We start from the raw sequence: 69,798 nt of genomic DNA on the forward strand, positions 1-69,798 counted from the left end.
ATTTCAAGGATTAAATAAAAAATAATTGTGTCATTTGGCCGCATGGTGGCGCCATAACACCCCACTTTACGTTTTGGCCTGTAACTCTTGAACCGTAGGTCGGAAAATTAAAAATATTTTTTCCCTGGATTCCTTGGGTCATGACGCATCTCCCCATATAGGCCACGCCCATTTGCGCCATGATAGATTTTCCGCCATCTTGAATTTTCTCCAAAACACACTTTTTGCTCCTTTTCCTACATATTTTCTTCAAATGTCACAAATATCGGTACACATGATCCACACACACACACACACACACACACACACACACACACACACACACACACACACACACACACACACACAGCTCCACTTCACACGGGTGTGATTTTTACTACTACTATACTCTGCATTGCAATGTAGAAATACTCTGTTACAAGTAAAAGTACAAATTCAAAATTTACTTGAGTAAGTACAAAATGTACTTAAAGTAACAGAAGTAGAAAGTTCTCATTCAGCAGAATGTCCCATTTCACAAGATTTCATAATTATGTACAAAATGTCAAACCTTTTTGAAAATAGCAGATCTACAAGCTCATAATGCTTCGCATTGGCCTATGAAGAAATTTGATTTAGATCAAAAAAGGATGTACGGAGTCTGTTTTACGAGTGTCATAGTTCCAAACTGAAAGATAAATTCCAAATATTAGTGTTCTGCAGCACCCCTGGACTTAATTGTGTCAAGGCACCCACTTTGAGAAACCCTGGTCTAAGTCCCCTCCAGTCTGACTAACAGGAATAACTTTTGCCTCAAAGTATTTATAGGATGCATTTTTTTTTTTTACATGTAAATAAATATCATGTAGAGACTGCAGGTTATAGACTGTAAATAATACTGTGTCTGATTTCTTAACCCTTTTGGATGGTCTATTTTTGGCGAAGAGAATTGGTGTAGAAGGAAAAAAGGAGGGCCCCTACTAGTACAGACCCCTGGGGAACCCCTGTTAAAAAGGTACATAGGATTTTAAGCTGTATTTTGATTGTACCAGCTCTTATGCCTTAACTTAAAGGCGCTGTCCCTGACCACCAAACTTTTCGTCAGAGAGTTCTGACTTTCTGACGTGCAGCTTTCTCTAATTCGGGGTAATGCTTTTCAGAAGATGCGAGTGACATCATTTTGTAATTGAACCGGACCTTTCCGACAAAAGGTTCGGTGGTCGGAGACAGTATGGACAGGCCTTTAAGTTAAGGCATAAGAGCTGGTACTTAAGACAATCAAAATACAGCCCATATGTGTTTCATTTGTTTACAAATTCCTGCAAACAAAGGGGGAAACGTTTTGGTGAACGTGTGTGTGTGAAGGTGTGCATGTGTGTGTTAGTATCACGGTCAAAGAATGACCGCTTTCCTTCATCAGTCCAGCTGGACGCTTCAACGGCAGATCAGTGAAATGCCCTGGTTCGGAGCTTGCTGTGTATTTATCATTGTGCAACATTATTCTCCCGTGTAACCTTTCCTCTGGTAGGACTCTGCTACCACACCCAGTGTCCACAACCTATTGTCTACAACCTCAACATCCCAGCTGTGAGTCACTGTGTCAAAGCCCTCAGAACCCTGGACACAGGGAGAGCAATCACACCTCTCAGGGTTGTCAGGAAGCCTATAGCGTCTTTCTTCTCACCACACGCTGGTCAGATCATCAGACAGGATATATTCTGTATTGGCGGTGTTGGGGTCCAGAATGACTGGAGTGTAGGAGACGACATCCTTCATCGTCTCCCAGACTCTGAAGGTCAGGTTGCCCAGGTGTTTGACCTCATCTATCAGTGCCCCTGAGATAGATGAGGGGTCCGGACCCACAGTTGGTGTGAGGTGGGCTTTTTCCGTTGTGGTCTTGTAGTTGAGCAGGAATGAGATGTGTTCAGCTCCCTGATCCCCTATGATGATTGTGTGTGAAAGGGTTAATAATATATCTATTATATATATATTCAAATCCTTAATACAGGTATATTCTGTCATCATCCCACTCTTCTGTCTCTTTTCTTCCCTCAGTGCAGTGATGCTCTTCATCTTTTAGAAACTGATGAAGCGTCTGTGTGCTGTACCTGGACCATAATATGTCTTGTTGTTTTCTCACATCTTATTTAAAAAATACGAAAGACCCCCAGTTTCTCCTATAAAGACTCCAGTGTTTTCTGGACTCCCCGCTTGCGGTCCAGAGCAGCTTCATCAATGGGTCTGAAACGGTGGTCGGTGTGTTTCTCTGAATGAAGACACACAACACAAACTGGCAGTTGACAATCCTGAACCGAACAGTTTGAGTTTCTCTGTGTGCAATGTGTGCATACTGCAGAGATCCTCAGACCCTGACGACGTGACGTTTTGAAGCTCTCCGGCATCTGTCCTGTATGAAGGCCTCACACAGTAGGCGGTGCAGGGCCGGACTGGGGTCCCACACAGTAGGCGGTGCAGGGCTGGACTGGAGTCCCACACAGTAGGCGGTGCAGGGCCGCCTACTGTGTGTCTGTCAGGGCCTTTTTGGCCTCTAGGCGGTGCAGGGCCTTGCCTAGGTGGCTGCCTAGGGCCCCACACAGTCAGGGCCGTGTATTTCTGTTTTTCTTTTTTTTTTAATGGAGATAGAGATGGATGCATCCATCCATGGATGGATGGATGGATGGATGGATGGATGGGTGGGTGGATGGACGGACGGACGGACGGACGGACGGACGGGCGGACAGACAGACAGACACCTGGGCACTAGGGACATGTGGGCACTTGGAGAGGTGGCCACCTGGACAACTGGCCACAAAAAACATCTGGGCACTAAGGACATGTGGGCACTTGGAGAGGTGGCCACCTGGACACGTGGGCACTTGGACAACTGGGCAATAGGGGCATGTGGGCACTTGGAGAGGTGGGCACCTGGACAACTGGGCACTAGGGACATATGGGCACTTGGAGAGTTGGGCACCTGGACAACTGGGCACTAGGGACATATGGGCACTTGGACAACTGGGTACTAGGGAGATGTGGGCAAGTGTGCAAGGACTGACACACTGATCCAGACTCCATATATGGCCATATCAGTTGGATCACTGCTGCAACGTAGTTGTGAGCGCCCACGAAGCGGCGCGATCTCTAGATGTGAGCGGGCCGCGAAACGACTCATCTCTATATTTTAACGTTTTATGACATACAGTAGGCCTATATGTATCTATATCTCTCTTTCAATCTCACACACACGCACACGCACACGCACGCACGCACGCACACACACACACACACACACACACACACACACACACACACACACACACACACACACACACACACACACACACACACACACACACACACAGGAATGACTTTAAACTTAGACCTGGAAGTGACTTCAAATTTATAGACCTAATAGAAGAAGATAATGATTCCCCAGACTAAAATCTTCCATTATGCCTATTCATGAAAATGAGGCCATCAAGCGATTAGGTCTACTCATTACATTTACTGAAGTATAGCTCTCTCAAATCATACATAGGCTACTACCACATCATAAAAGTCGGATGCTCATGCTCTCCATAGATATAAGAAATATACTGTCTATCTATTCTATGATGCTCTGTGTTGACACTTCCATGGGTGGGGTGCACGGCGCCTGCTAGTGGCTACCATTTAATAGTACCTTCAAGGTTGTGTGGGACCTTGAAGGTGTGGGGTCAGGCAAGGTAAGCGCGACATACATATATTGTAGATCTGTTATTGTATTTGGACGCATTAAATGCGTCCAAATACAATAAGAGATCTACAAGCACACAAAGCCCAAAGTCAAAATAAACCAATTTTATCGATTTTCCACCGAAAGGGCGGCGTTTATGTAGTTGTCCAGCCCATGTTTCCTTTTAGTTCAAGAAAGACTCAAAAGAGAAACTAGAAAATATTGTTCCTTCGAAACAATTGTGGGCTCGCTTCAAGCCAGAAAACAATGGCTATAAAAGTACACAATGTCAAGATCGCAGGCAGTGCTCTCTTTGACGTTACTGACGTCAAAGATTGGTCCATTTTGTTCCAAAAATGTGTTGTGCAAAAGTTGACCTGCTGGTGGCGCTATAACAGGCCTATGTCCCAATAGGTCAACTGTTCCTTGACCTATTGGGAATGTGCTTGCAAGATGATTTAGAGGCAGAAGAATAATTTGCATAAAACTGCAATATTCATTGAATTATTAAAAAAGCATGTTTACATTTTAAAGAAATCCGATCTGACAGATCTTTAGATATCGGTCCAAAGTTCACGTAAAAAAAGTTTTGTGCACGTGGAGCGAAAATTCCAGAATAAAAGCGGGTTTACGCGTTTTACAAACTGCTCAAAATGGCGGAAAATCGAAGGGCGGCGCTTACTTAACAATGACACAGATGTCTTCCGCTCGAGTCAAAGCACGCGTGTAAGCAAGTTGCATGACTTCAAACGAAACGAGTCATGACTTATGCCCGTTTGAAGTTTGAAATTTCAAACGCTTCGTATAGCGCCCCCCTTTGGCCGATTGGAATAAAATTGGTTTCAGTGATACTTTGACTAACCCTCTACATCTTTGCCAAATGCCATGAACGTGTAACTTTGCATGTATGATTTAGAGGCCGAAGAATAATTTGCATAAAACCGCAATATACATTGAATTATTAAAAAATTATATTTCACTTTAAAAGAAATCCGCCGAGATAAATCTGACCGTATTGGTCCAAAGTTCATGTAAAAAAAAGTTTCGTGCGCGTAACGAAAAAAACCCAGGAGGAGATAGATTTTTACTGTTTTTCATATAATTCCGAATTGTGGGAGACCTAAAGGTCAGAGGTCAAAAGTTAGAGGGTAAAAGTTGTTCGGCATGAGGAGACGCATAAGTGTATACAGGTTTCATGGCTGTATGTATAACACAGCATGAGCTATACCTGTTCAAAGATCGCACTTTCGAAGGCTTCCTACAGCGCCACCATTTGGCCGATTGCTATAGAAAATAATAGCACACTTCGCCACTGTAAACTGAACACATTGATGTTTTTATTTTCATTTTCTCACTAAGTATGTAGGAGTAGAACGGAACCGAAGTTCCCGTCTACAGTATGCATGATAGATAAATAATGACAAGAACTAAAGTGTGCTCGCCTATAGGCGAGCCCACAATTAGGCGTTTGCCCAGGTCCCAAAGAAACTAGTGAAAATAGCAGATCTACAAGCTCACAATGCCTGACCTCGCAGCGAGCTTGTAGATCGGCGTACTACTTCTCAGACATCATGTTTGTTTAATCATTTACAGAATTTCTTTAGTAATAATTATTCAAAACAAAATGTAGGAAACAAAAAAACAAAGGGACCTAGCCATAAATCATAACTCTTGTAGAGTGCTTTTATTTTGGGATGTTATAACATCCAATAAAAGCACTCTACAAGAGTTATGATTTATGGCTAAAAAAGACCCATAAGAAGAAGAATCTGTCTGCGACCCACAAATGGGTCCCCACTCCCCAGTGGTCTAGTCTGGTCTAGTCCAGCCCAGGTCCAACAATAACCGAGAGAGATGTCACCATGATCATGGGCTGGATCATGATGTCACGGATCGCTACACTGCTGCAGACGGTCTGATCCTCATTCACTGACAGTTGGGGTTGGGCTGAGATTGAGACAGACCATACTCTATGAGACACACACACACACACACACACACACACACAGAGAGAGAGAGAGACAGAGAGAGCTGCCCTGCGCAAGGCGATCATTTTGGGGGGTACAGTTTACTTGTAGGAATATGTATCGAGCAACGCACCAGGGTCCTCCTCATTCTGCATGAATCCGAAAAAGACACGTTTTGTGGTGTTGAACTCGTCGAACCATGTCCAAAACTACTCTTTGTCTTTGTTTCTTCATTGTGTGGGAGACGGTCGGGATTCTTTTAGGAACTTATTGTGCGCCGGCTGGAACTTCTGGTGAGTTTTGAGTCCATTGGATGTATTTTTCTTTTCTTTGATATTATTGCCAGTCAGTGTTTTGTGCTTTTCGACCAGATTTGATTCATCTATTTAAGATAAGCCAAACCTTAGAAGCGCTCAATACCACGTACGGCGGGGGACAATGTAAACAAACAGGACTACAAGTCAAGACATGTTGATCTAAAATGACATGACTATTAGTCTCAGTTGCCATTTCACAATGTAGCCTAATAGCAGCTGCATAGGACAGGGTAATACATGTTGCTTATTGTAGTTTCTCTTTCAGTGCGGGCTAACTTTTAGCACACAGGACGCATGCATAGCACAGCAGTGTAATGAGATGTCGGACTTATGGGCAGTCCCCCTCTCTCATGACATTGGTCCGACACATCATTGTTCCGACGTCCCATTAGTCCGACGCTGGTCGCTGCTACTAAGCCTAACCCGCCTAAACCTAACCCTAATCTCTGTAAAACTATGCATAAACCTAACCAATTTAGGACTATTGAGATGTATGTAGGACTAATGAGATGTCGGACTTATGGGAAATCCCCCTCTCTACTGCCCCCTCACCCTGTTTCCGTTTCTGTTCTCTCTCTCTCTCTCTCTCTCTCTCTCTCTCTCTCTCTCTCTCTCTCTTTCTCTCTCTCTCTCTCTCCCCCCCTCTTTTTGTGTCTCTCTCATCTTGTGTGTCTCTCTCTCTCTTCTTGTGACTGTCTCTCCTTTTGTGTGTGTGTGTGTGTGTGTGTGTGTGTGTGTGTGTGTGTGTGTGTGTGTGTGTGTGTGTCTCTCCCTGTCTCGTTCTCTTATGTTTTATTTAGAGCATCAACATTTTGTGCTCCTGTTTTATTGCCTTTGGGATAAACAGTTTAGCTGTATTCATTCTGGCATCAGGCCACTCCCCTCAGATATTCACACAAGTCCCTTTTATTAAGATGTTGTTGTCTTTCCTGTGAGATGGTTCAGCTCCACATACTATCGTTATTTATAAACACTCACCAGGCCTCAGTTGGGAATGATTACTCATCAGTCATCATCACTCATGGCTTTCCTTCTGTTATCATCACAGACGTGGATGCTTTTACCATCCGCCACAAAGAGGAACAGACGTGCTTGGTGGCGACGGACTCGACCACCGTGGGCCTGGAGTCCTGTAACCAGGCCAATGGGTCTCAGTGGTGGAAGTGGGGGTCCGGACATCGGCTCTTCCACGTGAACACGTCCCTTTGCCTGGGGTTGGAGGTGCAGTCCAAAGCGCTGTCGCTGTTGGACTGTGGCACCAAAGGGCTGAGCAGCATACTGTGGTGGCGTTGCCGAGATGGCACTGTTTACACTGTTTACCAGATGGGCCTGACTCTCAGCGGCGGCAGCGTGCTGGCCAAGCGTGACCCAGACGACTCCTGGACCAGAGATGGAACCCAGGACGGCATATGTCAGCAGCCGTACCGCGGTGAGTGAGTGCACTGTTCCAGAGAGATGGTCAGATGGAAGCAGGGGTCTTCAACGATTTCAGCCCAATGACCCCTTAGTTTAGAGAGAGATGAAGCAGGGACCCCCACAACCTTTTCATAGATTCCATATACAGTAGTTTCATTGTTTGACATCACAATCATCGGTGTATTTTGGGTTCATGTGAATTTGTGTGTCCAGATATTTAACCACTTGAACTGTCAATACTTAATAAACTTGACCTTTCACTCTGTACTTGGTCTGCTCTTTCCCCCCTCTACACGAAACCTCTTTGCCAAAAATAGCCGATCTACAAGCTCACAACGCCTCGCTCTGCGAGGCGTTGTGAGCTTGTAGATCAGCTATTTTTGGTTAAAGATCTCGACTTATGGACACTATAGGTTAAAGTGGTTAATATAGAAATGGCGAAAAAAAGCTTCTATCACACAAAGATTTGGAGGACCCCCTGTAGTAACTCTGAGGACCCCCTAGTTGGAGCAGTGTCCAAAAATGTGTTTTGGAAGAATCGGCCTCATGGTGGCGCTAGAAGAGGGCCATGTGAGAAATGATGGGTGGGGTTGTGTTTTGGCAGCCAAGTATTGTGTGTGCAAAGTTTGGCATGGATCGGGGCAACGGTGGCGGAGATATGAGTAGGGGAAAAGTGTGACACGACGTGACGTGACGTGACGTGACGTGACGTGACGTGACGTGACTGACAGACAGACAGACAGACAGACGGTGGAGCTATTCATATAACTTGCGACCTGACGGTCGCAATAATTTTTTTATTGAAGTTGAATTCAGTTTAGCCTGTACTTTTGTTTCCCCACAACCTTTTCTTGCTATTGTCTCCTTATGCCCCTTTAACAAACTAGTTTTGCATAACTAGACTATTGCTTGTATTTAGTGTGACTACAGCTTGTTTGGTCGTATGTTTTTGATTCTGTGCCGTGTGGGATTCTACGTGTTACAGATTACCCATCAAGTACTGTATAGTGATTGGCCTAATTCCAAGATTCAGTTACAAACAGTGCAATGATCTTTGGTAAGTTAGGGGAAGTCCATGTGAGCTGCATCACCTTTGATATGCTATAAACAGTATTGTGATCTGTGACCGGTATGATAACTTCTTGGTTTCATTTTTGATCTACACTTCAATATGAGGCCTGCACCGTCTTCATTTCAGAATACAATAGAATGTAATAGAATAAAACATTTTCTCACTCATTGAGTTACACATTGAGCATTGACATTATCTATGAATGCAGATGAGTCGATATTGATTGATTGATTGATTATTTTATTAGGACAAAACACTAGGGATGGTCCGATCAGGTTTTTTGGAACCGAGCACCAATCACAAAAGTTTGATCACCCGATCCCGATCAATCACCGATCCGATCAAGTTATTATTTATATTTTCTAAATGTTAATGTTTTAACTTTAATTCATTCATTCACTCATGAATTCATTTATATATTTGCCTTATAGTTATTTACCAGCATTACTATGTATTTATTATCATAGCAGTAACTAATTATTCCTTCAGCACTGTGGAAATGAATACCCCAAAATGGCCTCAAGTGGGCATACTGAACGGCTGGTTGATCGGATGCACCGATCCGATCGGATCGGTGAATTTACCTTTTGATCTAAACCACCGATTATCGCCGATCACGCTTTGATCGGCCCGATCCGATCCATTGCCGATTGATCGGTAACATCTCTACAAAACAGTACAAGTATAGTCAAAACAATTGAAATGTAGTACAGTAAAAGTACAGTTAAACACCCTGCCTAAAAGGAACATCCCAAATAAGACTTTTTACTGTCTTTTTATGTTGGAAGCCCACTGTATTTAATTCATGAACATAATAAATAGCAAGCAAAGAAAACAGAATAATATCGCAGTTATAAAAAACACTATGTACAGGATAGGGGAAACAAGGGGGTGGGGGTGCTCACTTCTCAACTGTCTAAGGGAGGTAGTCAAGGAATTCCACACCTGGGTGGCAGTGTTGTAGAAGGAGAATTTACCCATATTTGTCTTATGGGTTTGTGTTATCATACCTTTTAGCACCAGCTGGCTGCAGTGTTTTTAGATTTGGGCCCAGGTGTTTGATTTTGTGTACCGCAATGTTGTAGAACTAAAACGGCTAACTTATTTGGCTTCATGCACTTCTCTCCTCTCATTCCCCATAGTTGTTCACACCACAAACGGGAACTCTGCTGGAGCCCCCTGTGAGTTTCCTTTCCTCTACAATGGCACCTGGCATCACCGCTGCCTCCCTGATGAGGATTCCCCTGGATTGTCCTGGTGTGCCACCTCCGATGAAGTCACTGAAAGAAAATGGGGCCACTGTCTAAAACCTGGCATGTTGTATTTTGTTGTCTCTCAATCACATATGAGCCAGAAATATCACCCATCACTTAAAAAAAAAAACGTCATACCATAGACTATAAAAATTGACCCAATGCCTCCCTGCTTGGCACTCAGCACCAAGGGTTTGATTAGGGGTAAGTAAGTCCCTGCGACAAACTATTGTCATGTCCAGGGGGTGAATTTGTACATCAAGCTGCCTCGTGCTGCAGAAACAGGAGATACGCTCCTGCCCTATGGGCCACATTATGGCTCAGCAAGGCCATGTGACTTGTGATTTTTTTTAAATAGACGTGTAGCCAGGAATACACTGAAATATTGAGAGAGCATGTGACAGATAACTGAGGGTACGATAGGATAATAATAATAAACGTTATTTATAAAGCGCTTTTCAAAACGTTACAAAGTGCTTTAGGATAGGCTTCTCTGATCCTGCTATTAAAAGAATATGACAGCATAGTGCATACAGCCATACACACACCATACATACAGATATCATTATGCAGTACAACACAGACTGCCAAAAGATTGTACACTGCCAATTGAACGACACAGACAACTATAGAATTCAGTAAGATGAACACAAAATGATCACAAAAAATGACATGTTCAGTTAAAACACATTAACAAGCGGCGGTATGGGAGTTTGGCTAGCTTGTCATTTATGGCTCTGATGGACAGAGTGACAAAGGAGTGCAACCCCCAAGGACACGTGACCGGCCATGATCCTACTGTGAATCTCATCTAATACAGGAAATGTTTAGGCAGTTCCCATCAGCTGTCATAACAATGTCAGAACAAGCACACCCTGACACCATTGTGCACTGACGAGTAGTTTATCGCTCATACATGGGGATACGTACCGTAACCCTGTGACTCCAGTGCATTCACAGATTGTTAAAAAGTGTAATAATTGCCCCGTAAATGAATAGTGCTGATTTTACAATGTAGGCTGAACAGTGGGAGACCATACAGTGTAATATAGCACTTATATGCAATAACTTATCATTGTGACGTTGTCTGTCTCCTTCACAGAGGATGGGTGCCAGACTCAGTTTATGGCGGAAGAGGGGGGATCATGCTACGAGTTTGTTCCCAACGCAGCAGTGACTTGGCACGAGGCTTTGGATTCATGTCGCAGCCAAGGGGCTGACCTGCTCACCCTCTCTGGCCCTGAAGACCTCTCCTCTTCCGTCTGTAAGACTGTTCTCCTTTACAAGCCTGCGTAAACCTGACAGTCAAATGCGGCCGATTCTAATAAAAATATTACATTTGATCACAACTGAAGCATGTCGAAGATTACAAAACCTTTTTCCTTTTTTCCCCTTCGATTTAACAATCGAGTACACACTCTGCACACTAAAATAGCACCATTGTTTGTTTGCCTGTTCTTGAAAGTCATGTCAGGTGACACCAAATAACACACCAGACAGGCCGAGCCAAATTTACCTCTGTCAGTTTCACTTTAGCCTTTGCTCTGTAATTGTCTCCCAGGCATAGGATGATGAATTGGATAGCGTTTTACAGGAACTAATTATGTTGTAACTTTAGTTTAAATGGATTTCACAGCAGTAGTTAGAATATTATTTGTTGTGTGTGTCTCAGTATCTGTTCTCTCTCTTCCTCTTCCTCTCACTCTGTAGAGAACTCTTTGAGCTGCACTGCAGGGCGCTGCTCTCAACACGGCTTTGGTCTAATTGTGTTTCATTCAATGCAAAGAAGCCAAAAAGTGCCACGCACGTACACACATCTCATGCAAATATGATCAAATACTGACGAAGGCTGAAGCTTTTAACTTGTTCTGCTTATCATCAGTTGCCAAAGAAAAACTAAGTTCATTTTGCAGCCTTTTTTCTTATACTCACTCAACCGAAAAAGCCTTCCATTGTTCTCATCTTGTCTTGATTCTCAATCGCTCTACTTGTCACATACCATTATGCAACTGGCATATTTTGATGTTTGTCTTTTGCAGTAATGGGAGGTCTTGGCAGAATGCCGGGGAGGATGTGGATCGGTCTTCACCAGCTGGACACCTCTCAGGGTTGGCAGTGGTCAGATGGCTCGCCGCTGTCTTACCTGCGATGGGAACCAGGTGAGAGCACAAACACACGACCCAGAGTTGTGTGATGACATGCACTTAGGGATGGGACGATAAGCGATAGTATTGTTTATCGCGATAAAAAACACTCACGATAATCTTATCGTGGAGATTTAATTTATCGTGATATCCTCCGTCATGCACTGGGAACAATTCACCTTTTATTTGCCGAGCTGCATATCCAGTACCATTTAAACCCTCTATTGGTAAAATGTACTTATAATATATGTACTTGATACAGTCTTTTTTTCACTCTCTACCAAATCTCTTTGCCAAAAAATAGCTGCTTGTAGAGCTTGTAGATCTGCTATTTTTGGCAAATGTTCTATCCCAGGATAATGGATGTTGGGGATATTTTGATTATCGCGATATCGTTGTAAATCGTGATTTCTATGGTGACAATAATCGTGATATGAAATGTTCATACCGTCCCATCCCTACATGCACTGTATGACTTCATCTTATCTCATCATCTTTCTTTGTTAGCTTTATTTCATATCTGTTTGGGAAAAGTGATAAACTTCGTGATAAATGAAGAAACAAAACAAACAAATAGGTTGTATATATTGTTGTCTTGGTTAAGTCAAAGGCCTTCTTAGAAACCATGTTGTAACCCACATTTATGTCACAATTAAGCCACCAGATGAACAAAAACAGTCCAATCCTTTTAAGGCAGGACTGCACAGCATGTGCCGACTGCTTTGTCCGGCGTCTACACAAACACAATTGGCACGTGTTCAGGGGAGGGAACCCGGGCGGGGCCGGGCAGGGTCTCTGTATGTATTCCTACGGGCTGGGGCAGGGAGTGGGATGAAGGTCCTCCTGGTTTGGGCTCCTCACTGGTAGGTGAGTCAGTAGGATACAACAGCAGTGACAACACAAATGTGTGTGGGGACGAATCAGTTGACTAAATTGAGGAGAAAAAATGGTATGGCTGTCATTAATCAAAACCTGTCAGCAGAATATTGCTAAATTTGAATCACGTAGAGACGTGCCTCACAATAACTATGTTGGTTTAACTTAACTACTTTCCAACTTTCAGTTTCACTTTGGCTTCAATTGCATCACCGGGCATTTCCTGGTTTTGCAAACTATTTTGCTGCGTTTATTCATAGCTGGGGTGGTTCTGTTTTATGTTGTCATGCTCATAGTGGTGTGTGCTGTGATCAGGTTTACTTCTGAGGGGACAGGTAAACGGGCAAACCCAGTTCTAGATTGCTAGATAGACATACAAATAGGATTAGAATTGTTAATCTTCTTTGGTTTGTATATTTGTTTCCGTTTAATATTATGATTAATTGCAACAAATATGGACACAGCTATTTCAGAAAAAAACTTTCCTTTCAAAGCTTGACAAATGTTTACAAATTGTTAAATGTGAAATGTAATTCTAGTGATTTGCAGGCCAAATATTTCCCAATGAATTGTGTAATGCTAATTTTAGAGCTCTGCTGCTGTTGGTGCAGTGCTGTAAACTGTGACTCACTGTCCGACAGAGAGAAACAATGAGGCCAGTGTTGTAAACAAGGTCATTGTGACTGGCCATTGATTGGACACAGTGTAGTATTGAGCTTGTTTGGGCACACTAACACATTATGGACACTGAGTGGAACGCCTTATAAATCCTGCTAACTATTGTAATATGGTGAGCTGTGTAAGACTGGCAGTGTAGCCACACTGTCCTTAACTCTGAGGTTACTTTAGCCATCCAGATTAATGCTGATCTGAGATTTCTTTAGTGGTGACAACCACTTAAGCCCTATATACTTAATTCTATGATGGACAGTGAAAATAGCTGCTGATCTACAAGCTCACAACGCATGACACACTGTGAGCTTGTAGATCTTTCCATATTAGTCAATTTATTGTATTTATTTAGTCAATTTATTTGATAAAATATGTATTTATTTTACTTTATTTTATTTTTTATTTTGTAATAGATTTTAGCAAACTCACTTTAAAAACTAGTTAAAAACTATAATAACCTTGGATCAAACGACAATCACTAAATGTGACGTGAATACATGTTTTGTGTTGGACAGGAATGCCATTCTCCTCCTTGTTTGTTGAGTCAGACTGTGGCGTACTGAACTCTAGACAGCGATATGAGTCTGAAGCGTGTGACAAACGGCTGCCATACGTCTGCAAGAAAACCACCAACGCCTCCCGTACATCAACAACTGGTACTTTCACTTCCTTTTAACTACGTGAAAACCACTCATTTTCAACATTGAACTATTTATATACCTTAGAGTTAGAAAAAAGTCCCCTCTTCTGTGTTGCCTAGAACTGGAGGATTGATTGTGGGGTCATGTGATCAGTGACATCATGAATGTGTATTCTTTGGCTTGCAGAGTACATCTTCATGATGTCACTGATCACATGACCCCACAATCAATCCTCCAGTTCTAGGCAACACAGAAGGGAGGACTTTTTTCTTATTTCCTCACAACAACTTAGGTATATTAATGACAGTTCAAAGTTGAAAATGAGTGGTATTCCCCTTTAACTACTGTACTTGAACCACCCGTCGTTGTCGGGTGGAAACCTTGTACAGTATGTCCAAAAACCTTTTTTTTTTGTTATTATTTAAAAAAGAAACGATTTAAAGTAGTGAAAATAGAAGCACACAACGCCTCACGATGCGAGGCAATGTGTGCTTCTAGATTGGCTATTTTCACTACTTTTGTGCGACACTTTGTATGATGAAGTAGGGCTTTCATTTACACAATAAATTAAAAAAAAACATACAAATGTGAAACTTGGAGATGCCTTGTATCTCGTAACCTTCTGCCTGACAGTGACGATATACTGTACTGAAGTTAATATTACAACCAAGATCTCGATGTTGTTATTTTACCGTACATCCTCTCTTCAAAACCAATGTAAAGGAACACTCAAACACTTTTTCAACTTTAGCTCCAATTGCTCCATATATTGGTTCCTCACTAAATCCTCACTCTTGGACCATTTTGGTCTACTCATGTAGGCAGGCTTTGTATAGCCTAAAGCAGAGCGGAAATCATAACTGCGGTGTCAAGTGGCAACGCTTGGCACCGCGACACCACAGGGCAGCGCTCTGTGGATTAGTTTATAGTTCTGCTAGATTGACTTCCTTTTTCTTGTTTAGGCAACAACTATAGCTCTCTCTTTCTCTCTCTCTCTCTCTCTGTGTTTGGTTTTCTGTCTCTCTGTAGATACTTCACTTTACAAGGAAACAGTGTGTGACAAGGACTGGATCTCATGGAACGGCTGGTGCTACAAGTTGGTGAAGGATGTCAACAAGACATTTGCGGATGCTAAGTTGAGCTGTGGAGCTGTGGAGGGAGGAGACGGAAGGTCTCTGGCCAGTTTACACTCCTTTGACACCAAGGAGATGATCAGTACTAACTTCCATACAGGTAGAGCCCCCCCCCCCCCCACCAAACACACACACACACACACACCACTTTGCAATTTACGTTTTAATCCAGAGCGATTTACAATAAGCAAGGACAGCACATGCTGATATATCAATACATCAACATTAATACATCAAATGCATTGAAATAGTAATCCAAATAGACAGAGAACCTATTTTCGGTCTACTTATGTATAGGGTTATAGGGTTCGATCAGGCTTTGGAGGTATGGGGGTGCCATACCTGTGGCTGCTTTGAAGGCCAGCATCAGTGTTTTGTACGCTGTGCGGGCAGCAACCGGGAGCCAGTGGAGGGAGTGTAGACAATTTGCCCTCCTGGCCCCCAAACTGTGAAATAAACTCCCTGTCACACTTCAGAACAGCAGACTCACTACCTAGCTTCCACCGTTGTCTGAAGACTCACCTCCTCAGACTCACCTCCTCAGACTCACCTCTTCAGACTCCACCTTAGCCCATATTACTTACCATAGCACTTGCCTACCCTCAATGACCATACATGTTAGGCCACATTCTCATAATATAATTCGCTTTAGTTGTGCGAATGGGAGGGGTGAAGTTGCCACATTCTTGCATATTTAATTGATACATTTGCGCTCACACTGCACTTTGTCATCCGAAACAAGGAATCGCTGAGTCCACGTCTGTCCACAGGACATGTATGTATCCAAGCTGCATAATAATGCCTCCTCCATCTCCCTATGTTTATTAATTCTTCAAATTCAACTCACAATGCAACCGCAGGACCCCCACAAAATTGCGGCACAGGCGTTAGTCTATTTATCTGCGGTCGGAAACGGGCGATCAAAAAATAAAACCAGCGGCGGCCGGAGGGCCTCGCAAAATCTACCAGCAATAAACCAGACAGTAAATACTTTAGCAAGATATGAATATCTACGAAGAGGAGAACGTCAACGTGTCTCTCTCTCTCTCTCTCTCTCTCTCTCTCTCTCTCTGCCCCTCGTCTTGCCCTCCCTGGCTCCCTCTCTCTCTGCGCTACGCGCATAAAGCGTCTCCATTTGGACATGATTTGGCACAGAGAGCGAGAGAGAGAGAGAGCGCGCGCACGAGCAAGGGCGTGAGACCCACACATCGGCCTGTATTATATTAGGCCTATAGCCTATATATGATATACAATAGTGACTCCAGTGGCACTTTCCTTTTATCTGACTGTGAGCAACTCCTCAAATAATACACTACATGCGCGATCGAGGGAGCGGTGATCAGAAATTAAATCAATGAGGGGAGGGGGCGGCCAGCATAGACCTTAGGCTAATGGTCATAAATCTAATGAGAGCGGACGGTCTGGAGGGGGATTTAACCTTTTATATATAACTATGGATTTAACCCGCACATGGCTCTATATACCACAATGTTTCATTGCCTGTATTTGAGACGGATGGATTCACACCAACAGTGAAGCGTTTGCTGTAGCGAATCGAAACCACCGTTTTTTTGTGGATTTGCATTCTGTTTCTTTGATTCGAAAAAGAATACGGATGCGTCTTCACACATGCCCAAACGTTGTGTATTTTCCGACAATACGTTACAGGATTCGTTTTAATCGCAATAAAACGTGTCTGTGTGAATGCCGCCTAAGTTAGATAGCATTTTTAGATTTTTATATAAAGTTTTTACTGAATAGGTGCTTGGTCTACCTACGTTCTTTTTCTTAGATTACTATTTCTATGCGTTTGATGTATTGATGTTGATGTATTTATGTATTAACTTGCTCAGTTAATACATAAGTATTGTTCAGTAAGTCGCTCTGGATTAAGAGCTAAATGCCTAAATTGTAATTGTAAATTGGAGAAGGGGGGAGACGTGAACATTTTGTCTGGTTGAAAACCAATCGTGCTGCGGCATTCTGGACTTTACCCTTGCTCTTGCACTCCTTATGTATTTCCTGTATCTGTATGCAGATGTACTGTATGTTGGTTAGATTCCTTGTTCACACATGAATCATGATGTGTATGTTATTTACTGTAGATATACTCACTGTACATACACTGTTTATCCACAGAATACCAAGTATGTCATTTATGTAGCATGTTGTTGAGATAGATAGGATGATGTTTATGCCGTATCCTAGTTACTTTGTAGCACTTCATAGTTTTCTATTTAGTGACCACTTTCCCTTCTGTTTGCTGACTAGACTTCACCCTTCTTACTTCGTCCGATCTTGCACTTTGTAAGTTGCTCTGGATGAAAGCACCTGCTAAATGCTTAAATTGTAAATTGAGACATCGCTGCTCGCTTTCCCTTTCACTTACAGTGCATGTGTGTAAATGGACCTGGTTGCCTAGTGACGGACATGAATGACTACAGACTATTTCCTTTTTAAAATGAACTGATTGTGCGTGTTGTGCTCAATCAGATGGCCCGCTGGATGTGTGGATCGGTTTAATGGGAAAAGACATTAACTCCACTGTGTTCACGTGGGTGGACCAGGCACCAGTCACCTTCACCTACTGGGGCCAAAACCAACCCCTTCAACCCTCCCAGGATCCCAGCTGTGTCTTCTACTCTGGACAGGTGTGTATTAGAGCTAGTTGACTAGTGCAGGGGTCTTCAACGTTTTCAGGCCAAGGACCCCTTAGCTGAGAGAGAGATGAAGCAGGGATCCCCAGATTCCATATAGTTTCATCGTTTGACAGCACTGAGCACAATCATCAGTGTATTTTTGATTCATGTCAATTTGTGTTATCATTTATGTAACCACTTGAACCGTCAATACAGTACTGTACTTAATAAACTTGGCCTTTCACTCTGTACTTAGTCTGCTCTTTTTTCCTGTCTACACCAAATCTCTTTGCCGAAAATAGATGATGTACAAGCTCACAACGCCTCGCAGTGAGCTTATAGATCGGCTATTTTTGGCTAAAGTTCTCCAAATATGGACGTTAGGGTTCAAGTGGTTAATATAAAAAAGGAGAAAAAAGGTTTCTATCACTCTGATTTGAAGGACCCCCTGTAGTAACTCTGAGGACCCCCTAGTGTTCCCGGACCCCCTTGTAGACCCCTGGACTAGTCTATCAAACCACTGTTTCCCAAACATTTCAAACATGTTTTGTGCTCTCCCAAGGCTCATGGTTGGAGGATGGGGAATTGCACTCTCAAACTACCTTTCCTGTGTCAGAAGAAAGGCGAGGTCCGGGAGTCAGTGACGGATGCCGGGTGCCCACCTGAGGGGGTGAGCGTCATCGTCCACCTGACCTGATGTTAAATATATGCTTTCTAGGGCTGGCACCAACATGATTGTCATTTCAATAATTGCGATGAACAATTTACCGTAATAATTTATTTGGCTTTGAACCTTGGCACATATAAATAAAAAATACATTTCTGTTTGCCCTTGTATTGTAAAAAATAGATATGAGAAATGACTTTCATATAGTAAGACATGACTCAAAATAGTAGTCCACAAGTTCACAATGTGTCACAACGCATTCTGTGCTTGTAGATATGCTATTTTTGCTATTTTAAACAAATTATTTTGTACATGAATGGAGATTATTCGGACATTTATGTAAAATTATCGTGATTATCTTAAATAACTAAGATTAATTGATCATGTAATAAATGTGACAGGCGTGCTGTCAACCACATTTGACAATGGAAACCCCACGGTATCTTTCTTGATTTCACCTATCGCTCCGAATACCAAGATTTTGTTCCGGTCTCTTGATTTCTCCCTATGTGCTTCCTTCTGTCAGAAATGGAGAAGACATGGCAATTCATGCTACCAACTTAACCCCAAGGAAGTGTCTTTCAAAGAACACTGTAACATCACCATAAGAAACAGGTAGATGTTTGACAAGTGTCCCCTCTCTGTGACCTAAAGGTGACACTTAGTGACATGTTGTTCACTTATGCATTCATTGGATTGTTTTCCAATTCAATTGCCCTATTTGTACGTTTTCTTTAGATGCTTGCATTTTCTACTTATACTTTACTTATGTGACTATTTACTTTGTTGTTTATTGACTGGAGTTCATTCTTACTAATCCAATCTTGCACTTCAGTATCTCTGGAGTGTCCTCTAAATGCCCACGTTAAATGTCAATGTTTCCTCGTTTTTGCCAGGTTTGAGCAGGCTTTCATCAGCCGTCTACTCTTGGATCACATTGGAATGGATACCCAGTATTTCTGGATTGGCCTCCAGGACATTAAAAACACAGGGGAGTACCAGTGGGTGAGCCAGGACGGCGCTCCTAGCCAAGTCGAGTACACCCATTGGGGATGGTTTGAGCCAGGTTAGTGTCCAACACAGCACCATTAGTGCCTAAAATAACTGAACTGCACCTATTCAGCTGGTACGTGATTGTTGGAATAGGTGGCAATCACCTGAGAATGTATTATTTACAACCCTGTATCTCAGTGGTTCTCAACCTTTTCAGGCCACGACCCCCAAAATAATCATATTTTAACTGGGACCCCCTCACCCTGACGAGTACTAAGCGCTGAGGCATTACATTTTGTATAACAAGGTTCTATTGTGAAAATAGCAGATCTACATGCTCACAACGCCTCGCAACGCGAGGCGTTGTGAGTTGCGAGGCGTTGTGAGCATGTAAACAATGTTTTACATGCAAAACAATGAAACATTGTTTTGTGAGCAGAAAACAATGTTTCACATTAAGCCAATCATCTGGGGACCCCCCAAAATAATATGTGGACCCCGCTGGGGGTCCCGACCCACTGCTGTATCTGATGATCCTTTATCAGGGCTGGTAGAGGATCAGATTTGATTGACATTATGTTTTATTTATTGTACATTTTAGGTCTTCACGGGGGCTGCGTGGTCATGTCCACAGCCAAACCCCTGGGAATGTGGGAGGTGAAGAACTGCAGCTTGTTCAAAGCTGGTACCATTTGTAAAATAGACATCGCTCCTCCCCCGCCCCCAGAACCAGAGCCTGACCTCAGCATAGAGTGTCCTGATGGATGGATCTCCAGGCCTAACATCAAATACTGCTACAAGGTGTGTGCGTGCGTGCATCCTAATCATTCACCACTGAATTTAAATTGCATTAGGTTAGCCACATAACAATAGTACCTGTCACAATTATTACATAATCGACTAATCGCAATTACTTGACATATCCGCAGTTATTTTGTCATAATCGTTTCCATGTTGAAAAATATTCATATCATTTCAAATATTTACAAAAATAGTGGAAATAGTAGATCTACAAGCTCACACCGCGACCACGTCACATCGCGACACGTTGTGAGCTTGTAGATCAGCTATTTCCACTATCAATCTCAATGTTCATTTCTTTTAAGTATAACGTTGTCAAATATGTCAGTAATTTCTTTGTATATTTAGGTTATGTGTCATATCTGCCACGTCACGTGCAACTTCAAAAACTACAAGCCAAACAGAAATGTAATTGTCAACGACAAACGACACAATTAAATTACGCAATTATTTGAGTGACAATTAATCGTTGTGTAAAATTTCATAATCGTGACAGCCCCAAGTACCACTGTGGTGATTTTCATGGGTTTCCCTGGGTTACATCATGTCAGGTGTTCCATGAGGAGAGGCTGAGTCGGAAGCGATCGTGGGAAGAAGCGGAGAGGTTCTGTCAGGCTTTAGGGGCCAACCTGCCCAGCTTCTCCAAGGAGGAGGAGATGAGAGCGCTGAACTACGTCATAAGAGACACCATTAGGTACACACAGGCTTACTTTCTCTGAAGATTGTGTCTCAAATAGTGCTGTGTAATTAGAGTTAATCCAATTGTATTTAGTTTTGGACTACTGAATACAGAATGCCATGTTATATAGGCATTTATCCAGAAAGTGAGTGAGGCAATGTGAGATTCAGCATGTTTATGCTACTTAACTTCGCCTAAACGCTTAGTTGTGCATAGAATACGTTCCAGCATGGTGAAAGTTGACAAGTGACGGATTAGTGGTGTAGTGGGCATGGTGCACATTTTTCAATACATATTGATTATGAATAATTGAAACTGTTTGCTTCACTATCAATAGGCCTATGCCTCTTCTGATCAAGTGAAAAGGTCAAGAAACAGGCTACACACTGTTAGCTAAAGCAGTGATGTTACTAGGTTTTCAATGTAATGGGTCCCGGGACCCACAGGTGGTTATTCAAATGGGTCCCAGAAAAGTTTTATGAGTCCTCAATATAAAGTTTACGCGCGCAAAATGGCGTACGTCGGACGTCGGTGGAATCAAAACATTGACGTTTCTATCGCCTGTTTAAGACTTTCTACGTGGATTTTATTTGTTTAACGTAGGGTAAAGTAGGATGCTTTCACCCATGAACAATGGTGGTGTCTGTGGACATTTCTTTTTCTTTTACCGCGACGCGGTAAATTATTTTAACATGGACTCCAATGGAGGCACATGAATGAGTCCCTGGGTGACTTGAATGAGTTTTTGATGCGGGATGCGCACGTAATGACATCACTGTAAAGACGATAAGTGTATAGAGCCTCTGAACTGTTGTCCCACATCATATTGTGAATATTGAAATTTGGCAAAGGTATTTCTTCAAAGTTGTTGTTTTTTGTAGATTACAATGTGGAGATGGAGCTATCACTAAAATGGTCATCATTTATTATAGTGATTTTCTGCTGTTGTTTCTACAGCAATGACCGTTTCTTCTGGGTGGGACTAAACCGGAGGAACCCTGCAGAGCGCTCCTGGGTATGGAGCGATGGCAGACCAGTGAGTACAGGGGCTCTGTAAACCTCAAGTCCTCACTGAACCCTTCAAGTTGAACTCTTTTTGTTGAAATGCATCAAAACCAAGTTGAACTGAATCACTGCACCTTGGTTCTTTTATGCCTCCACAACAGGTGACCATGAGCATTTTACAGCATGATTTCCATGAGGATGACGCGTACAACCGGGGCTGTGCAGCATTTAAGGTGAATTGTGTGTGTAATGAGGGTTATATATTGAGGCAAACAAAGCCATTGCATGCAGTTACTTGCAAAACCATTATCCCCAATGGCATTTGCAAAGAGTTGCATTGGTGCGGTCTGGCCTTAACCACCTGTAATCTCAGTCGGTTCCTGTCTGCAGGTTCCTGTTTATTATGATTGGCTGTTCTATGTTTCAAGATGTTGAAACAGGGGACATCAGTGAACCAGACTGAAGGGATAATCAATCAGTGATATAATATTCATCTGGGTTTTTGTTAGTGTGTATGGTTTATTTAATTTCTTCTTCTAGTGACAACATAATGAGACTGTGCATTATCCTGTTTTTGACTCAAATCATCTCTGTGCTTATCAGACGATGAAAACCAGCTTGAAGCACTTGTTTGTGTTCCTGCTCCATGACTTCCCTCCCAGGCCATTCTACGCCAAACCATTCCATTGTGATGCCAAACTAGAATGGGCCTGTCAGATCCCCCGGGGTAAGATCAATTAGTAGCCCCTTCCCAATTCAGAGTGCGCACCCTTCAAAGTGCAAGCCTTGCTTGGGTAGGGTAGGGTATTGCCCTGAGGAGTGCACGTAGGACACACGTTTTGCCTGTGAAATGGGACAGCGCTAGTGCGGATCCGAGCGGAAACGAAAAAAGCAGAACTTCTTTACCTTCTTAAACACTCTCAAACTTGTTTTTTGTGGCACGGAATTTACTTTTAAGATATTTTAGGATAGTATTTAGTTGTTTGTTGAACGTCATATGTGTGGTCAGTTCACCACAGAGCCTACTTAAAAATATCGCCACGACGTTCGGGCCAGAACTGGCGGCCGCCAGTGAAATACTATTCCAAAAAACGTACAAGTTAATTCCGTGCCACAAAAAACAAGTTTGAGGGCTCTTTTGGGGTTTAAATCTTTAGACGATGGACATGTTAACACATCTGGTGCCAACCCCGAGTTTCCCGAGTTTGTATTGATACCAACGCTGTGCCAACCCCGAGTTTCCCGAGTTTGGGCCGTTTTTGAAAAAAAAAAAAAAAAAATTTTTCAAAATTCTTTTTTTCAAAAATCTTTTTTGGACCTCCAGAAATGTATTAGGCATGATCGCGATCGCGAAATTGCATGTTTAACCCCCATACCAACCCATTCTTTCAAACATGGCAGCCATGTTTGTTTACATCTGAAGAAAACATAATGGCCCATAAATCATGAATGCCTGAACGGATTTCCAAGCGGATTTTTTTGTTTGAAAGCTGTGAACAGCATCTACACACGTGGTGCATCATCTAGGCATGGGCGTGCACTTTTTACACAATTGCACAATTACATGGAAGTCTATGGTAACCATGGCAATGCGAGACATTGAAGAGAAAAAATCATTGCAACATAAGTGTTAATGGCAGACACTCGGTCTGATTCGGGGTCCGCGTCAATATGCCGACGGGCCGGTATGCCGACGAACTAAACCTAACCATAACCCAGTAAAACTATGCCTAAACCTTAACCCTAACCTCAGTAACCGTGATGCGGGTGATTATCCAACCTGCCGACGGGGGTGAGTAACTAACCTGCCGACGGGGGTGAGTAACTAACCTGCCGACGCTGGTGAGTTCCTCCTCGGAACAACGGACTGGCGGAACAATTAGCTGACCCCCTGTTTCGGGTTGAATCGTGGGGGCGTGTTGCAGTGTGGAACTCGGCTATCAAACGAAGTGCTTGAAGTGTCCATCGGCTGTATGCTTAGAAACGGGGGAAAATAGTGCACATTCAAAGGGTAGATTTGAAGGGGTCTACAAAATGGGAGAGCACTCGGCGCGTCCCAGTGACGTCATCGCACATGAAACCTGCACTTAGTAGTGTCCAACCCCCTAATTGAGAAGGGGCTAATGTCACACACCACGAACACCAATAGTGTATATCATTCATGTTATGTAGTCCGGTTCAGCCACCTTCACACTCCTTTGTTTACTTAAACTATGATGTGAAATTAATTCATTATTCATGTATTGTTATTCAACAGGAAAGACACCCAATAACCCAGAGTGGTACAATCCTGGTAAGCATCCTTGCGATGATGATAATGATGATGTATTCATACGTATCTTTTGTGTTGTACAAGCTGGCCCCCATTTGATGTTTTATATCTGTTGGACCCCAATCTACAGTTCTACACTGTAACATCCTACTCCCCAGGGCACTGGTTCCCAAAAAGTAGGTCGGGACCCATTTTGGGGTCACGGACACATTTTTATGGGTCCCTTAAAGATTTTCATGAATAATAAAAAAAGTAATTTCATTGATAAATAAAATAAAAATCTAAGACATTCCATAAATTAGAAAACAAATGGTGTAGTGAAAATAGACGATCTACAATGTGAGCTGGTAGATCTGCTATTTTCACTAGTTTGGGTCCCGGGCAAACATCTAATTTCTCGAGCTAAAAGGTTTGGGAATCACTGGTCTATACCACGCGTACTGCAGTTTTGAAGCCTGTCTATAGTTTGTGAAAATGTTGCTGATGCTGTTTTTCATCACTAGTGTCGATACTCAATAGTAAATATCTCAGGCCTAAACAGACCTTTTGGATTTCAGGTGGGCAACATGAGACGTCCATCTTCATAGACGGACATGAGTTTTGGTTTGTGGCGGAGCCCAAGCTGCCCTTCGAGGAGGCCAAGATGTATTGCGGTCACAACAGTAGCAAGCTGGCTGCGCCGCCCAGCTTCACCGCAGCCAGGCAGATCCACGAATACATAGCGAAGGTAAACGAAGGTCTGCCCATGTAATGGCAAGCAGCATAGCAACGGCATTGTGTGGAATGCTTGGCTTTCTGGTGTTAGCCAAATTCCGACCTGTGTGTGTGTGTGTGTGTGTGTGTGTGTGTGTGTGTGTGTGTGTGTGCGTGTGCGCGCGCGCCATCTGTTTTCTTGCTTCATGTATTCAGTGTATGCACTGTCTCACTTTGTGTATATAAGCCTCTGCCAAATGTTCTCTGTTATGTTTTACATGAAGCGTTTGGTCCATCTATGCTGAGCTGAGACATGTTGTTATTGAACAGGTGTCCACTCCCAAGCAGAACTGGTGGGCCGACATGACACAGCCTGGACGCCTCTTCCCCATGACGTAATACACTTTCTCCATACAGTGTACACACACATTTAACAGCTTTGTTTGCGTTCACATTTCAGTTCACATCTTGAACACAAACAATGGTAGATGCACAAACTCGATATTTCATGATACAGATCATGGGTAAAGGAAGCATCGCATCGACAATGAACAGAATTTTGCCAATGCCTTAAGGCCCTCTTACATCTAACAACTTTTAAAAGATTTTGGAAAGATTTGGAAAGATTTCTAAAAGACCCTCTCACACCATAAGATTTGAAAAAGACGTTCCAAAGACTTAATGATGATTTTTAAAAGATTTCAGTTAGATGTGAGATGCCTGTAAAGATTTCGTAAAGATTCCCTTTTATTTGCTGAAATAGCTATAATAGCCATGTGTTCCTATCCTCTGACTAGCTCCAACAACACACACACACACACACACACACACACACACACACACACACACACACACACACACACACACACACACACACACACCTTTATGTACAGTATATATGTATCACTAGGGATGTAAAGGCAAAGAAATACAAATATATCTCTTTATATTCATATAGAGAATATATGTGTATACGAATATCACGCGAGTACAAATACTGTATGCAGTATGTGTTTGTGTTTGTATCCCAGGTTCACCCAGTCGAAGTACTATCACCCAACATTTTTGGGCAGATGCACCTCTATCAGTCCAGAAAACCTCTACCCAGGTAAATAGACATTACGCCGCTATTATATCCCATACACACAGTTCTGTTTTAACTCTCACAGAGCAGAAACTACAGTATGTTGTGCACGAGTATAGCCTCTTAACGACAATTTCCCCCATGTTCTCTCTTGCAGAGTACATGTTCAGTTGTCAACAGCACCTGCCATTCGTGTGTGAGAGAGAGAACACAACAGCGATGGAGATAGACCCCTTGGAGCCTCACCCTGTAGGCCTGCCCTGTGGAAACGGCTCCTTGGTCTTCAGAGATAAGGTCTGACTCTACAACACCCCCTGCTGGTCATTACATGCTAGGGCCGGGGTTTAGATCCATTTTGATATCATCCTCCACCGGCCAAAATGTTTTTCCTCATTGTGTGATATGGCTGAAGTGAACAATATATCGATTCAGCAACAACACTGCAATGTAGGCATGTGCAGTAGTCACAACCTAAAGGGTGTAGTAATCTAATGCACTAAAACCCATGATAGAAAATGAAGACTAGCAAGGTTCAAATTTTTTCATTATTAAAAAAAGGATTTATTTTTATTGATAGGACAAAAACAGTCTAGTCCATCTCATAAATAATTTTGTCAGCCGAGTAAGAACTTGAAACTTTAACATTTCTTGGTGTTTGAATTCACATTTCCAAACATATGTTGTCCTTTTCAGTGCTACACATTACTGAAGCCCTTCATGTTTGTGCCATACTCGTCCGCCATGGAGGAATGCAAGTCCCTGGGAGGGACTCTGGTCACCATATCTGACCAGGTTGAACAAGGTAAGGATATTTTCACATCTATAGCCCTGTACTATTAACTGTAATGTACAACTATACTCTCCACATGCTTAGTAGATCTTACAAGCTCACTGAAAAAATATTCTTAGCTCCATTAGCAAAGGTCATTGGCGAATACAGTTATTAACATGCTATATGTAACTCACTATAAGCTGTTCTGTCTGTGTGTTGTTCAGACTTTGTCACCACCCTGCTGCCGGCCATGCCAGATATCCAGAAGTTTTGGATTGGGTTGAAATTAAAACCTGACAACGCAGAGTGGGCTGATGATACCCTGGTCTCCTACGACAACTTCAACCCCCTGGTTCACGGCATGCTCAGGCGCGTACCTGTCACTGTAAGTTCTATTCCGTCTCCGCGACGAGTTGTGAGCTTGTAGAATGGGTATTTTTGGAGTAGAGAGATTTGGTGTAGAGGAAAAAAGGTAAGGGACCAATTATACATCCCTGGGGGACCCCGGTCAATGAAGTGTATAGGTTTTTAACACAAAACACAGATAGAACGCCATGTCATGTTTGACCATTTGTGGCATAATGTCAACTCCATTATCACTGCTACTTGAGTTGTTAAGCGTTTTGTATTCTTCAAACCTTAAAGGGCTCTAAACTGTGCTCAAATTGACAAGAGTTGATACTGCGAGTTGAAAGTTGAAATGTTCATCTTTTTGGGGGGCTAAGTTTGGTTGTTTTTCCTCTTCACACTATTGGCCTTTGATTAAACGCATTTGCTTGTCGAATAAATAAGATACTGTATTTTTCATAGTGTGTGTGTGTGTGTGTGTGTGTGTGTGTGTGTGTGTGTGTGTTTGTGTGTTTGTGTGTTTCTGCTGTCTGTAGTCATTGCATCCAGATGACATGCAGCTGTGTGTGTTCATGATGAACAATCCAAGCTCTTCCATGATCGGCACCTGGGATTTCAGCACCTGCAATGAGCAGCAAAATGTAACGCTATGCCAGCACTATGCAGGTACATCACACTATACAAACACTACAATATAATACAATATATACCAAGTATAAAATAATAGGGAATTCATTTATGAAAACAACAAACATATGAACTAGACTGCACTCTGTCGAGGTGCCAACTTAGCCTTGTGCACTCGTGGACATGTATGGCTTACTTGTGCGCTAGCAGAGTAGCCTTGTTATTTATATCAGGTCGCACTTGCTGATGGTGACATCCCCAAGAATGCTGGTCCCTCATTGGCTGTTAATGGTGATGTCACCAAGAATGCTGGTCCCTGATAGGCTACGGGCATAAACTCAAACAGATACGCTACATACAAAATCACTGAACACAGTACTTGCACGCTCTGCTGGCGCAAATAAATATACGTACAGCGACAATATAATACTAGTAAGACACCTGAGGGTGGAATGCGACCTCAGGGTGACATGCAACTCGCGCCAATTCTTGACCATCTGGCCAACCACAGCGTTTCTCTGACGATTCTAGTTGTTGTCATTCTGGGGGGAGTTTGTTCATGTTTTTGTGAGGGTATCAACCCTAGGAGACACGGGGAGAACATGCAAACTCCACACAGAAAGGCCCTATCGCTCACACCCTAGCTTGGGTTGGCGATAGGGCCTTTCTGTGTGGAGTTTGCCTAAACATGGAGATGTGGTACAGAAGGACTCATATATGGGCATAAAAAGTATGTCATGTGACATCACTTCCTGTACAGACAGTCAGACAGACAGCCATTGACTCCGACCTAACAATGGCTACTGTCTATGACGGTAGTTCCATATGACATATTGGACTAGACTATCTCCATATATAGTGTTATCCACATCTCCATGTTAGGACTCATATATGGGCATAAAAAGTATGTCATGTGACATCACTTCCTGTACAGACAGTCAGCCATTGACTCCAGATTAACAATGGCTACTGTCTACGACGGTAGTCCCATATGACATATTGGACTAGACTATCTCCATATATAGTGTTATCCACATCTCCATGTTTAGACAGCCATTGACTCCGGCCTAACAATGGCTACTTTCTATGACGGTAGTCCCATATGACATGATGGACTGGACTATCTCCATATATAGTGTTATCCACATTTCGTGTAGCCGCCCTGTACAGGAAGTGATGTCACAACTCGCTGACATCACAGAAGATACGGAAGGACGGTCACGAGGATACGGAAGGAAGGTCACTCAAGCGACACGGTTCTTCAGAGTATATGCGACCTTCGGTCGCAATCATCAAACGTATTACATTACATCGTTCAGTTTCTCATAGACCTTATTCACACTGCGGCCATCTTGGATCACATGACCACATGGGGTGGCAGCCTGCATAACAAACCATTGTAAACAATGGAGCAATGGTCCCAAAATAGACAAATGGGCAGATGACAACATCAACATCCCCAAAAGGATTAAATAGAAGGGCTACAGTAACTGGATTGATTACATCCACGGTAACGATATTCAAGGTAAGTTTGTTTGCAACCTTACTGTGTACAAAGACTTTTATCTATCTGTGCAGTGCTTGCTCCACCATCATATTAAATATTTGTTTTTAGATTGTTCCTGATTAATATGCACAAATCACGATACAGTAAATTAATATGATGGCAGAGCAAGCACTAATAACAGAGTAACATTGCAACCTAACTATGAATATTGTGGATGTACCCTTCTTTTGAATCCTTTTGGGGATGTTGATGTCATCTACCCATGTGTCGATTTGGTCAAAAGAAATTGGTTGAACAGAACTCATATTTTGGGACCTAGCTCCATTGTTTACAATGGTTTGTGATGCAGGCTGCCACCCCATGTGGTCATGTGATCCAATATGGCCGCGGTGTGAATAAGGTCCACCTGTTTCCGCGAGAATTTACTGTAGCATTATTTGCGGGACACTTCCGGTTAACAGCAGACATACAAGCTCGCGTCGCGTCACCGTTGTGAGCTTGTAGATCACTCTCGGCTGCGGCGCCGGAAGCTGCCTGCACATTCTGCACAATGCACGACGGGACGTTGGAAGGTTGTGGATTACGGCCATTTTGCTCCTATGTCACACCTCTAATGTCAGATAAGCCAGAGGAGCCCCGCTTCCCCTCGGAGCCCATCCAGGTCAACAACCACACCTTCCTGCTGCTGCAGCAGAACCTCAGCTGGTACGAGGCGAGGGACCAGTGCAGGAAGAAGGACATGGACCTGGCCAGCGTGGCCCAGACACTCCTGCAGTCTGTCCTCACTGTGCACGTGAGCCGTGCACGCACACCACTGTGGATCGGCCTCAGGAGTGAAGATGTAGGTCTTCTGAAACAACATGCATTTACTGTACAGCATGTTGGTTCATCATTAGGGGCTGTAAAGGTTAATCAAACTAATCAATGTAATCCATTATAGATTATTACTAGTAAGACGCCTCAGGGCAACCTCACCTTAAAGGGCGATGTCGCGCCACAGTGATGTGGACATCAGGGGAGTGGACATCAGGGATCTCCATATATAGAGGGTATGCGCGTGAGATCATCATCATACCCGGAAGTTATGAGGGAACGCCTACTGAGTGGCAAAAAACAACTTTATGGCCTTGACAGCCCATACATCCAAACAGAAAAGTCCTCTCTGATTGCATTAAACAACGTTAAAGGAGTAGTTCACCCCCAAAATGACTTTTTTTCTATTGATTAGTCACGCCATGGAGACTAGAGTTCAATAATATTTTTAGTTTTTCGTCGCATTCCTAAGACAAAAATGTGATAACAATAAATTTACCCCCATTCGTTCTGGATGGGGACCCGTTTCGAAACGGGTCCCCATCCGGAATCAATGGGGGTAAATTTACTCAAATCAAATTTTTGTCTTAGGAATGTGACAAAAACCAAAAAATAGTCTCCATGGAGTGACTAATCAATAGAAAAAAAGTCATTTTGGGGGTGAACTACTCCTTTAAACTCACTTTGCCACTCGATTTACCATTCACTTTATGCATGCGCATACCCTCTATATGGGCATAAAAGGGATTTGTTCCCCTGGCATCACAGGGATCTCCATATCTCCATATATGGGCATAAAAGGGATTTGTTCTCCCTGACATCACAGGGATCTCCCTAACAGGGAATCATTAATATTGATGACATTAGGGAACTCCATATCGGACACGGACAAGCTGTGACGTTTCTCATAGTAAACTGCGACCTTCGGTCGCAATTATAGATAAAAGGTCATTATAGATTAAAAAAGTAAGAAAGTAATTAGCCGATCTACAAGCTCACAGTGTGTCGTATCATGACGTGTTATGAGCTTGTAGATCTGCTATTTTTGCAATTGTTAATTTGTTGCATGTCACAATCACTTAATTTCATTGGGGGAAAAAAACATCTTGGTTATTCGATTAATTGAAAAAGTAATGAATAGAATAAACGCTAAGAATAATAAATAGTTTCAGCCCTATTCATCATTGTGTTTATTTTTGAAGGCAGGCTTTATAGCTTGTACGTTTTGTTGGTTTGATCAGGATGGCATTCACTACCGCTGGTCAGACAACAGTCACACCGTCTTTAGTCGCTGGTCTTCTGAAGCCACCAGTGGCTCCTGTGTGTACCTGGACACTGACAGCTTCTGGAAAGCCACCGAGTGTGAGGAGATCCTAGAAGGGGCCATCTGTCATAAGCCAAATCATGGTGAGTGGTGCTACGCTGCACATCGACACAGGAAGATGTTTGAAAAGATTGCACGATAAAACTACAGCAGGGTCAACACTGAATCGTCTCTGTCAAGATATACATTGTCTTGTTTAACCCATTTAGGCCTAGAATTATTGACTGCTTAAACTATTGAAAAATAGCAGATATACAAGCTCACAGCGCGGCACCGAGTGCCGCGCTGTGAGCTTGTAGATCTGCTATTTTTGAAAAATCATGAAAACGTGTGCAACTTTTTCAGTATACATTTTTCAAAGCAAACTTTTGTAACTCAAATCTCTGCTTCTGGGAGGTCCCTGGAACAACATATTTTGAGATGGGGGTCTGCGGCCAAATAAATGTAATTTTGGGGGTCCTTGACATGAAAAAGTTTGAGAACCACTGATTTAGAGGGAGGATTTAGAAGTCGGGTCAAAGATCGGGTCAACTTGCACACATTTTCAGGATTTTTCAAAAATAGCAGATCGACGAGCTCGCAGCGCGGCACCGAGTGCCGCGCTGCGAGCTCGTATATCTGCTATTTTTCGTTACTTAAAGCATAAAATAAATAATGGTTAAAGTGGTCTTTGAGGGTTGAGGCTAAATTGAGCAACGTACAGCAGGTGATAAGGCAGCAGTGGCTCAGGAGATAGAATGGCGAGTTTGATCCCCGGCCCCTCCTGGCTTAGGATCGAAGTGTCCTTGAGCAAGAGTAACGCTGAATTCATGGCAGCAGTGGCAGCGTTCTGACAAAGCAGCGAGGTTCAATGTGTTAAAGTCCATCCATTTAGCTTTTGTGTGCTTAAACAGAACACAAACGCCTTCGAAAAGGAATGTCACTTACTGAAATCAGACTCGCTTTTATAATTGAGTACAGTAAAATGTGCCTTTTTGCTGAGGTCTGTACCTGTATGTACAAACCGCACCACCATGCTCATATAATTGTTAAGAAATTCCCAGCTTTCCTATGGTGCCACCATTTTTATATACGTAGATACGATGTACAAGTATAAGTGTTAATGGTGTGTTATGAATACATATTCATAGTTTTGATTTACCATTTCCCTTTAGTTTAGGTTTGACTATTGTTGCGACCGTCAGGTCGCAGTTACAATCAAAACCTCCACCGGCTGTCTGTCGGTCAGCCTGTCTGTCCGTCACGTCATACTCTTCCCCTACTCATATCTCCACCACCGTTGCCCCGATCCATGCCAAACTTTGCACACACTTGGCTGATTCTTGCAAGACACATTTTTGGACACTGCTCCTACAGATTTTGACCTAAAATCACGCAAAGCGGTACACATTACCTCTAAAGTGGATCTGTCCCATTTCCCATATTCCCTCCTGATTGGCTACCATTGCCTTCAATGTTTGGGTATGCGACCTGACGGTCGCTTATCTCCCGATTTAGGGAGTCTTACTGATATAGAATATTGCTCAAGGAAGATATAATACTATTGATTTATAAAAATAAATTAAAATGAAATGTGATCTTCATTGTAGATGAGACCATCTCTGCACCAGACGATGGTGTTACAGTGAAGTGTCCCCATAAAAAGAATGGTCCAACCTGGATCCCCTTCAAGAAAAACTGTTATTACTTCCAGCTGGTTATCAACAGATGGGACCAGTTGGAAAAGGGACAGACTAATGTCACCTGCAAAACACTTGGTAAGGATTTGTTCTATGTGTACAGATTTTATTGAGATATGACCAAATAACTGTTCATGATTCTATCCAAGATGCAATTTTCTGAGGTGGTGATGAATATCTATCCATCTCCATCCATCTTCAACCGCTTATCCAGAATCGGGTCGCGGGGGTAACAGTTCCAACTGAGACCTCCAGATTTCCTTATCCCGAGCAACTTCCTCCACTCCCTCAGGGAGTATACCGAGGCGCTCCCAAGCCAGTTTGGAGATATAATCCCTCCATCTGGTCTTTAGTCTGCCACAGGGTCTCCTCCCAGTGGGACGCGCATCGAGGACCTTCCTAGGAAGGCGCTCGAGGGGCATCCGTACTAGATGCCCGAACCACCTAAGCTGACTCCTTCCCAAGTGTAGGAGCAGCGGTCTCTCTCGGGTGACTGAACTTCTCACCCTATCTCTAAGGGAGATACCAGCCACCCGTCTGAGGAAACCCATTTCGGCCGCTTGCACCCGCGACCTTATACTTTCGGTCATGACCCACACTTCATGACCATAGGTGAGAGTAGGAACGAAGATTGCTCGGTAGACAGAGAGCTTTGCCTTCCGGCTCAACTCTTTTTTTTCTTCACCACAGTGCGATTTAGCGACTGCAAAACCGCTCCTGCTGCTCCGATTCTACGTCTGATCTCCTTCTCCGTCTTCCCCTTTCTCTCATTCGTGAACAAGACCCCGAGATACTTAAACTCCTTCACCTGGAGTAAAGCCTCATTCAAGTGGTGATGGATATGACATTTCTATTTTTAGATTCAAAAGCAGACATCCTAACTATCCGCAACGCAGAGGAGAACGAGTTTGTCAGACAGCAGCTCCTGCCCTTCAAAGACCTGGTCCAGTTTGTATGGTTGGGACTGTTCCAAGTTCCCAATGGTGAGTACTGTGGTTTTCCACTTTAAACCTTGATTTTGGGTCGATGTATCCGATGCGAGTCAATTACCTGCCTGAAAAAATACAATATACAATATGATATATTTTCCCAAGCTGTATCACGATACACGATTTTATCATGATTCTTTTTCACATTGGTTTTTATGGTTACTTGTCAAAAACTAGACTCTCTGGGTTCCCTTTGGAAGGTCTAAATTGAAGTATGTAACTGACAGTATACAAATGAAACCAAATGGACCCGTAAGGGTCCATTTGGTTTCATTTGTATATAATTTGTAGATAATTATCACCGTATCGCCCACCCCTATGGGAGGATCTATCAACAGTTCAGTTTTACTCCGTTTCGACGCTATGCTTTTTACTGGCAAGTGTCCCGATGTGAGTTGTTGGTGTTGTGCTGCAGATAAGCAGATGAAGTGGTATGACGGCACTTACGTGCACTACTCCAACTGGCGAAACGGGCGACCGGAGATGGAGGGGAAGTTCATGGCTGGTCTTAACACTGACGGACTGTGGGAGCTCTATACCAAAGAGCACCTCTTCAGACTCTTCAGGCAGAGCAGCATTGTGACCTGCAAACTGGACAACGGTTGGTGGTGCATGCAGTTTCATCCAGCATTATATTTATTTTTAATAAAGCAGTTTAAGATCTGGGAAAACAACTTGGATAATGAAGCCCTCGCTTCGGCCTAAACAAAGTAAAGTACAAGCTAGCTCTGTTTGACTGATCATTCATATGGATGAAACACTGACTACCGTATTTTGTAGTAAAAGTAATGTTAAAGCGCAGTGGGACTTTGGTAGAGGTTTAGGTTGTGTTGTGTTGTTACCTTGTCTAGATGTAACTACTAGTCCAATTGGCGAGATATTTAAAGCTATTGTCGACTTTGCCCTTCAATGAAACTGTTATTTTCTTAACTAGCTTAAAAAACAAATATTACACAATATAACATGGTCATGCAACAACATGTTTCTTTTTACTTAACACCCCCTCAATCCAACAGAACCAAAAGACGAGTACAAGCAGTCTGCTAAGGATTGTCAAGGCTATGGAAACCTAACCTACCAGGTTGTTACCAGGAAGCTGAGCTGGTTCCAGGCCGTGGAGGAGTGCAGGCAGCTGGGGGGCCACCTGGCCAGCGTACACCATGTCCAACAGGACACACACCTCAAGCTCATTGCCAGTAGAGATGGTTTCCCACTCTGGATAGGCCTGTCCAACCAGGATGTAAGACCAGCATTTTTCTGTCCTAGGACCCCCAAATGAATATGTATTTGGCCGCGGACCCCCATCGGAAAATATACTGTGCCAGGAAGGGACCATACGAGATTGATGTTGTTAAAATGTTCAACATTTTTAGGTTATTTAAAGGACAACTTTGTTTTTTTTACAACAAGGGTTCATATTTTAGATAGTCATTAGTCATTATATAGTCATTAGGTACAGCATTGACAAAATGCTTTAACCCATTTAGGCCTAGGATTATTGACTGCTTTAACAGTTGAAAAATAGCAGATATACAAGCTCACAGCGCGGCACTGAGTGCCGTGCTGCGAGCTTGTAGATCTGCTATTTTTGAAAAAGTCGTGAAAATGTGTGCAAAAATGTGTGCAAATCTACAGTATGTATTTTCAAAGCGAACGTTTGTAACTCAAAGTTTGCTTCCGGGTGGTCCCTGGAACTAAATATTTTGAGATGCGGGTCCGTGGCCAAATAAATATCATTTTGGGGGTCCTTCACATGAAAAGGTTTGAGAACCACTGACATAGTAGTCTCTCAAGAACAGACTAACTGAGCTCCAGTTTAAGTGCTGACATAGAAACATAGGGGTTAAAAAAAAGAAAAAAGAAAAAAAAACCTTAGAAGGATTCAAAAGACACTTATAGAATCGGGTCAAAATTCAAATTGTCACGATTTTTCATAGTTAAAGCAGTCAATAATCTAAATGGGTTAAAGCATTTTGTCAATGCTGCTCTCAGAGCACCTTAAATGATATGCATAGAACAATGTTCAATTTCTGCTCAGGGGCATGCATGCAAATCAAAATAGTTAAAAACGCTTATCTTTTATTTTCTCTAATGACTATCTAAAATATGAACCCTTGTTGTAAAAATCACACTCGTGTGAACTGAGCGGTGGTGTGTGTGTGTGTGTGTGTGTGTGTGTGTGTGTGTGTGTGGCCCCTGTGTGTGTGTGTGTGTGTGCCCCCTGTGTGTGTGTGTGTGTGTGTGTGTGTGCCCCCTGTGTGTGTTTGTGCCTGGCCTATGCCTGGCCTATCCTGAACAACAGCGCCCCTCCCTTAATATGTGTGGTCAGAAAAGGTTACTGCAGGGCCAGGCTACATACCCGGAGACAGACAGACATACAGACAGACAAACAGACAAACAGACAGACAGACAGACAGACCCACACACACGGCCACGTATAGGAGCGTTGTGACCACCGCTCAAAAACCCAAAGTTGTCCTTTAATAGCAGATCTGTGAGCTTGTAGATTGTCTATTTTCAAATAGCTGATGTATAGTACTTTTTCTATACTGTAAACTTCGAGAATCCACAGCTCTACGGAATGTTCTTAACCACGTGATGGGCCCTATAATACTGAATCGTACAAAAAGAATTGCGGAAATAGCTGATATACAATCTCACAACACATTTCAATGAAGTGTTGCGAGCTGTTTTTGAAAATATTCCCAAGATGGGGACGCCAGCATTACGTGGTTAAACCTAATGCTAACTCCATTGTAGTTTGAGCTTCTTTATGAGATTGTGGCTCCAGCTCACACAGATCATATCTCTCCAAAGACTTGATTAATTTTTTTGTCACTTCAGTTAACCATGAAGAAGATTCATGAAATTTCCATTTGGATTCCATTGACACATCGTAAACTCTTTGCCACATAGCTGATTTTCACCACGTGGGGCTGTGTTCCTCCCTGCAGGCTAGTGGCTCATCCTATGAGTGGTCTGATGGAACGGGATACGACTACAAAGCAGCCATGTCGGGCCCCCAGGAAGCTGGTGAACATGGTAGCTGTGTATACATCACTCCTACTGGAGGCTGGGTCAGGACAGAATGCCACACCCCGCTAGATGGAGCCATCTGTTACACATCCCAGGAATCTCAGAGTAAGACGTGTGTGTGTGTGTGTGTGTGTGTGTGTGTGTGTGTGTGTGTGTGTGTGTGTGTGTGTGTGTGTGTGTGTGTGTGTGTGTGTGTGTGTGTGTGTGTGTGTGTGTGTGTGTGTGTGTGTGTTAGGGATGTGCATGACTTCCTATAAAATCAAAGTTTATTATTCTACTACTAAGTGGTTCATCAGAATAATTGATCTATTCGATAAAAAAAAAAAAAAATTGTTGTTATATAAGAAATACAAAAATATATCACTAACAAAATGCTTACATGAGCAAGATAAAGTCGGTTATTGGTTCTACATCGGTTTAAAAACTTTCAATATATATTAGATTAATTGTCAGATCCTATTACACGTGTCATTTAGTAATGAACACTCCAGATTTTAGTATGTAGTTATTCCATTACCATTGAATTGATCTTTCTTTTGTGGAACTCTGCAAGGCAAAGACAACACTTAGTGTAAACATTGTGTTTGTTTAGTATTTTACCTGTTTCCATTTAAGTTGAATCACAGTAACTGTACTCCCATCTGTTTGTGTGAATCAGAGGCGAAGCTGCAGGTGACCCCAGTGTCCAACTACTGTCCCCAGACCAACGGTTTATCCCAGTGGGTGCGCTACGAGGACCACTGTTATGCCTTCGACATGAGCTTTTACAACTACACAGTTTACAACATGGAGGCAGCCAGGGACATCTGTCAGAGTCTGGGTGAGGCCATTGGTCGTAAATAGGGATTCATCTGTTAATATGAAGCAATTGCTGTCCATCTTTTACACTTGATTGACCTGAAAATGTTGTATTTACATTTACATTGACAGATGCTCATCTGCTTACTATCAACACCAAAGAAGAGAATGACTTTGTACTGAAGTACATGTCAGAAAATCCTCTCATCACGAGGCGCATATGGCTGGGCTTGGACCTGGACAAGCAAGGTAAAGTCCAGAAAACAACATGGAATCAAAATGGGTTTGATTGTAAAGATTACGCAACATCGCTGTCACTCGACAATATCGGAGTAGGTGTGCGAAATGTCATAGAGAAGAGTGTTTTTATTTTTTAGGACAGATTCACACCCATAGTTCGGTAGACACGGTTGCAACATTGTTGCATTTTTAAAATGCGTGCTTTGTGTTTGCGTTCACAATGCACGTTGTCAACCGCAGCATAACCGCGGTCAAAATTCTTGCGTAATAATAATAATGCCTCCTCCTCCTCCCCCTGTGTTTAGACATGTTTCAATTCACAATGACACATGTTTTGGTTCATTTCCTGCATTTGATGCGGATTGCATTCACACCACCAGTGAACCGAACTCTTGTGCACTTGTAAGCGAAGCATGACCATTTTTTTTTTTTTTTCCGGATTAGAATTTGTTTGTTTTATCCGCACCAGAATTTGCATGAGCCTTCACACCAGCCCAAACGAAGCACACTTTCCGACAATACGCTCCAGACTTCGTTTTAATCGCAGTAAAACATTGTGGTGTGAACGCCCTCTTAAAGCCCCTTTTCCACTGGCCCAACTCCACACCACTCCACACCACACTGCCCTCTTGTGCCAGGTTTTCCACTACAAGGACCTGGGTAGAGTGGTGTGAAAGTGGTACTAAACAGGGTACTAAAAAGTATCCACTCTAGAGTAGGTCTGAGCTAGGCCAAACAGGGCCAAACACATCATAATGACTGATCACTCACTGACTTTTCATTTGGACCACCAGGATATAGTTGTAATACATGATAATAGATTCTATTGTGTTATAACCACTATTATAATCTATTATACTAGTGTATTATAATTATCATAGTAATACATTAATACTTTATAATGTAGTATAATCACAGTTATAATCCATTATAGTGCATTATAATTAGGATTGTTGTAATACAAATTTATATTGTATTATAATCACAGTTAAAAGGGTCAATTTGTTTCTTACCGATAGGGGTACTTTTGCGTAATGGAAAATGTAGATATTTTTATGTGGTGCGGTGTGGTGTGGTGTGGTGTGGTGTGGTGTGGTGCTAAAACTGCAGTCGAAAAGGGGCTTAATGTACAATTGTTTTACCTTCTGATTTTGACCATACATTTGCCCTCCCAACCTCACTCATCCCTGCTCCATCACACCTCTCCCTTGACCATCAGGTACGCCTATCAAATGGTTGGACGGTTCGGATCTGTCCTTCTCTAACTGGAAGAGTGGGGATTCTGTGTCTGGGGGGAAGTCGGGGGAGCCCCCCTGTGCTGTCTTGGTGTCGGGAGCAGCAGAAGGCACCTGGTACCACGTCAGCTGTCAAGGAAGCCACAGCCGTGTGGTCTGCAAAATATCAGCAAGTGAGTGGGACTTGGCCTGGAAATGAAATCCTCAGTGTTAATTTGTCCATTTGTAACTCAGGGAGCATACAAAATGTGTCCCATTTGGTCAAATTTGTAACACGCAGGATTGTTAAAGTGTACAGGCGTCTCTCTTGGTCCTAGTGCACACACCGGGGGATTTAAGGATTGACTGCTTTCTGACTTTATGTGTGCGTTTCTTTTGTTTTTCAGATTCCAGAGCCTCTCCAGTGGCTCTGGGTTTCTTAATAGTGGTTGTTCTAGCTCTCCTGACAGCCATCGGCTTCATCATATACAAGAAGAACAAAGCCGGCTACTTCTCCTCTACGGTCCGCTATAAGAGGACTGAAGATGAAGCAGACACAACCAGTATTATGACAGGAGCTGACGCAGACTAATTACCCTCAGGAAACAAATGATTTGTCTGCTCCGTTTATATTTTAATATTTGCAGCAACAGCAAACGAAGCCTGCCTTTAAAAAAAAGAAAACAGTATATACGTATATTTATTTAACTGACACATTTCTAGAATTGTCTAACACTGTATTAGTCCTGAAATGATTGTGAAATATTCACAATAGTTATTTTAGATTATTTAAAATGGTAATTCCATTGATAATCCTGTGATTTTAGCAGGAGAGAAGTCTTAAAGTTGCATACCTGCCGTTTACTTTTGACACATGGGTCCTTTGTCACATGTAACTTTGATAGTATTTCATTCCTCGAAACAGATTTTGAGGTGTTTAAGACTTTAATCATGAATAGCCGATATATTTCAGTAACGGAAAAATATATTTAAAAAAAACTTTCCACACTTCATCAAAATGGTATTCTGATATCTCACTTATTTAGTCATTTGCTGTACGTCCATCATGCCATAATCCATAATTATATACCATATGCATGCATGTGCAATTGAGAACACCGTCAGAATAGTATTTTGTGGTAAACTTTGTGTAATTTTAAGGTGTTCTAAAATATCTTTTAAGAGGCATAAGATTTTAATAACAATCATGAATAGGTATGTATAAATGGAGAAAAAAAGTTATATTTTTAAATGGTTTTGGATATCAAAGTAACAGCGACAAAGGACTCACCTATCAAAAAGGCTGGCATGCTCCTTTAAATCCAAGTAAATGAAAACTGAAGTATGGTGACTGGCACACAAATATTGCCTTATTAGGCAATGGCCCCATTTTGTGTAAACCACCAACATAACGTATTGTTGAATTGCTTTCCAATTACACCTGGCTCTACTTTCAGAACTTTTGGGGTAGAGATTTCTTTAGCAATTCAACTTGCAACAAAAAAAACTACAGACTGCAAATATTAATTCATACATACTTTTCCAAATAGGAAAAGAAAACATCGGATATTGAATGTGTTGCTCTTCAGGGTAGGTTTCCACTATTGAGCACTGTTCCCTTCATATTTACTTATTGCTACTGTAATAGCCAATTAATAGTGTTCATTTGTCACAGTTTGAAAAACACAGTATATTTTATTTTAACAATTTGACTTGAAGACATGTCTGGGACATGGTCTGAGCCTTTGGAGGAATTTGAAGTTAACGTGTTGGTAAAGTGTAAGTGTATATATCTAGGTTGTATGCTGTTTTAATGTAAATCTCTTTACTATGCACTTAACTACTGAGCAAGTATGCACTTTAATATGTTATGGAGCAGCTGTTCCTTCTAAGCACAATGACGTTTGGAGATGGTTATTCTTTATTGCTTTGTGTCTGTTCTTAGACTGTCAATTTGCACTCGTGCTTTGCTGTGAATACTTTGTAAAGATTTGATTGTATTTTTATATAACAGTCTTGAGTACTGAACCAAAGATGCTTTGAATATGTTGAAATGTTGATAGTCTTGAGACATTCCTATCGTTTTCAGGGACTGGCTCGTTGGGCTTGCTAACCCATGCATATTAAGATAAACCAAATGTTTTATTTCCACTTTTTACTTTGGTCTTAAACTTGTCTATCAATTCAAATCAGATAGTTTTAGCTGCCCTCCAATAAAAGGACTCATTTTGATGGTCAAAATGTGTTAGATTTTGCTTCTTCACATTTTATTTAAATACAGTCCATATAGACTTTGACATTTTAAATCTTACACAAGGAGCATCCCTGCCTGGTCCATTTTACCTGTGAATGTCCAGAAATCTATTATTGATTATGAATAGAATTGTCCTAATGTCAAAAAGAAATGTCCCATTCACAAACTGACTTACTTTAAAGAAGGGTCTCTTCTTTATTTTGGAGGAATTGCCCCCCCATTTCACACACATACACATGCCAATTCTCCCATGCAGACAGGTGACCATAGAGGTTGACATTTTAATAACTTGAGATTGTAATGGACTGGTCCCCCAGGGCTCTAGAACCACCCCCAACCCTCTACACCAAACCTCTTTGTTAATAGCTGATCTGAAAGTTCATGTGTCACGCTGGGCTTGTATATCTATTCAACCCAGAATAGGGACACTGGGATTCAAGCTAAAATACCTGCCACTAGGGACATGATTGAGTGTGTTGTAAAGTGATAGTCACGTTTAGTCAATGTGAATATATTTGACACATTTCTGAAAATACACATAGCATACAGTATATATACATAACTGAGTTTCAATAACTATTGAGCTGCAATGAAGAAAACATGATCGCACGAAGAATTCAATCATTTGCATTCTTGTCTAGGTGAAATTCATCAAGTTCTGAGTTGCTGGGACCACCTACATATCAGGACCCAGGGATATTAGCAAGATGATATAAATATCTGAAAGGCCCAATGATTTCAGCTACTGTATATCTTGACGTAATTTTATCATCTACTCAAGCTTTGGTGATGGTGAACACCCCAGTTTTTGTAACTGTCATTTTAACCATGATTCATAGAAAACACCTACTCTGGTGACCCATACTACCCTTGTAATACATGAGGGGCCATGTTATCTTTTATTAATGTTTTGTATTTTATTTCTCATTTTCTAAAAAAAAAAAAAAAAAAAAACCTAACCCTAACCAAGGACTGGTATTTTCAATTAATCTTATGGTTAAAATAGAATGCTCCCAAAAGCCTCAGTAGACGATGAAATTACCTAAGTTTTTTTTAAAGTGAAAAATCCCTTTAAGCATCTCTGCACAGCAATGCATCCTCAGAAGAATTACACAGTTCCACCATTTACACATAAAATCTAATCTTTATTGCAATAATAAAATATTTAACTCAAAGCAATACAAAGCGCACACAAATGTCAGATAAATACAATGGTGAAAACCTAAATATTTTTCAACGTATTCATGGATATGCAGGTAGCCATGAATGACACCGATTAAGGCAGTCACATTTCCGCAGACCATCAATGCACTGGCCATTAAGTTTCACCTGTTGCCACTGACTTTAGTTACATGATTAAAGCGTGTGCATAAACAAGGTAGTTTCAAGGCATAATGCAGTCTTCCACCATCAAGCCCGCTGTCCAACCATTTCTTTTTCCTGAATCCACTCAATAGGATTTATTAATCCTCATCTTCAAGGTCATCATCCAAGTCAGAAAAGTCAATCCTTGGCCTGTTGTCCACCACAACCTCATCACCATCATCATCAGAGGATTCTCCAGGTAATCCTGCAAAGGAGAGGAATATGTAAAAACAAACTACGGTAAACAACATTTACAGTCGCAAATGCAAAGACATTTGAATTTGATATTCAGTACCTCTAAGGAAAGCCATTTAAAAAGATTAGAGTGAACTTGTGTAATTAAAAGACTACACAAGAACTCCAGGTGAATAAGTGATAAATAATAAAGTCTACCACATGCACAGTATCATGCAGTGTGGAGTTGTAGTTTAAGGTCTAGAGGGTTTGAACCCTGGTGTTGACAGAAACTTGTATATCCTTGGTGCTGGCGACAGAACCGTTCTTAGTGGTTTATGGCTTGGAGGCAATATTTAAGTAATGCACTTGTATTCCTTCAACCAAACAATTATTGTGACGTACTTTCAACACGGATGTCCAGGTATTCATCAAGACTCGCCAAGAGGGGGGACAACTGGGCGAGAGAGGGGGGAAAATGTTTTCAAAGATTTATGCTTTACATCCAATACATTCATAACACCTTGTGTAAAAAAATAAACTGAATAGTAATTTCACTGTGCCATACATAGTATGTACTGCCCTTGACTGGAGCGCAGGATTAGGTGCGGAAATGGCACATTTTTGGCATTCAATTTAAATCATGAGTCACCCATTAACCTTCTGATTCTGAATAATGATTCAAGCAGTCAGTTGCATATTAATTGTATTTATTAAGCACTTCAAGGTCTGTGTACATAATCGCTCTGCTTCAAACATAAGTGTTAACATTAAATTATGAACCAAAATGGTATATGCCTAGTCTACATGTATATTGTGAAAATGTTAAATTGTCAGGAATAAATCCTGCAGTGCATCACAAGTGTTCAGCCTATAATATGCAAAAATAAGGTTTTCACAGAGGCTCTAAGACGGGGCACTTCACAAACTTTGTGCACACAGTAAAATACTAAATCCTCAGTTTATTAAAATCAATATAACAAAATGGACTGGTGAAGCCTCATCATAAATGTCGGTTTCACAGTGTCACTCACCTAATATAACAAATTTAAAAAGCTCACACAAAAAACGCAATCTGGGAAAAGAATCCAAGATGCATGGATTTTTCTAAGCATTTGCTTGTAGATCTGTTGAGTGCTTTTAGATCAGCCATTTTCAATTGTGGCCTTGTAGATTGTGTTTAGGTGACTCCACACAAAAAAGACTACAAGAAACTCTTTCCGACTCCTGCCAGACTGGCAGTCGGTGGCATTTAGTGGCACAAACTCTATTTGGCAGAAATAACATTGTTTTTATTTTGATCTCCGTCTGCCAGTCTGTTGCCAGGTCTGCTCATCATTATGTAAATATTCATAGCTGCGGGTTGCCTTTGTTAATGTTTATTTTCCTTAGTGTAGTTGATTATTTGGGCATTGCTTTCAAGATTATTAAAATAAAGAGCTGATCTAATAGGGCTAAAGTGGTAAAAATGGTCGCGTCTTTTGGGCTGTTTTCATAAATCAGTTCGCTTGTTTCACTCACAAAATGTGTCAAATGTGGCAACACACTTTCAGCCTCGTTAGCAAACAAACGGTGCGATGCAGTGATTTATCTCTCCATAGCACCATTACTAGCGTTGCTTTGGAGTTGATTAGTATAGGAAATTGAGAGTTGAGATTGTGAATACAATTTAGTTAAAATGTGCGACGGGAAAATGTCTCTGGCTTATTTAGTCTTGGTTTCGCAGCAGCAGCAAACTTAAGGTCCATTCTACAACCCCCTCAATTCTGCGACTCCTAGAACATGTCCAGTTTCTCATCAGCGAGTCCCGACGGCTTTATCGACGGCAAGCGCACACTTGCCGAAAAGCATGCCGGCGCTTTCCGCCGCCGCCGACGTCGTCTACAATCTCCTTGGTTAAGAGCTTACAAATGAACACTGAAGACTTTACCGAGTAGTAAACTGAGAAACCGTGACAGATGTCTGCTTTCAAAATACTGGGTGCGTTCTTTATGACTTGTTGATCTCAGTCCTTATCTCCTGTAGCATTAGCCTAGCAATGTTTGCACAGTTCAAGGAGACTTTGCTCCTGGAAAAACAGAAATGACTAGGCTTAGGCTATAATTAATTATGTAATGTCACTGCATCAATGCAGAATCGGCCGCATCACGATGCATCTTAACACTCAACATCCACACCTCTATGATCCATTAGACTGTACAACAAGGGGAATTATAGCCAAAGTTATGAAGGAAAAGTCAGAGCGTTTAATAAACTCTAATGGAGACAGTCAATGGCTGTGATAACCTTGAGTACATTATTGTTTTTATAAGACAGTTGCATTAGCATCAACTTTCACCAACAATATACAGTGCGTTACAGTAGCATGTGTGTGTGTATACGTACTGTAGAATGTGCCGCATGGGTTCTCACCCCGGCTTCATCCGAGAACCTCTGTTCATATAGATGCAGTAGCACCACCAGGTAGAGACCACTGCGGATAAATTCATACTCCGACTGAGGAAGGAGGAGAACAGTCAACTCAAGGTTATGTTATACCACCCGTTACACTGCAGGCTGTCTGTATGTGTTTTTTTCTCGTCCTTTGTTGATTATTACACAAGATGCTATGAAAGAAACAATATTCAGACACAAGGTTATATATCCATGCATGTTGCTTCAAAGTCATAGAATACTGCAGCTGTCAGGCGGAAACCCATTTAGGCCCAAGTCCGATTTGAAAAAAGCCAAGACCCACGTCCGATTTGAAAATTACCCCCCTTTTTTCTGGAAAATGTATTACTCATCCTCTGTAGCAGCTAGAAAGCTATTTTATACACCTTTGGCTTTCAAAGAACATTTTCAGGAAAACTTACTGTACATGTACTGTAATACACAAAAATGTGTTCCCGGCCTGAGGGGTAAATACACTTTAATGTGTACTCGTCCATAATGGGTCAAGTCCTTGGCACACAACGGTTCTAACAGGACATGACGTATATCGACGTCCTTGGCGGTGAATGCGCTTTTCACTGGTTCATCATCAGAGTTAAAATTGGCTTAAGAGAGGACCGCCAGCCTGCTGGCCGGACCATATAACTAGTTCCGAATGCAGCAATGTTCTAACTTCAATCAGACTTCCAAGGGAAACCGTTGCCCAGATTCTGACCAAATTTGGCACAGGGTAAGTTGGTAGGGTAAGTGATTTCATTTAATTCAAATAATAACAAAATGGGTCTATGTTCTGATAGTACTAGTTACTAGAGTGTTTGGTCCATATATTTCAGAAATTTCTGAACACTTCCATTTGATTAAACAAAACATTCAGTACAACTTGGCCGACAGGAAAACATAAGATTCTTTTTTTAAAAAGGATGCTCACCTGCTCATGCGTCCTGTGTAGTTCATGAATGTTAAAGTTATCTATGTTTAGATGCAGCTTCTCCTTGCAGAGTTCACATGTTGTGAGTGCCTCGAGACCAGCACCTGAAGAGTACAAAGACACATACTGTATTAATGTACCATAAACAACAACAATGACCAGTGCGAGGACAGCACTAACTCAGCGTAATGCAGTCTGGACCAGCACTAATGCAGTATAATGCAGCATGGACCAGTGCTAACGCAGTATAGACCAGTGCTGGGACAGCAGTGCAATAGAATAGAGTATGGACCAGTGCTGGGACAGCACTAATGCAGTGTGTGCACTGTGTGGTAGTGAGCTGGGCAGTGAGACCAGCATGTGTTTGAAATAGTCTTGCCGTGGTGTAACAGCAAAGGACCCTAAATTTAGGACACACTTCCTCCTGGTGAACCCCCGCAAAGGGCAGCAGCATTCTGCTTACCCGAACTGATTTTAGAGTGGAGCCACGTCTTGATGCATTCCTGGTGGACAAACTGCAGGCTACCCGTGCAGTGGCACGGCTCAATCAATGGGTTTGAGGCCGAATCCTCCCCCATCTGGCAGATACGACACAGATCACCTTCGTCCTCATCAGATTCCTCCAGCATCAGCCTACAGCAGGAATAAGAGGTTAAAAAACAATTTAAAAAATGCATGCATTATTGAGTTACATCATATGATCATGTTGGCGAACTGCAAGATTTCAGTGGGCGGGGAGGGGTACAACTGGCAGTGAGCATACCAATTTGTCTTTAATATTATTCACTCCCAGATCACTGGTGGTTTGAGGGATACCAGTGACACTCCTGTAACGCATTAAAAGAAATCCTTTGTCACAGAGATGTTTTAGCTTTACAAGATAAAACCGGACTGCTGTGTATTTTATTATTATACAGTAAATAATGAAAATGTGCCATCAAGTTATTCCCCTTCATAGCTGCATGGTGGTTCTTCTATAAAGAAACTTTTAGCTTCTTTTTCTTATGATAATGCATGTGCTCATCTAGCGTGACATTGGCCATCTCAAAAGCTCTATGAAAAGTGTTGGATGCCTCCCTGCCCCGGCTGCACTGTGGGTAAAACAGACAAAGCTTGGGACTAGAAATGACTAGATATGCATGAAATCGTGTGTAGAAAACAGAATGTCAGAACCTCTCCTGGATCTTGCGGAGCCTCTCGGGATCTCTGGAAGACACATGCTTGTCCTTCTCCCGCGCTTCAGCTTGGCTCCTGCCCACAACAAATGCATTGGGATACACTGTGACCGTGGGGGTTGCAGAGCTTCCAAACCCTGGATTCCTGAAGGTAGCAGGCATTGGCTGCATGTAAACCCTACTGGAACCAGCAACACTGGCATCCGTCACGCCAGATGCTCCGCCTGCTTCACTGTCCTCTTTTTCTTCCTCGTCCTCCTCGTCGTCCTCATCCTCATCCGGTGCTTTATCCTCCCACCTTCTGTGTGTATTCTGACGACTAGCGGAAGCCTCTTTTATACCGTCACCGCTTCCCTCACTCGACGGTGGGGGGGGTGGAGGAGCTGAGCGGTTACGAAGGTAGGAGGAGAACCAGGTGGCGTGGCCTCCACCGTCGCCGTCTGAGCGAGGTGTATCGAAGAAACGCCTGCGTAACCTGTGCGAGGTCAAGTGTTGGGCTGTGTCGGACTCTGGCGCTGCAACTTCAGGTGTATTGACGGCATCGAAGAAACGTCTGCGCAGCCTGTCTGAGGCCAAGGCCAAGGGCTCTGGTGTTGTGACATTGGGTGTTCTGGCCGCAGTCTCCACACCTGTTGGCGGGCTGCCATCCGATGAGTCGAAGGAGCGAGAGCTGGAGCCGGATGACAAGCCGGACGAGTCTTGGCTGGAGCGCCGGGAAAAGATACGAGACAGGAGGGAGCGGCGGCCCTCCGGCTCTGCACCTGCTGGGGCCGGCCTCTGTGGGGCGGGGGCAGCAGTGGTCAGGGGTTTAGAGAGGCTGGTGGGGTCTTGTCTGGCCACAGAAGATGTATACCAGGAGCTACGAGAAGAGGAGGGTGAGCTGGCCACGGTGGGGGAGACTGGGTTTCTCGTCTGCTCCTGGGCTGATCGGAGGCCGGAGGTGGATGAGCGAAGGCTGGAGGTGGCGGTGGTGGATGAGCGGATGCTTGAGGTGGGGGTGGTGGATGAGCGGAGGCTTGAGGCGGGGGTGGTGGATGAGCGGAGACTGGAGTTGGTGATGGTGGAAGAGGAGGGGCTGAGGGTGTCGGCAGTGGTTCTGGCGCTGTGGTCAAGTGAGGGAAAGTAACGTGGACGGTAGCTTTCTCTGGCTGTGGAGGAGCTTGAAGACGAGTAGATGGGCTCTTTGGGCCGCGCCCCCTGAGCGTAACTGGAGGTCAACCTGTCTGGCTCATCTGGAACGAGGGGAAGAGAAGAGTGCAACATGAAATGACCATAAAGGTGATAATGCACACTTAAGCTGTTTTAGACTTTAGAAGCATGTGTGGTCAAGTGTTCACATATTTCCCTACACAGTGAGGTCAATGCAGAGGTCCTACGCCTGCTCTCTCCCAGACTGGACAGATGGGCCGAATATCTGCTCTCTTCTGGCTCTCTCAAATGACGGTTTAAAACGTCTCTCCTCGTCAAAAGCGGCTTTGAGGATGGGCTGGAGTAGGACGTTGAAGATGGGGAGAGGGTTGAACTATATGAGCGCCACGAACTTGTTTTTTCACCTGAGAGTTTAGAGAAGAAATAGATTAATTAGCAGTTGCACACCTTTGGCTAATGTTGCTAGTTATAGGAGTGACGTGAAAACACCAGTCATGAGTTCTTCCGTACCTGTGCCGATATTAGAGTAAGAGGGTGCAGTCACAGAGGTGGAGCTCGTCCTTGTGTCACGGCTACCGTAGGACAGTTTGGCACGTTTGAAATCTGAATCGTCGTTCACTTTCAGCAGCCCCGAGTATGTCCCCGTTCTCCTCTCAGAATCAGTCTGAAGAGAGAGGCATTTTATTAAATTAATGTTTTTATTTTAAAGCCACAGTCACATGGAATGTGGAAGAGAGTGCAGGCAGGGTGGAATGGATGGAGGAAGGTATCAGGAGTGATTTGTGACAGAAGGGTACCAGCAAGAGTGAGAGAAGCCACACTGTACAGCTTGGATGAAAAGGCAGGAGGCGGAGCTGGAGGATGCTAGGATTCTCATTAGCAGTGACATAGACTGACATGTTCAGAAATTAATACATTAGAGGATCAACCCAGGTTAAAGGGTTTGGGGATAAAACAAAAGAGGCGAGGTTGATGGTTTGCAGAGGAGGGATGAGGGCAACATTGGGATAAGGATGCTGAAGATGGAGCTGCCAGACAGGAGGAGAAGAGGAAGGCGGGTTTATGCAGTCGGTGAGAGAGGACGTGAAAGGTGGCTGGGGTGACCAATAAAGACGCAGAGAACGGAAGCAGATGGAAAAAGGATTATCCACTGTGGCAAACCCGGGAAGTAGCCAAAAGAAGAAGAATAGCCAACAAGTTCGTTTCGTGGAAACATTTTACTGGTCAAATGCTTCCCTTGGCTTATAATATACAAATAACCCCATTCTAAGCACCTGTTTAGACCTGATGCTGGCAGGGGACTCAGCCCAGGGCCAGTCACGTGACGAGTTCAAAGTAGGAAGCGGCTCCAACCAGGGTGGACTCTCTTCGATCAGGTTACGGTAGCGCTAGAACGGAGAGAGTTGGCATTTTCTGTTGTGTCCAAGTCATATTAAAATGCTGACCCAATGGCAATATGCATTTTGGTGGGAATTCTAGTATAAAATAAATGTACTTTGGTAGCTGTGACCCACCACGTGTGCGTATGAAACTGTTCAGAAGAGTCTGTATTCAATCCTGATGTTTTCCACCATTTGTGTACAAATTCCCAATAGTGGCGAGGCGTGGGATTGGCTTATCAAGAGAATAAAGAAGGATTTAGTCTGTCACTCCTCATACATGAAGCGAAATAATCTAGTTTGTACATTTAGGATTTGGCGTGGCAGCAGGTTCTGCACCCTGCTGAACAGGGTGAACAACCTAAAGGAGTCACTAGTGCAGAAACAGTGAACGTCTTCCCCTACCAGCTTCCAACCCGTGAACCCGGCCAAGTTGTGTTTGTTGGAACACCCGGCCAAGCTGGAGGCACTGCGGAGGAATCGTGCCCCAGAAATAGAAACCAATTTAGCATCATCTTATTCATAACTTTTCCATCAGGCCTACAGTCTCTAAGCAACCTACAGTAGTGTATCATGATCATCCTCAACGAGTTCCGGTTCCAAATGTCAAACCAATTTAACAGTGCACAGTAAATCTTAAAGTCAATATTAGTGATAAAGTCACCGAGCAATCACTTGCTTGTTCAGCTTGTCAACCCAGCCTGGACTATTCTGGAAAGTGCAGGATGACCAGCAAACACTTAAGCCTGATTTATACCTTGTCGTACAACGGTGTTGAAAATAGCAGATCTACAAGCCAAGAACACGTTGACATGCAATACGTTTGTTGCATGTTTTCGGCAAGCAACACAGGCACCAACAAAATTTAAATCAGGCTTCAGGCCGAGCAGTAACTCTATCTTATGAGACAGCCCTTGACAAGCATTGGAGCTGAAATGAACATGCTGTCAGGCCAGGAATCTGGGCTGACCTATTAAAAGACACACTAAAGTGACTGCTGCTCCTGTTGGGACATCACAGATCAACTATTTAGCTGCAGTACCAGGGTGAAGTTACTAGAAGAATGTGCTCCCTGGTGGTTTCTCAAACAACACCGATAGCTGCCGACATGCTGATAACATGGGACTACTGTCTAGCCTAATTGATGCATGTTTATTATTAATCTTTAACCATTTTTACCTAGAATGGCCATAATGTACCATATTAATCAATATGTATTTATTTATTTATATCAACAGAAATAGATCAATAAGAATAATTGGGTCCCACCCTAATTTACAGTACAGAATAAAGCCATAATAAGAAATAATGTGTTTGTAATTAGAAATAATATGTTTTCATTAGACAGAAACAAACACAGTTATACCTTAATTATCCCTACATTATGTTCTAATTAGAAATCGAATAAGGGCTTGAGCTCACTGCTCAACGTTTTGAGCTGATTGTGCTGTCTCCGACCATTTTGGGGCTCGCGGACAAAAACGGCGATCTGCCGCAAGATCGGACTGCTCGCCGATGGTTTTGCTAGTTGTGTGTGAAAAGCACTGCAAGAAGATCTGGCCGCGATTATAGTGCTCGGCGATTTCTTCCCGAGCATTTCTAGTTATCTAGCAATTGATATACATCTGTCGCGAACTGGATATACAGTATGAAAGAGGTTGTGCACCCTGAGAAGATCCCTGTTAAATGATTAGAACATAGGGGTAATTAAGGTATAACTGTGTTTGTTTCTGTCTAATGAAAACATATTTCTAATTACAAACACATTATTTCTTATTATGTCTTTATTCTGTCTAATTCGGTACTGTAAATTAGGGTGGGACCAATAATTGTTTCATGGTTCAGTTGACTTAAATACAACACAGTGTAAACAAAACCAGGTATTCAGAACAGATGTTAAGACAATGTTAAGAGTCTGGGTCATACATTGTTAAATACACAGGTGCGGTTATGCTCCGATTTGGGCAATAATTTGTCAACGCTATGGTTCATAACCTTTCTGTATCTTTTGGGGATTATGCCCATTGTCATTAGCCTACCTGTTGGCATAGGTCTGGTTTGAATGGTGTGGAGGACCTAGGGAGGCGGTCACTGGTCAGCACCCTGTCTCTACCATATAGCCTACTGGAGCTCAGTGGAGAAGAGGTGTAGGTTGATGGGGAGGAGGTGTAAGACGTCCTGGACCTAGACACAGAGAAAGGAAGTCCACGAGACCTGGAATCCATGACAAATAGTCTGTTGGAAGACAAAGACAACCACCAACATTGTCAGTCACTAGAACAAAATGACCATGAGGTGAGTAAACAAGCAATCACTGCTTGAACACAATATGACCAACAACCTTACCAGCACAGACTAAAACATCTGTCACATGATATTTTAAGTTGGAACCATGTTCTTGTTGAAGTGCCTCAGACCCTCAGTCAGTTGCCACACAAAATAGTTCCAAGACATAGCATTGGTCTGTGAGAAGAAAGACTGTTGCTGTATTTGTCTGACAAGCAGCCAAACCACTAGATGAGCAGCCATCTCTGCAGTATGATGAGTTGAGTCCATGTGTCAATACTAGTGATTAATTCACACCAACCTGTGACAGAAAACCCAGATTTATCCCCATACAGGAAACCCAGATTAAACCCTTCATCAAAGCACTGTACTACTAGGAGCCAGCTGAACATATTCCATCCCATAAATTCTGAAACATGATAGGACATGTTTTCATAAAAGAAGTAGTCAGTCAAGACAAGGACTTTGAGTTAATGCTTCAGTTTGCTGATCCAGGCAAAGTGAAACAAGGCAAAGTGTGACAGACTTAATCAGCATGCTGCTATGTATTGGTGCTTCCAATTCAACTGCTTTACAACTGTCCTTGGACTGTGAACCTGCAAGCTTGTACATTAATAAATAGCTAGCAGCGAGCATGGCATTCCATGTGATACTTGAAAGTATGCACCAATACACTGCATGATTTGTTATTGGTGCTTTTATTTTCTCCTTCCCCTCAAAGTAGTCAATTATTTTGACCCCCAATTTAGTCATCTTGCCAATAGTTCCTCCCACTGCTGTTGCACCACATATGCCAGCGAGGAGCCCCTGTCAGGAGGATTTAGGGCGCTGACAGGTGACCAGGTTGTAGGAGTGTGTGTGAACTGATAAAGACCACCCACCCCACCTAGCTTCCTCCCCCCGATCACGGCCATATACAGTAGACACTCTTCGAACCTCACTAAGGCCTGATTTACACTGAATCAGATCTGTGCCACAATCAGATTGGAATCCCATTGGTTTAAATGGTCACATGTTACAAGTTACTTTTATTGCCACACAACCAGGTTGGTGGCATTTGGTTTCAGTACATAATGTGTTGCAGCTCTGACAAAAACTAGGAACAAGACAAGTACATGTAGACATTTACACCATGCCACACTACCAGCAGTAAAAACATGAAAACAGAAAACAAGACAGACAACCATTTAGCTAGTGTGAGGGGGGAGAGGGAGTGGGGTACTACTGAGGGAGATTCACAAGGAACAAATCAGATTCCAATCTGGATGTGTGACAGATCTGATTCAGACTGGATTTGGCTGCCAGTGTAAATCCAGCATTAACCTTTTTATTCCAACACATATCAAGCCCCAAGTGATCTGTTCTGCATTTCAACACCTTTAATGACTTAGCATCTATTAATAACCATCACACCCAAGGTAAAATGTACTCGGTCTTCACATTTTAGTAATTTGCTGCAATATGGGTGATTGATTTTGCTGGACTTTCCTTATCAACAGCATTAAAAGGTGTTGCATGTTTGACATTTTTCATTCATGAAAGCCAGCATCCTGCACTGTCACATAGCTTAGCCCACCACTTTGCCTTATGTGAGAGTGAGACAGACCACTTGCATAGAGAAATCACACAACTAGTGTCATGAAGGCCTATATGATCTCTTCTCCTATTTTACTCTGCCAGATCAAAGCGTTAGTGAATAAATCTGTTTAATGCAGTGATTCGGCCTTCTCCATGGCCTTAACAGTTCCTCCTGCAAACAATCTTCCTCTTCATAGACATTTGTCGTTTACTGAAGTGAAAACACACGTTTTAGATGCTTCCCTTTCCTCGCCAGTATATATCTAGTTTCAAACACACACAACTGAAGCCTTATTTGTCCATGTGCTCCTGTCTGTCTGTCTGTGAAAGCCAAGTTAATATTAAACTAGAGTGCGGTTCGTTAAAGCGGGGCTGAGGTTTTGACGCTGCTGTCATTCGAAATTCGAAACATCGAATTGAAATATCGCAGAATGGAAGCAAATGCTTTGCGGTGACCAAAGTGTGTATGCTATGCTGTTTAGCTTGCAGCCTCACCTCGGGGGCAGACCTCCATTCCGAAACACCCCCACTTAGAAACATCCCCATTCAGAAATACCCCCACTGAGGTTAGGGTTTAGGTTAGCTCACTAACGCTATGGACCAGAGCTAGGTTTAGGTTAGGTTTAGGTGACACCTCCATTTAGAATAATGGAAGTCAATCTTCTGAATGGCAATGTTTCTGAATGGAGACCTCGCCAGTCCAGAGCCCACAGTTATACACAACACTGAGCTACATGCTATTCATAGAGACCAACAGCGGTATCCGATGTCATAACCGATATTATCACAACCAGTATACAAACACCGCTTCTTCACCACACACTGTCTGAAACGGGACCGAATCCATGCCACATTCACAACGACAACGGTTTGTTTTCACAGCGCAATAACAACGGTTGGGTTCTCACCTCTGGTTTCACTTTTCTTGCGTTCGACATTGACGATATGGCGTCTTTTTGTTGACAGGGAAGTAGTGCTTTAAATAGTCACTCACTGCACGTCCCGTGACCAGGCAGGCCTCGTGCATGGGCGTGGCTATCAACAGACACTCTCTTTTTCTCATTGGGTCGAGTCGGCGTCCCATATCCTGGAAGAACGGCCCACTCGCGTCCTGATAGGCTCGTCGGGTCGCAGGGCAACCACTTTTTTCACAGCTATTTATATAAATTATTAATAACGCTGATTTCTGATTTGTGTGAAGTAATTGGCAGACAGTGATACAGGATTGTTCAACTGGCTTTCTGAGTGTGTGTGTGTGTGTGTGTGTGTGTGTGTGTGTGTGTGTGTGCGCGCGCGCGCGTGCGTGCGTGCGTGCGTGTTGGTTGAGTTGGGTGGGAGGGGCATTCCAAAGGTCACCAGAAAGACCCTGCATATAAATCTATCAATACACACACACACACACACACACACACACACACACACACACACACACACACACACACACACACACATATATATATATATATATATATATATATATATATATATATATATATATTGTTTAGATGTACAAAAATATATTGTATGGGCTGTGGCTGTGGGCATATAGGTCTACTAAATGACATTGGGGATCTCCATACAGTATATGGGCATAAAAGGGACACTACTCAGACATATCGGTTGCGGCTTGAACTCTAGAACCGCCAATCCAATCATGCCAATATACAGGGTATGGGCCAACTAATAACGATCTGCAAAATATACTTGTAGCTGAAGTTGTAAAATAATTGCAGTGGAATAAAATGTATAATATTTGCCTCTGAGATGTAGTGGAGTCAGTGGAACTAGGCCTGAAATTGTCAAAGACAAGTAATAGTAAAAGTACCTCAAAATTGTACTGTATTTGAGTAAATGTACTTTCCACCACTTTCTCTGTACTTACGTTGTTTTGGGTCCACACCATAGTTGTTGAGCAGTGCTCCTGGAAGGAGCTAAACTCCAACATCTCGCTTTGTCCAATATGTTTGTTGTATGCCCAGGGTCACATTGGCCAAGCTTCATGGGAAGCGAAGCATTAGCCAATGTTTAGGGACTGTGACCAGCCACCACTGCCTCATGCAGTGGCTTCAATCTGCTGTGTTCTCTTCAAGCAAGCATTCAACTAAAGATGAGAATCCCGGAAGACTACCCTCACTCAACACTCAGCATAACCGCAAGTCATCAGACTCACCTGCCTGGCCTCATTTTACCACAAACACTTATAGAGGTTGATGCCAAAAAACATCACTTTAACCCCAAATGGACAGATTATTTTATTTCACTTATATTTTACCTTCTCTCGCCAATCCTTTACCACGGTTTGATTTGTCAAATTACAGTGTCAATTCTCAAAGTCGCCATTGTGTCATTTTCATAATGTGGCCCTCAGTCATCAGGTTAAGCTATTTGAGTATCCCTGGTACCTGGTAAAATATTATGTATGATGGAACAGGGGTTGTGATTCTGAGGGTAGCTCAACAGTTGTCAGGGAATCAGAAGGCTCCTGCTGATCCCTACCCCTCCTGGCATCAATTTACCAGCAATTTAGGCATTCAGCAGACGCTCTTAATCCAGAGTGAGCAAGGTAATAAAAACTTCAAATGCATAGAAAAAGTAATCTAAGAAAAGGAACATAGACAAAGCAAGTAAAGTAAAAGCTTTATATAAAACCTAAAAAATGCTGGTGGAGTCTGAAGAGGTGAGTCTTCAGACCGAATGGGTGAATTGTCTATTAATAGGACGAGTGGATTCCTGGGGCATCATATTGAAGTGTCCTTGAGCAACATAATGAACTGGTGGCTTTCTCCACCATTGATGTGTTATGAATGGATGAATATGAGGCATAAAGCACGTTGGACAATGACGCTATAAATTCAGAACGTTTAGCATATAGGCCAAGGGCATGTGTAGGAAAGATAGAAAACAGATGCCATAAGCAGTGAGGGGTATAAAAGCCTGAAGTAGGCCATTGAATATAAATTAGATGTGCATTGTATTTGAAATAAATGTGTTTATTGCCTCCTTAAAAAAAGTACACAGTACAACACAGGTCAAGCACCCCAGTGAAACACAGATGATCCAGCATCCCAGTTGATGTTGTAAACAGTATTACCAGTAAGACGCCCTAAGGGCGAGAAGTGACCTCGCCCTAAAGAGTGAGGTCGCACTGAAACAATAGAGACTGACACAATACAATATGTCCATATATGGGCATTCCCAGATATAGGCTTAATATTGATGACATCAGGGATCTCCATATATGGGCATTAAAGGGAAAAAGGATGGAATTCATTTGCAATTGTGACATTACTGATGAAATAGGGCATAGCAGAGGGCGTGGTTTTCTGGTGCCACTTTAAGCCTAGAATCAAGAGTGAATGACAGATGTTTTAGTGGCACCAGAAGAACACCACCCCCGCTGCTATGCCATATACGGTAGGCCTAGTTACAAAGTCAGAAATAGCGAGATGCAGAGAAAGCTCACTATTATAACAAGCCATCAAATCCTGTGTTACTTTATATTTTGGGAGATTTAGGAATTGATTATGATAGTATTAATGTGTGTATTTATCATTTATCATTCTTCCATTGAACCACTGGTGAATAACCAATGATGTAATGTGCTACTTATATTCTATTAGGCTACAATAGTTTTTCCGCTCAATGACGATAGCCAAAGGTGAGGATGAGGATAAATATTTATAGCAATATCACGTTTTACTTTGGGAGAGGAAAAAGCATCTTTGCAGTAATTTAAGAGAATGTATTATTTACAGGAATTTCCTGTAAAATAGCTCTAAACCGCAAAGCATCCTGGGTGCGTGTGCGTACTTTAACACCCTAAGTCACAGTGTCATGTCACCCTCTCAATACACCCATATTATAGGCCTACGCTCTGAGATTATACTGAGATTATACTCTCAGAGTTACCATAAGAAGTGGTCCATGAAGAACCCCCCCGGGCCCTACAGTAATTTATAGTAATTTAAAAAGGCCTTGCAGTAATTAATTGTAACGGGTTTCTAGTAATTTACTGTAATCTAAAATACAGTAAATTAGTAGAACCTCCGCTGCCACTAAATTACTGTAATTCTGCAGTGAAAAGTGTTACAGTGCTCTGCAGTCATAGAATAATATACAATGCACTTTAAATGTTGACTCCCTGATATCATCAGGACCTTTTAGAAATATGCTTGTAAATCTTGATGTTTTTCAATGTAGCTGTTTAAACTAGGAAATATTAATTTTGTCAATATTGCTGTGTTTTTCAATCTGATTTAGACATTAGTCTCTGTTGTCTTTTGTTTTATTTTATTCATTTAAAATGAGGGTTCACTTCTCAATGTATTCCCAAGAAAACAAATAAGGCTTGAATGAATGAACATACCACTACACTACACATGGCTGATGTCATTATGGAAGCAGGGTTTAAACTGGTGGTCACTAGGGGGCACAGTACCACCAGCTCCAAGAAAAGCAGCTTGGAGCTGCTCTGTTATTTGCCTGCCAGAGCTTACAGTTTGTTTTGTTAAGTGGGTAATTAAAGGCATTACCAACAGGTTCAAATTGTTTTAATACTTGATTTTTAAAATCATTGTGGCCTGCCAAAGTAAATCCAGAATTAGTAGCATGTGTGTCATTTGTTTTAGTTTTTAACTTCCCATCAAAATATGAGAAAACACTAATAAAATTAAGTCAATTAAAATTAATTACAAACTTATTTTTAACACACTTTATTTTAACATTGGTATTATTTTTTGTCAATCAAACATTTTACCATGTCAAAACAATATTTGATACTGTTCAAATGAATCTCAGTCAAAATGTAACGAGAGCGTTTGATGTAATCTTTATGCAGAGAGTATAGTTTGTGCAAAAGGTGCATAATGTCATGGTCAACACATTAATGCTTTGTCGAGGAAACACCTGCAGCCATCCATTATCAGCCCTATCTGAGTTCAAAGCAGAAGAGTGATCAAACCAGGTGTAAATCTACCTAAGGCTCATAGAACAAAAGGTGAAGGAGAAAAGGTGAAATGGATAAATATAGGGGGAGGGCGGGTGGTGCAGATTAATTGCTGACAAAAAGGACACATGACCTAGACAAATGAGGAAGTACAAGGTCTGGTGGTGTGAGCTACAGAGGCTGCTCAAGCCCATTGCAGGTCTGTAGGCCAATGCCTTTTCTCTCCCATTGGTCTCTGCCTCTAGACACATGATTGTGCACATAGCTACGTGAATAGAGACTACGTGCTCTCCTCCCCCAGTGCTGGTGATTGGATGATAACAGAGCATTCCTTCGAGCTGTTTCTCATTCATGCTAGCTGTTACAAGGGAGGAATATTCATTTTCCATTGGGGGTAGCGAACTCCTTCAGCTCAGCGTATGGGCATGTAACCTGAGATTTCACACAATGTTCTCCTGTTACTTGAATACTTTTTCCCCCTCTCTTCAGTGGATAGGAGATGGCCACTCGACTGTCCCTCTGAGCTGCTATCTGTTCAATGGGATAGTACTACATGGCCTGATGTATTCACCTTGCCAATTAAATGGGCGACTGCAATCAGCATTTCTGTAAGATTGTCTTAACTCTGATCCAAATAGAAATGAAATGGAAATCAAATACAAGTAAATAAACATGACAATGACTTTGTCAGGTTCAGGGAGATTTGTATCCTCATTTTTTGTCTTCAATACGTGTAACTTGGGTTATATTATTCTCTCTTTTTTTTTTTTTTGCCTTCAGACACAGAATAGCTCAGAGAATGTCTGGACCTCTCCAGCTATGTGTAATCACAAAGGAATGCCCTGAGACATTTCTGCTTTTCCTCCACAAGACCCCTCTTTTCCCACGGCTTGTCCAGGTCTTGAGAATCTCTTTCCTTTCTCTCCCCCTAACAGTCTAGCTCTTTCCTTTGCTCTCTCTCTCTCTCTCTCTCTCTCTCTCTCTCTCTCTCTCTCTCTCTCTCTCTCTCTCTCTCTCTCTCTCTCGCTCTCTGTTGTGGAGACACATGAACACCACAAAGGGTGATTTACCAGGGGGCCACAATACATGTGTCTTTAAGAGCGCAAAGAACAAAAAGTTGATGCCTGCCACCATGAAACCTCTCAGAGAGAAACACCAGACGAAAATGTTGTGTTTTCTTTCTCCTCTATTTCAGTCCAGTGTAAATCATGGAAGATTAGTTCAAAGTTAGGAATGAGGCCACAAGATTGCTCACCCTTAGAGGATTCTCTTCATGTGATTCGAGTGATCCTCTACAAAGATGTGAGGTTTTCTCTCTTATCAAGTGAAGTTCCTGTTGCATGCTGGCTAAGTAAGTCTGTGCACCACCTGTAGACCACAGGGAGTTCAGTTGTATTTATGTAATACAACTGAAAAATAAGGTTTATCTTGACAAATCATAAACATTGTACTGTGGTACAATTAACAATTTAGGCATTTAGCAGGCTCTTAATCCAGAGAGATTTACAGTAAGCAAAGTAAACACAAGGTAATACACCAAATGCATAGTGTAGTGCCTCAGTAATCTAGGATCATATTTATCATCAGTCTAATCATTATAATATCAAAACATAAATAATATGTACATTGAAACTATATAACTATCGTTGTTGTCGGGTGGAAACCTTGTATGTTGTTTTGTATTTATAATTTTTAAAATGATTTTAAACTAGTGAAAACAGCCGATCTACAAGCACACAATGCCTCGCACCGTGAGGCATTGTGTGCTTGTAGACAGCTGTTTTCACTACTTTTGTGCAATGGCCTTGTATGATGAAGCAGTGCTTTACTTTGCGAAAAAATGTACACATTTGAAACTTGGAGTGACAATCTGCTACACACTACACAGTACAATCCTGAGTGTTAAGTGAACTCTGAATGTGTAAAAATGGACCCTAATATTCAGACATGCTTTAAATAATTAAATACTTGTACTTTATCTGGCAACGATACATGCCATGGTACATTTAAAACTTCAAAGTATAAGGAAGGAAGAAGATTGAACCCGAGGAAACCACAGTGTAAAACAGGTTGTTCACTCCAGTATGTAATACAACTCTATGAACTTAAATATGGTATTAGACTAAAAGTTGATTTGAACAACCCTGGCAAGTGCAGGATCAATTCGATCTTGAATGCTGTATTGTATCTGCTTTAGCTGCACCCTGGATGAGTAGCATGGCTGTGCACAGGGCACCCATACATTCTTGTACATTTAAACATATTACTATGTGGCTGAAATTGTTGAACTATACTCTATATTTTGTTAGCAAATTTACATTTACAGGACGTGTTGAACATCATTCATAACTGGGGACGGACACATACATCTGAGCACATCAGCAACAATGGGAAAAAACATCCACATATGTTAACACTTTAAGTCACATGTTTGAGGGGCACCATGTGAATCTCTGTGAGTCATTTACAGACATAATTCTCCATGGGCTTGCAATGTCGTGTTTCAGTTACCTACAAATGTCGTTTTTTGCAAGCATTTTATACAAATTCTAACATACACAAATGTGTTCCCGACAAAGAAACTAAATTGAGTCATTAAGATTAATTGATATATATATGTATATACTGTATTTTTTTATTATCTTTCTTTAGGTTTTGCTCTGACCATCACTGCCTCGTTTGGAAGATGTGCGTCATTCAGGGACAGTGAAAACGCACAGCCGATAACATGCCACACAAACATGTTCAGCTCTCTAACTGTGTAAGTGAAGCCTTGCTTTACTGCACGCAATTATCAAGCCCTCTCAGAGGATTCTGAGAACATTTGTTGCTCCTAATGTTCCCCAGACACACAGTCAGTGACATCTGCATCCCTCCCGATGTGCCTGCTGCTCTTTGTTCAGGAGAGAGTACATTGAAGACAGAGATGATGTCACCATTGTGATCATTACTGTGCAGTGCCCTATTTTTGACCAGGCGTCTCAGAGTGCAGTCCAGCATGTCTGTCTGTATGCTGCCAGGAGGAACAGTGGCCTGCCAGTATTAATTAACATAGAGCCTGTTTTCTTCATTCGTAAGGCATTCTGACGTGACTTGAAGGAGAGGCCCCCCACCTAATTCTAAATTTGGATGTGGTTTTAACAATCAGAAATGACAAGACTTTGAATACAAAGTTGTGCCATTTTTTAATTTGCCAAAAGGATATGTTGAGCAATAATGTTTGACTAATCTAGTCAGGGATTTGAATGAATTCTTAAACCAATGTGTTCCTTATTGAAACAAATCTTATGACACACGTTTTGCTGAAAGGTGTCACTTAATAACATTACATATTGTCAGTGTTTCTAGACGTATCAGAGAAATGCATATTATTGGGAATTCTTCAACGGTCAAGTCTCTGACAGGCACTATTAACTAGCCTTCTACTTTATGGTTGCAGTTTAAAATTATTTTCCTCACGACAGGTAACTGTGAGTCCTCTGACAGTGCCACTGAACATAAAGACTTGGAAATGCATATTGTTACCTTGTCTTTAACATTTCGTTCCAGATATTAAAGATGATTGTTGTTATGCACACTGTCAACACTTCTAGTTTTGCTGTTAATCTGTCATAGATTAATATGGCCCACATGATTATATACCGTTAACATAATGTTGTCATTGTAGTCCTACTGTATTATGTGATTTTTGTATATGACGATATCTGAATGATTAATCTTCAATTTTATGATGATAGGCCCAAAGCAGTAACTGTATGTAATGTCATATTGATGACCACTATACAGCTCATCTTTTATGCATACTGAATGTGCTTGTTTATGATAATATAGGGATATTAAAGCATATTTCCACACAGAAGCGTTATGAACATAAAACAACTGACAAGCAGCAGACATTGTTGGTACAAGCATCATCATTGTCATTAAACTATCTATAATCTATTTAAGCTATTATTTATTTGGATTTATGGATTTATATTATGGATTTATATTTGGATTCATGTAATACAAATAAGAGTAAAATCACAGTTTACAGCTATCACTCATGAGGCAAGATACAGTATTTTTGTTCTTTGCTTTGATCTAAAATAAATGGTGCTGGTTCATGTTACAAAGTAATTGCTTGGAAAAGCAAAACAAAGCAAGGGTGCAGATCCTCTACAGAAAACGAAATGCTACATTTCATATGATTCATCTTGCCTTCATGTTGATAAGGATGTCTGTTGGTAGTTCATGACATCTCAATTGGACTCCATAATACGCATACTTTAATTCTGCTTTGCTATTGGGTGAAAGTCTCATATTCCATTTAAGTAGGGTTTGCCTAACATAGTAATATTAGTCGTTCTACGAAGTAGCTAACAGATAAACGGCAAACTATAATAATGGTATTTTACTGTGAAAAAGTATCATGTCTGAATATCTACTGTGGGAGTTAGTTGAAAGCATTTTTATTGGCAAGTTTAAATGATAGCAGTAATAATGAGTAAAAGAAACCGTCGGCAATGCCTATAATAAAGCAACTGTTCAGAGGGGGGCAAATGCTCAGGAGGTAGAGCAGGCTTGGAATCCAAAGGTTCCAAGTTCAACCCCTGGCTATTCTCCTGGCTTCCTTGAGCAAGACCCCTAACTGCTCCTGATAAGCAGCCTTGCATGGTTTCCTCCGCTATTGGTGTGTGAATAGGTGAATGTGAAGTACATTGTTAAGTAGTTTGAAGGGTTGGAAAGACTAGAAAGGCGGCATATAAATGCAGTTAATGTACCATTTATCATGGTAATGCTAAGAATTTCTTAAATGTCGAAGCTCTATATCTCCAACCGTCCAAATGTGTCAGATGTCAGAAAGCTTTTAATTAAACCATTTTCATTTAGTAGAGTTAATGTTAACCAAATGCTATTCATATGCAATTGGTTTGAGCTATTGTATGTCTATACTTAGTTATATGTACACAGAGTTATACAGTATGTTCTACACTGAGTTAAGCTAAAACTTTGGCATTTCATTTTATTTAAAAACAGCCCTCTTGATGAAGGCCCAGAGGGACCGAAACGTCTGTCAATTTGAATAAAAACTGATGCTGCTGAGCAAGAGCAGCGTGTGGGATTTTTGTTCATAAAATACTTTTTTCATGATTGCGTCAGTTGTCACTGTCCAATGCACCTATCCTGCATTCTGAACCAAGTGGATGTGCAAATATTTCCTTGAACAGCCCAAAATGTGTCATTAGTTTGTTAATTGTTGTCAAAATCAACTATTTCCTTAAGTCATATTTGTTTAAAGGAATTACCAGTTTTCAAGATTTGGTAATTATTAAGTTGTAGAAAGTCATAATTGGCCATAATGACACTTTCATGCAATTTTTGGGGAAATAATTAGTTTATGAAAATCAATCTGCTAATTTATGAGTGTTCCTAGTCATCATTAGGCCTATTGTTGTCCTTCCTGAGTGATTATTCCATGGGTTTTTATGACCACACTGTACCTAAAGTGTACCACGCTACTTGTCTCGCCTAACCCAGTGCTTAGCAGTAGATTTAGCAAACGGAAAATCTGCTGACATTTTGTGTGGTGTGTGTACACACTCACTTGGGTAAAGATGTGTTTTTATTTGATTCAAGGTCACTTGGCTTAGCTCAGGCTGTGGTGACATTTGCTTGTGATCTCATCCTCTATGGAGAGACGCATCATTCTAAGGCCGTGACTTGTTTCTCCACTTTCCTGGCACAAATGACTCCATGTTCCCAGAAATGACAGAATAATGTACTCCACACTAATACTCTCTCTCTCTCTCTTTCTAACACACAAATGAAATGTGCACAATGTGTGCTTTTACACACACACACACACACACACACACACACACACACGCACACACACACACACACACACACACACACACACACACACACACACACACACACACACACACACACACACACACACAAACGCTCTACCTCTACCATTGAATGACAGTGTGAATGTGCCTCATCAACGAGTGAGTCACTCTACTACTCTGCTATTATGATGATTTCTCCCTTCTGTGTATTACATCACACCACACAGATCACTCAGTTAAACAAAGTGCAAGTAATACTTCATCTACACACCCATTTCAGACAATGCACTTGTTTGTTTGCAAAATGTCGGTTTGTCACAAAATGTATCACGGTCACAAATTACTATTCACTACTTATCTATTACATTTCAATTAACTTGGCCGCAATGGCCGGCCATGAGAATTGTCACTGTCAGGACCTAAAGTACTGTATTATTGATATTCTACATGTATGCAGTAATTTCACAGAGAAAAACCTTTGATGTACCAAGTAAGGCAACATCCCCTGGCCCTTCTCCTGTAACGTTAGATGCGTTCTGAGTTTGGGGATAAGGGTCAAGGGTTAATACATACTTCACTGTCACAATGAATTCCCATGAGCCACTATATCTAGCATGCATGGCTTTTACAATGACCAAGCCTGGAATATGCACAGTAGTGGTCATTACACCTCGTTCAGCCATGGATGGCAGGGCCTTAATCAATAGCCATATTCATCCTGTATAATTGCTGAATTTCATGACAGTAATGAAATATATGCATTACTTGAGGCGCAACAGTATTCTACGTACAGCAATAGCAAATTGGTCCCTTGTGCTTCAATCACACAAGCAGTTCAATGAATTGACTTTGCAAATCATTACATCTGACAAGACAAGGAATTGTGTTCAAGTGTAGTGAGGTATTGAAAAGATGCTACAAAGAGAAAATGTTACATGAATGGTAAGAATAATTATGGGCCGGTTCAGTTACAGGCTTCTTACATTAGTACAAAACAATAGATTAAATTACACTCAATTAAAATGGCACAGTTAAATGTCAAATGTAGAGGGCCGCGACAGTATTGGTTATCTTCTTCATATTGTTTTAATTTGGGTTATTGGGTGTTTATTTAATGCTTGTTATGTAGGGCATCGCACAGTGAGTGAAGCCTAATTGAATTGCTTTAGAAGACAACCTTAGGCCAGTTTTCTTCTGTGTGAACACTATTTTAAGCTCCATCTGTGTTGTTCAAATTAAACATCTCAGAGTCGCTGGGAGCTCCTCATATTAATGCAATCCCACACAGTGGATTGTGTGGGGAGGAGAGGAGATGAATCTGTATTCCCTGAATGTGTCCGGGCGAAAATCAATAGATGCAAGCACAGCTCCTCGCTTCTGATGGCTGTCCCTGTCTTTACCAATGATGGACTAATAGAAAAATAATAATTAAATCCAAATCACCACATTAATTTGTTTTCCATCAGTCTCAGGAGAGATCCTCTTTTTTTAAATTCGTCTGTTTCTTTAGTGGCTCATTATACTTTCTAATCGAGACAAAAAAAAAGTCCCCCTTTTTAGATAGACACGCTGCCTCCCTTCCCCCTTCCCTTCCCTGTGGTGTGCTTTCTCGCATTGCAGTCATTGTGCTGGCACTTATTATGTTACAAATGACCGAGGTACGACAGGCATTCTCAGTGTGCATGCAAAGAGGGCCCACCCTTCTAGGGCTGCTAGTGCCTTCTTCTAATGACGATGCTCCCACCCCCCCTCTCTCTCTCTCCCTGTCCCCCCCATACCCGCCCCCATGCGCTCTCTTTAATGAAGATTCTCCAATGCAATTAAAAATCCCTGCTTCTTGCTGCTACTGTATGACAAACACAGGCACTGTCATTCCTCATGGCCTGTCATTCCTGGTACAGGAGGCGGGGGAGGAGAATGAATACACCAGGGTGCCAGTGGCCAGAGATAGAGAGAGAGAGAGAGAGAGAGAGAGAGAGAGAGAGCGTGTGTCTGTACGTGTGCGTGTGTGTGTGTGTGTGTGTGCGTGCGTGCGTGCGTGCGTGCGTGCGTGCGTGTGCGTGTGCGTGTGTGTGTGTGTGTGCGTGTATGTGAAGAGCAAAACCCCCCCCCCCCCCATCTCAACAGGTAATGGAAAGGGGCAGAGAGAAAAATCAATGACCAAAGACCATGGAGGAGCAAGCATATAAAATAGCTTTAACTGCACAACACAAGCTGAATAAGGCAAAACTCATGCAGGTCCATGAATGTTTCATCAGATTTCTTCTTCCTTTTTGAATATCAGGTGTTTGAAAAGTGTGTAAAACAAAAAGGATTTATGACCCCACGTATACATTAAAATGAAGATAGCAATTCACGTTTAAGAAAGCATACAGGGGAGGAGGGGGGGTTCACAAGGTATATTTATCAGCATTTATGTTTTAATGTTTATGACGCATTCATTTAAATGTGGCCATATAAATGAACACTTCATCGCACATCACAAGTTCGTTTTTTTTGTGGTTGATTTATGAGGTGTCTATAAACTGACGGTGAACAGTTTGTTAATTCTGTATAACAGTGGTTCTCAACCTTTGGGTCGGGACCCCCAGGTCAGGTCAGGTCCCCAAATTATTTTGGAGGGTCCCGGTCCCCAGATGATTAACTTAATGTGCAACATTGGTTTCTCATTCAACAGTAAACAAACCAACATAAAATGAAAGTGTATAGAAGGTATAGGCATATTTCTAAAGTGACAATTTAAGGACTTTTTAATACTGTGGGGGGGGGGGGGGGGGGGGGGTGGGTCCCCAGTTAATATATGATTATTTTGGGGGTCGCGGCTTGAAAAGGTTGAGAACCCCTGCTGTATATAATACCTGTTAAAATGGACACAGCGTTGACACAGTGACACGTGGAGAGTGAGACATGAACACACACACCAGTTGGCTGGTTGTTCAATCTGCAGAGCCCATATCCTCATCCTCCAGTCCTCATCAGGGTGGGGCATAAGAACAGTTGCCCATTCCATCTGTAAACTCCCCCCCTAGCCCCCCCTAGTTGTTTTCCAGTTGAATGAAATAATCCTCCCCCCTCCCCATGTCTGGAAAACCCAGTCTGGGTCAGAGGGCCGGCGTTCAGCCTGTTGCTTATTGTGTTGCTCAGAAGAGGAGCTAAAACATACAATTAGGCACAGATGGCATGTCTTTGCCAAAGCAATGTATTGATCCCCATCCCATGGAAAGATCTGTCCTTTTCTAGGTTTGGTTTGGCAAAAGGCATTCTAATTTGGAAACCAAAAAAGACTTCCCTGTATAGATGCAGAAGTCAACCTGAAAGTAAAGTGGAGTGGGATGTTGTTTGATCATTTACAATTATCATCTTGTTGTGGGTGTGCTGTGGAAATTCATAAAAGGCCTGGTTTTGTGCACCTCAGCAAACATCCCCATGTTGTGCAGAATTTGAAACAATAAAAAAAGTTAAGATATAAAGTGAATAATTGATCATAATTAATAAACAAATATTATGTACATAATATAGGCTATCAGTTTTTTTTCTAAACGGATGAAAATCTAACAAGCATTCAAAAACCTTAAATTATTCTAACTAAGAAAGTTTTACAAACATGTTTTTTTTTTCAGTTACTATCTAGTAAGTAATAATGTATGAGTGGAACTCACTGAACTTCCTCAACAAGCTGTCGAATTTATGTTGACGCCGGCTGTGGATCCATATTGTTGTGCCTCATATAACAAGTGTATTCTAAAAGTAATCATGGCACAAGCACCGGCTCCCTCCTCCGTCAATAACAGAGTCGCTATTATAATAACAGCGGCTCCATAAATATAATATCTTAAGTTTTCTTTGTGTGTGTCAGTTGTGGGGCTGACGTCACATGGGTTCCTTGAAGTGAAGCTGAATAAACCTTGAGAAGAGTCTCCTTCAATCTGCTGTTAGTAACTAACACACACACTCACTCACGCCGAGAGACTCAATTACTGACCAATTCCCCTTCTTTATCATCTGTTACCGACCTCTTTTCACAAGCAAATCGAACGGGAAAAGGGGCAAGAAGGCCACTCGAAGTGTTTACTTTGACCAAAAATTGGAAATACGCAAAGGAGTCGCAACTAAAGGTAAGTGTTTATGCGTGCGTCCAGACGTTGTGTTTTTTATCATATAGAACAAGCGATGTGCAGCAGCGGCAGCAGGAGAGCTGGCTTGATTTCTTTCGCCAGCGATCATAGTTTCTTTTGCCTTCCGCTTGTCCCTCTCAACCGTCAAACTGGATATTGATAGTAAACTTTGCTATAACGTTTTTCGAATGTAATTCATTCATTCAGTCGCCCAGCCGGTCGACACTAGTGTTTAAGATTTGTTCCAATACATAAAGTTTTGTCTTCATTTAAAAAACGAAGTGGATTTTTTTCCTTCTCCCCTTCCTTCCGAGTGTGCGGTGACCTGATAGTGGTGTAATCGTCTTTGTGTCCTCTTCTTGTGCCGTTGGCTTCACTTAAAGCTGTCCTATTTGATCAGAACAATCGTTTATGCCCACTTTAAACTTTTTAAACACACTCGGGTGTATTGTTTAACGTCTGTTCTCTTTGTAAAAACCGTATTGTACAGCTGTGTGTACGTTTGTTGGGTTGTTGTACATTGCGTGTTGATGTTGTGATCGTGTGAATGAAGGTATATAGGAGGCTACCTTTGGTCTCTCGCTGTCCGTTTACACACACAGGGCAGCAAGATTCATCCAGATAATAGCTGTTATAGCTCCTCCACCATGTGGAAAATACAAATAATTAGTGACAAATAAAAAAAAAGCTCCTTTCGGACTTGGATTAAGAAGTTGTGGGCATATTTATAATACTAATTTGTATTTGATGGGGGGAAAGCGGCTCGTGTGGCGGCGGTCGCTCGGAGCCTCGTGTTCCCGGTCGGGCAGCGCTGT

The 69,798-nt window shown here is 42.1% G+C and overlaps 3 protein-coding genes across 7 annotated transcripts in view; 2 read left to right on the plus strand and 1 right to left on the minus strand.

The window, feature by feature from the left end:
- Positions 1 to 5,766: 5,766 nt before the first annotated feature.
- Positions 5,767 to 41,567, plus strand: ly75 (lymphocyte antigen 75). The gene is made up of 35 exons (XM_080730567.1): positions 5,767 to 5,954; positions 7,027 to 7,407; positions 9,609 to 9,779; positions 10,822 to 10,983; positions 11,759 to 11,878; positions 13,927 to 14,067; positions 15,082 to 15,285; positions 17,679 to 17,836; positions 18,387 to 18,494; positions 19,018 to 19,106; positions 19,388 to 19,557; positions 20,086 to 20,285; positions 20,837 to 20,979; positions 21,922 to 22,000; positions 22,131 to 22,202; positions 22,573 to 22,696; positions 24,227 to 24,262; positions 24,799 to 24,968; positions 25,265 to 25,329; positions 25,966 to 26,042; positions 26,176 to 26,312; positions 26,712 to 26,820; positions 27,015 to 27,175; positions 27,675 to 27,804; positions 29,893 to 30,113; positions 31,327 to 31,492; positions 32,999 to 33,166; positions 33,949 to 34,071; positions 34,493 to 34,678; positions 35,094 to 35,317; positions 37,032 to 37,218; positions 37,772 to 37,933; positions 38,044 to 38,160; positions 39,371 to 39,559; positions 39,773 to 41,567. The coding sequence occupies exons 1-35, from the start codon at positions 5,861 to 5,863 to the stop codon at positions 39,955 to 39,957; spliced, it is 5,229 nt and encodes a 1,742-aa protein (XP_080586693.1). The 5' UTR covers positions 5,767 to 5,860; the 3' UTR covers positions 39,958 to 41,567.
- Positions 41,568 to 42,743: 1,176 nt separating this feature from the next.
- On the minus strand, positions 42,744 to 55,090 carry marchf7 (membrane-associated ring finger (C3HC4) 7). The gene is made up of 11 exons (XM_080729946.1): positions 54,995 to 55,090; positions 52,262 to 52,457; positions 50,118 to 50,231; positions 49,354 to 49,507; positions 49,044 to 49,247; positions 47,693 to 48,926; positions 46,983 to 47,152; positions 46,520 to 46,623; positions 45,544 to 45,654; positions 43,564 to 43,615; positions 42,744 to 43,189 (listed from the first exon to the last, which is right to left on the minus strand). The coding sequence occupies exons 2-11, from the start codon at positions 52,445 to 52,447 to the stop codon at positions 43,083 to 43,085; spliced, it is 2,436 nt and encodes an 811-aa protein (XP_080586072.1). The 5' UTR covers positions 52,448 to 52,457; positions 54,995 to 55,090; the 3' UTR covers positions 42,744 to 43,082.
- Positions 55,091 to 68,870: 13,780 nt separating this feature from the next.
- The window catches only part of baz2ba (bromodomain adjacent to zinc finger domain, 2Ba), a 134,043-nt gene continuing 133,115 nt past the window's right edge, over positions 68,871 to 69,798 (plus strand). For all 5 annotated transcript variants that reach the window (XM_080730562.1, XM_080730565.1, XM_080730563.1 and 2 more), the window contains exon 1: positions 68,871 to 68,983. The gene's annotated coding sequence lies outside the window, so the exon portion shown is untranslated. The remainder of the gene's footprint in view (positions 68,984 to 69,798) is intronic.

Source organism: Nannobrachium achirus (assembly GCF_963921795.1).
Source record: "Nannobrachium achirus genome assembly, chromosome: 7".
Lineage (NCBI taxonomy): Eukaryota > Metazoa > Chordata > Actinopteri > Myctophiformes > Myctophidae > Nannobrachium > Nannobrachium achirus.

Excerpts from the sequence above, each read along its gene's own strand:
- ly75 (XM_080730567.1), top strand. The coding sequence starts at position 5,861 with ATGTCCAAAACTACTCTTTGTCTTTGTTTCTTCATTGTGTGGGAGACG. Across the intron at positions 19,107-19,387 it reads AACATCACCATAAGAAACAG|GTTTGAGCAGGCTTTCATCA; the intron begins GTAGATGTTTGA and ends CGTTTTTGCCAG. Across the intron at positions 37,934-38,043 it reads GGACATCTGTCAGAGTCTGG|ATGCTCATCTGCTTACTATC; the intron begins GTGAGGCCATTG and ends TTACATTGACAG.
- marchf7 (XM_080729946.1), bottom strand. The coding sequence starts at position 52,447 with ATGGATTCCAGGTCTCGTGGACTTCCTTTCTCTGTGTCTAGGTCCAGG. Across the intron at positions 48,927-49,043 it reads CTCTGCATTGACCTCACTGT|ATGAGCCAGACAGGTTGACC; the intron begins GTAGGGAAATAT and ends CCCTCGTTCCAG. Across the intron at positions 43,190-43,563 it reads CCTGGACATCCGTGTTGAAA|GATTACCTGGAGAATCCTCT; the intron begins GTACGTCACAAT and ends TCTCCTTTGCAG.